The 69,352-nt window shown below is 48.4% G+C and overlaps 4 protein-coding genes across 6 annotated transcripts; 1 reads left to right on the top strand and 3 right to left on the bottom strand.

The window, feature by feature from the left end:
- Positions 1 to 3,176: 3,176 nt before the first annotated feature.
- Positions 3,177 to 8,852, bottom strand: LOC122427392 (keratin, type II cuticular Hb1-like). 2 transcript variants are annotated; one of them, XM_043446832.1, is made up of 5 exons: positions 8,735 to 8,852; positions 7,341 to 7,466; positions 5,154 to 5,374; positions 4,130 to 4,161; positions 3,177 to 3,636 (listed from the first exon to the last, which is right to left on the bottom strand). In XM_043446832.1, the coding sequence occupies exons 1-5, from the start codon at positions 8,735 to 8,737 to the stop codon at positions 3,446 to 3,448; spliced, it is 573 nt and encodes a 190-aa protein (XP_043302767.1). In that variant the 5' UTR covers positions 8,738 to 8,852; the 3' UTR covers positions 3,177 to 3,445. The 2 variants fall into 2 exon arrangements, with proteins under 2 accessions (XP_043302767.1, XP_043302766.1); XM_043446831.1 differs by having other exon boundaries at positions 7,341 to 7,720; positions 8,735 to 8,818.
- An 8,374-nt stretch (positions 8,853 to 17,226) lies between these two features.
- On the bottom strand, positions 17,227 to 32,311 carry LOC122427391 (keratin, type II cuticular Hb1-like). 2 transcript variants are annotated; one of them, XM_043446828.1, is made up of 10 exons: positions 32,251 to 32,311; positions 22,452 to 23,047; positions 21,472 to 21,680; positions 20,817 to 20,877; positions 20,342 to 20,437; positions 19,954 to 20,118; positions 19,564 to 19,689; positions 19,091 to 19,311; positions 18,253 to 18,284; positions 17,227 to 17,719 (listed from the first exon to the last, which is right to left on the bottom strand). In XM_043446828.1, exons 2-10 carry the CDS (start codon positions 22,869 to 22,871, stop codon positions 17,607 to 17,609), a joined length of 1,443 nt encoding a protein of 480 aa, XP_043302763.1. In that variant the 5' UTR covers positions 22,872 to 23,047; positions 32,251 to 32,311; the 3' UTR covers positions 17,227 to 17,606. The 2 variants fall into 2 exon arrangements, with proteins under 2 accessions (XP_043302763.1, XP_043302765.1); XM_043446830.1 differs by lacking the exon at positions 32,251 to 32,311 and having other exon boundaries at positions 22,452 to 22,798; positions 22,856 to 22,871.
- On the top strand, positions 28,083 to 37,292 carry LOC122427386 (keratin, type II cuticular Hb3-like). The gene is made up of 9 exons (XM_043446824.1): positions 28,083 to 28,568; positions 32,486 to 32,694; positions 33,309 to 33,369; positions 34,206 to 34,301; positions 34,812 to 34,976; positions 35,188 to 35,313; positions 36,059 to 36,279; positions 36,452 to 36,483; positions 37,013 to 37,292. The coding sequence occupies exons 1-9, from the start codon at positions 28,128 to 28,130 to the stop codon at positions 37,186 to 37,188; spliced, it is 1,527 nt and encodes a 508-aa protein (XP_043302759.1). The 5' UTR covers positions 28,083 to 28,127; the 3' UTR covers positions 37,189 to 37,292.
- Positions 37,293 to 38,908: 1,616 nt separating this feature from the next.
- KRT7 (keratin 7) lies at positions 38,909 to 52,697 on the bottom strand. Its single transcript, XM_043447167.1, has 9 exons — positions 52,277 to 52,697; positions 50,659 to 50,870; positions 48,218 to 48,278; positions 46,924 to 47,019; positions 45,327 to 45,491; positions 44,129 to 44,254; positions 41,044 to 41,264; positions 39,587 to 39,621; positions 38,909 to 39,214 (listed from the first exon to the last, which is right to left on the bottom strand). Exons 1-9 carry the CDS (start codon positions 52,601 to 52,603, stop codon positions 39,057 to 39,059), a joined length of 1,401 nt encoding a protein of 466 aa, XP_043303102.1. The 5' UTR covers positions 52,604 to 52,697; the 3' UTR covers positions 38,909 to 39,056.
- Between the last annotated feature and the right edge of the window lie 16,655 nt (positions 52,698 to 69,352).

The raw sequence follows: 69,352 nt of genomic DNA, 5'->3' as shown, positions 1-69,352 counted from the left end.
TCTCTGTCTTACTTTGCTTAAGTGTGATAATCTCTAGGTCCAAGTATGTTGCTGCAAATGGCATTATTTCATTCTTTTTTATGGCTGAGTAATATTCTAGTATATATATGCCACATCTTCGTAATCCATCCGTCAATGAACATTTAGGTTGCTTCCGTGTCTTGGCCCGTGTAATCAGTGAAAGGTCTATGATTCTTTAGCAGACATGGGACAGGACAAGGAGCTGGAGGGCAGTAGGGAGCCATGGTGTCAGGCACTGTGCTTCATCCCTCACAGCTCACTGTCTGTAGGTTTCTGCCTGTGAATGGAACAGAATGATTGCATCCAGGTACATGCACAGGTCTGGGCATCTGTGTGGAAACACGTACGTGTGTGAATATGTGTATACCTGTGTGTATGTGCTGAAGAGAGGACATCTGTGGGTACAACAGGGTATGACTGCAGTGTGTGTGCACAAGTGGACAGGGTGAGACAGGGTCACATGTGAAGAACTGGACTCCACAGTGTGGTGGGAGTGGAGATAGGCAGGTGCTGCTGGGGGTCATACTGGGGAGGTACCCTCTGGCTGGGGAACCCTAGCTCTAACTTGGGCTCCTCTGCCTACCCCTCCTGCCCTGCAATTACTGCAGCTCCAGCCAGGACAGAAGGAGATCAGCTGGCCTTCTTGAAGTTAGACAGCCTTCTTCAAAGGTACTCAAAACTTTTCCCAAGAACTCCAGTAAGTGAAATATTGATTATATTCACAGAATTCTTACTATATTTTCAGCTCCTTACATATAGTAATATATTTAATTCTGAAACCTCCCTGTGTTAGGTACTATTCTTATTTTACAGATCAACAGTAGAGAGGTTAATTAGGGAGGAAAAATACAAGGGATAAATGAAACTTCATTAGGTGTAGAGAGAGCAGGACTGAGGCCCAGAAACAGTTGAAAAGTAAAAGCAAGATTGGGAACAGAATCTGGGCCCTTTCTTCTTATTCCAGGCTGGACTGGCTGATATACTGTAGCTAGAATCACATCAGGAAGGGCCGCATTTAGATGCATTAAGAGACTCTCAAGGAGGTCTCTAGGGTTAATAGTGGAAGAACAGCTCCCAATTCATCCAAGAACAGAGTGGACCACACAAGACCACAGAGCTTCAGCCCATTCATATCTACTACATGGCAGACTCTGGAGATGGGTGGATGAGATATGTCACAGTCCTCAAGGGATGCTATGAAGTTGCATCCAACACTCCAAGTGCTGCTGTCAAGTGTGAGGCAGGTGTGGGGGCAGATGGGGGCTGACCCCTCAGGATCTCTTTCGCTGAGAAGCAACTGGTGACACCTCTCCTCTCTTCAGAAGTCACTCGACTCACAAAGCTTTGTAAATAGACTAGGACTGACTCTCCATAAATGCCCCAGGCTGGAATGTGGCCTGTGGCCAGGAAAGCCACTCAGAAAATTGGTCCCCAGACCACAAGCATTGGCCTGGGCCCAACAGGTGACTAAAATCTGACCCCATGGCCCTTGGCGTCTCTAGCCTGACATCAGGCTTGGGATTTGGAAAGAAAACCTGTGGTCTGCAACCAGTCCTCAGTGATACTGGATGCAGGATACTCACCATCAATCCTGCCTACAGCTCCTGGGGTACATGGGGTGGGGGGGAGGGCAGGGAGGGGCATAGTTCTTCCTTTTTCACTTCCCGTAATCTTCCTTCATTGACATGATCAACACGGCAGAAGGTGGAAAAACCTGACTTTGAATATCAGAGAATCTCATCACCTCCTAGCAAAATGCAGGGAACACAAAATCCACCTGAAGAAGTGTGCAGAGGAGCGGCTCTGCTTTCAGGCAGCTGCTTTGCATTGGGTGTGTTGGTCAGAATGTTTATACCATTGGTGTCGGTCAGAAAGGATCAAGGGGGCTAATGCGTGAGTCCAGTGGGGCCCTGTTCCCTGTCCCTCAGGTGAATGGCAGGCTACCAGCCAAGTTCTGGTCCCATTCCTCTTGCATGAGACTGCTCTGTTTATCCAGGAGGTAGGCCTTTTGGGTACCTGTTCTCTGGGCAGGAACCCAGAAAACACAGCAGACATTCTGGCACTAGCGAACCTTAAAAGGTAAACCTGGGGCCTCTGGCCAGTGACTCACCTTAGCCCCACCCAGGGACATAGAAAGCAGGGACCATTGTCCGCCAGATAGGTTGGTGATGTAATCCTTTGTGCAACAGAAAAGAATGTGAGCTCCTTGAATGGAGGCTTCTCTCAGGCCTGTGTGGCAAGGAAAGAACCCAGAAACCCAGCCTTTCTCAGGCCACCCCACTGCCACAAACTGGCCTACCTTCTGCACCCCCTCCCAAAGGTGCCTTGTGAAAATGCAGACCAAACTACACCAGAAACCTGGAAGTAGCCAAACTGGAACTTCTGATTCCAAAGCTCATGTTTTCCTCCTCTGTGGTATGTTGTTCCCAGACCATGGTCAGATGATTTGTTCATTTAAAACCTGGACCACCCAACTGTGTCCATGTCCTCCAGCCCTAATCTGCCAGGGTCATTTTCCCCAGGGCCTGTCCTCAAGTGCTCGCACCAGGGCAGTAGAGAGAGGCTCACCTTCAACCCCATCACTGTATTTCTTTCTGCTCCATTTCCTGGTTTAAGGCCTTCTGCCACCCACCCACCCACCCACCACCAGACCACTGCCCAGAACTAGAGTTCCTTGCCCACCAAGCACTATGCCTGACCCTCAGTGGCCATTCGGCGCTTATAGAGTGAGTGGATCAATGAATGCAGTTCTCAGCAACTCTGGCAAGATCAGCTGCCTGTGGACCCCAGACTGGGAATCAGTCCTCCATCATGCATGAATCAACCCCTTCTTTCCCTTTCACTGGGTTTTCCTGGTAGCTCCAGGGGCCCTCACACACACACAAACACACACACACACACAGAACATCCCCAACCCTTAAGATCCTGGTCCTCTGATATCGCCATCAACTGAAGTCATGTGGACCCACACAGCCAAAGCGGGGTTGCTTCCTGGTAATGTCTCCCCTTTTCTTTTCCCTCCCCCAAATCCAGCCAGCTTTGTCTTTGCTCTGGGGATAAAGAGCCTGAAGAATCTAGGCCCAAACAGCAGGAACGCTCCAACTGCTACATAACTTTTTATTGCAGAGGAGGAGTCCCAGGAAAAGAAGGGGATGGGGCAGTTCAGAGGGGAAGGGTGCTGTGTCCAGGGAAGACAAATGCCATGCTTCCCAGTGGCACAGCGTCCAGCCTATCCCCACACTGGGGACGGGTCTACCATGGTCCAGTAAACTGCATTCAAAGACTTTATACTCTAGGGTCGGGGACAAGAGGGAGAGGTAAGACGAGGGTCGGAACCATGGGAGAGGGCATCTGAGATACAGGTCCAAGTCACTGGGGAGGAAGCTAGGGTTCCTTAACTTCTCCGGAGTGGGGCAGGAAGGATTCAGCATCCGCGTGAGCCGCTGCAGCGTAAACCCGCGACACAACCGGGGGAGCCGCAGAGGGCACAGCCGCCGCCAGGGGCGCTCGTCTCCACGGAGCTGGGACCCGCTCCGGGCGGCAGCAGCGCCTCGGCGCCCGAGGCTGAGCCCGGCAGGCCGGTGGGAGCACTTCCCAGGACTGAGCGGAGAGCGGCTGTTGGAGGAAAAAGCTCTATCGTCTCCCCTGCCCTTTCCGCCCCAGAAGACAGACATACAGATATACAGATGCGCAGACACCTCCCCCTACCAGGAGACAGACGTGCAAACTCCTCAAAGTGACAGATACACAGACCCCATCCCCTAAGAAACAAACTCGGGAATGTCCCCTCCCTGGAGTCAGCCCCAGATTCTCCCCCACGCGAGAATAAAACAGTTTCTTCCACGGGGATGAACCCACAGACCTTCCTCCCACACCCCAAGACACACCAACAGATCCCCCGCCAAAGAACAGACCACAGAACTCCCTTTCCCGATACACACAAACACCAGTAAACCATCCCCAAGAGAATAAAAGCAGCCCTCACAAATGGGAGACACAGAGGAAGTGGCTGGCTACCTACTCCCTCCCCAGAGAGGATACATACCCAGGGTGGGGAGGGGATAACATGTGACCCCTTTCATCCCAAGTTACTCTCTTATTTACTTACTGACATTTCCTGCCCCAAATCCCAGACCAAGCCTGCAGGGAGAAGGAGGGAGCAGGTGAGTGAATCCATCTACCAGACAGAAAAGTCACCCTTCTTCAAAACAAAGCACTTCTGGCCCCTTCCAGACAGGCAGAAATCCTTCCATTCTGAAAGCTCCTTGGGTCTCTCAGATCCCCTCAGCCCTTTCGAGTAAAGACTCCTTCTGGACCTTTACATTCAACCCTTCCTGTCTTAAATTCAAATAATTCTTTTACTGAAGAATTCTTAGAGAAGGGAGAAGGCAGAAGATCTACACTGTCTTTAGCTTATCTTGAAATTAGACCCCATGATGGGGGCATTTTGAAGGCAGGTCCTAGAGGAGGTAGGTCAGTTGTCTGGAGAATATTATTCAAGCCTCACCCAGTCAGTTTCTACCTGTGGGTCCTTAAGGTGGCTTTTATTCTCTGAGACTCAGTTTCCTCATCTGTAAAATGGGGATAATAGAACCTCCTCCTCCCCCCCAGGAGTTTAAAGGAGACAATAAATGCAGCTTGTCTGCTGCACAATGGGTTCCCTTTCCTTCCCCTCAGCCTAGTGGGCCCAGCTGAAGCTGGAAGCCCTTGGGTCTCTACCTGCCTAATGTTAAAAGCCAGACCCTACCTGTCGCCATAAACCCTGCCTTCCCTAGGCCTGAAGGAGAGAGGAGCAGAGCTGAAGGCGCCCACACCAGCGATCTTACTCCCCCTGGCTGGGCCTTGGTCCTTGCAGTTGTCTCAGTATACAAACTGGCCCCTGCTTTCTGATCCTGGGAGTAAAAGAGTCACTCATCACAGGTGCTAAGGTTACTTGTTAGCTGGGACCCTTGGTCTAAAGGTCTGTGAGATGGTGGGAAGAAAACTGACTCCAGGAGAACAGATCCCTGGATACCCAGCTCACCTCTCCTCACTTTATCCCCCACCCCAGCTGGCGAGGACCCAGGCAGGATCCTCCCAAAGCCTCTCTACTCCTCGCCTTGACCACATCTGAAGCACCGCCTAGCCCTCACCTGCTCTCCTCGCCCTCCAGCAGTTTCCTGTAGATGGCGATCTCAAACTCCAGGCCCAGCTTGACGATCATGAGCTTCTGGTACTCACGCAGCTGTCGCACCATGTCCTGCTTGGCCTTCTGCAGGGCAGCTTCCAGCCAGACCAGCTTGCCCTTGGCGCTTCCTGAGGCACTTTCCTTCTGCAGAGCGGCTGGGTCCTTGCCTCTCTCTGGTTCACAGGGCTGGGGACAAAGGGGGCAAAGAACACAGACAGGAGGACATCCTCAGCCCCTCCCCACTCAAGGATCCACACCTTTCTCCATAGCCGGAGGGCCGAAGAGAAACTAGAGATCGTTAAGGGGAATGAGTGTGCCTGCTCTGAAATCTGTGTTTGTGTGTCTGCCCCACTCCCAGGGTGGAGGTTGGGGACCAGCCTTCTTAGATGACTGAGAGCCTTTTGCATCTAGTATGTGTGTGTGCATGCTAAGTTGCTTCAGTCATGTCCAACTCTTTGCAACCCCATGGACTGTAGCCCACCAGGCTCCTCTGTCCATGGGATTCTCCAGGCAAGAATACTGGAGTGGGTTGCCATGTGTTCCTCCAGGGGATCTTCCCAACCCAGAGGTTGAACCCGTGTCTTCTGCAGCTCCCACCTTGGCAGACTGGTTCTTTACCACTAGCCCACCTGGGAAGCCCACATCTAGTATAGTGACACTTCCAAAATGAGCTAGGGGCTGGGAAGCATCAAATACATTTTAGCATGTCATTCTGGGGTTATTGTTTCATCAGGGAATGAACAGGAAGAGTATCCTTTCCTCATAAGAGACTGGAATTTGTAGTTTTCTAGGGAAAAAAAATATTGATAATAAAGGCCTGCCTTGGTGAGGCATACTTGCTGCCTAGGGAACCAGTCGGGGAATCAGAGCAGCTGAGGCTGCTGGGAGACTGGGCCCACCCAGCCACCACTCTGTCACCCCTGGAACCTGAACAGTTTGTCCCTCCTCAAAGCCAGGGGTTCCTGGAGAAGGGAGAACCCCCACAAATATCCTGCAGAGCCTGAGACACTTGTCTCTGCAGAAAACAAGAACTGACTGGAAGCAGAACCTCTTCCCTTTGCGGGGTGGAGCATGGGCTGGGGCAGGAGCTTAACTAAGAGGGCGGCTGAGAAAAAAGAGGAGCGGGTGAGAGGGAGAGAGGTGGGGAGAAAGAGGGCATTCATGTGGGAACCTTCTCTTTCTGGAGCCTAAAGCCTGAGAAACACAAATGCCTACAGAGCCTGGCTGGAGACATCAAAAAAGTACAGGCCAGGGACTTTCCTGGTGGTTCATTGGTTAAGACTGCACTCCCAATGCCCAGGGCCTGGTTCCATCCCTGATCAGGGAACTAGGAGTTCTGTAACTAAGACTGGGCACAGCGGGGGTGGCAGGGAGGGAGGGGAAAGGGAATAAAGGCCAAATGTAAAGTATATGTGGATAGTACCCAGCTCTACAAAGAAATATACACACTCTAATTTTCCTGAAATCACAAGGATGTCTTTCCTGTTTTCAGTCTTTCATTTCTTCACCTTAGATAGAGAACTAGATCCAGAGCCTAGCTGTATCTCTTTGACAAGAATGACAAAGAGTACTAGCCAAGGTGAGGCTAAATGGCAAAGATCCCTCTGCCTCAGTGTCAAAGGATGCAATTTGGAGTGGTGGAGTCTGAGGCACACTGCAGGAACATGACCCCCATGTGAAGATGAAAGAGAAGGTAGAGGCCTCTCTTCTCTCACCAGATGTTACTGTGTGAGACCATGTGAGACCAGTTTAATATTGCCAGATCTGCATGTTTATAGACGGAATCCATGGTACTGAATTTCTAGGTAAGATCTTGCCATTTCTGAAGATGGGCTCAAATTTCACACTATAGGACAATCACAAAACATACAGACTTAAAAATATATATATATATATACATAAAAAATGATATACAAACAAGCATCCATATGCATACATTTTTACCTACATGTTAATTACGTATCCACATTAAAAAAAAAAAACTCAAAGTCCTGGGCAAATGGAAGCATGGTATATACACACATAACCACACTCCTGTTTGCTCAGACATTCACAAAGAGAAACTCTATCCAAAGGATGGGGGGAAGGTCTAGTCTAGTCTAGGATGCGTCACCAGCATCACCACTCAGCCACCCCAACGCCCGCCCCTCACCTGGCTCTTGGTGCCATCCACTTCCGCTGTCAGCCGCTGGATGGCCTGGTTCAGCCTGTTTAGCTCCTCCTTACTGTGTCGCAAGTTCTGCACGTGTTTCTGCACTGTTGCCTTTATCCCCTCGCACTGTGAGGTGGGGACAGCCAAGTGGGGTGGGGGGTTGATCAAGAAGATGAGGAAGCAGCAGGTGCATTCACTGGAGATCAGCAAGACCGTTCCAGCACCCACCCACCCACTTGCTATCATGGGTGGGTCACTTGACTCCTCTGAGCCTCTGCTTCTCCATCTATAAGATGGGAATGGTCATCCTTTCTATCCCCAGAGGTGGTTGAGAGAAGGAAGCGCACTTGGCTGGCACCAGGGCATGTGGGTCACCAGGTCTGTGGATGCCAAAGGTAGTGTGAACTCAGCCACAAAGGGAAACAGTGCAGCAGTTTGCTGAGTCTTTGGACTGAGACCACACCAAACTGACCCCAAGAATCAGGGTAGCTAACCCTAGGAAATCAATTCCCGTCCTTCACTACACAGACTCATCTAAATGAATACAAAAGGCAGTTAATAAAATTCAACATTCCTGAATTTTAAAAATACTTTTTCAAATCTAAGAATATGAAGAAACTTTCCTAATATGAAGAAAATTTCCTAATTCCTAAATATGAAGAACTTTTCCTAAGAAAATTTCCTAAACTTCCTAAAAGGTTATTAATCAGTGACAAGAGATCCAGTTTCCAGCTACTTTCCCAAACCCCAGGCCACTCTGGGACCACATTATGGGACGACAAGGGACCAAATCAGTGGGCCTTTACCCTTCCTGCATCCTGTCTGTACATGCCAACATCTAACCAGTTGGGTACGGTGACCATGCTTTCACAGTGCCTTATACTCTCCAGTATTTTTCCTCCACCATCCCCCTGGGGCTCAGGACCACCCGTGAAGTAGACCAGGGAGATGTTCCTGTATCTATTATCTTCCCTCGGGCAAGCTGATGCTCAGCCACCATGCAAGAAGTAGGGACCCTGAGGGATATGACCGACCCTGCAGTCAATGGCTGAGCCTGGCTGCATCTTAAGTCCACGCACTTTGCTCTACTCCCCAAGGAACAGATAGTGTCACACAGGCCCTTCAACACAGAGAATAGGAACTGTTCACTCCAGCCCAGTGCAAATTTCCTTCCAAGGTATTGATAGGTAGGGTGTGGGGAATGGATGAAAAGAGACTGCAAAACTTCATTTCCCACCAATCTCTGCCCTATTCTTACTGCCTGTACCCGCTCTTGTTCCCAAAAGCTGAAGACTCAGCAGGCAAGCTCGTGCCTGGCGGGGTCCAACAGATCTGGACTGAGTTCAAGATCCCTCCTCCTGTGTGAACTAATGAGCTGTGTAGACAAGTCTTACCATGATGAGCAGAGCTGTTCTCTCCTCCAAGCCTCCCGTGGTCCCTGAAGCTCAGCTGTAGCCCAGAGAGCTCCTAGAATGCTCAGCTCTGAAGGACAAAGCCTCTTCTTCCTGGTGGCTCTGTGACCTCATCTTGTTACATTTGCAGAGTTCTGATTGGGGAGAGTGGTGGAAGGGGCCATCCTGTGAGCCCAGAGGGGAACATGTTAGTCTCTGAGCTGGAATGGACCTTCAAGGAAAGAGGAGGAGGAGGAAGCGGGGTGGGGGAAGGAAAAGGACTTCAGGTGGGGGAAACGTGTGGAGCTGGGGAGTCTGGGCTTTGGGAGTGGGCAACAGGGAGCCACAGAAAGTGCTTGAAGAGGCCAGCAGCCTGGTGTATGTACAATGCAGTGTGGAAGGCCTGTCTGATAGCAATGCAGAATACAGATAGGAGGGAGAGAGACTCTGGCTGGGAGTTCATTTCCACTAGTAGGTAAGAAATCTGAGTAAAGACAGGACTCCAAGCTGAAGGAGTAACAGGGACCAGAGAACACAAGTTGATCGGCATTTTCTTCTGTTTGATAAATTTCTCATACATACAAGAGTATATATAACATGCATTTGATGATTTAAATAGCGACATAATAAAACAAGCCCCTGTGTGCCCACCAGAACCTTCAAAGCCCGCTGTGGGACTGACCCTTCCTGCTTACAGCATCCTCTCCCTCTGACCCCATTCACTCTGCAAGGTGACCACTATCTTGGGTTTTTGTGTTAAGCACCCCCTTGTGTTTTCTTTATTGTTGTATCATATGTGTATGAATTCCTAAGCAACTGTTTTAGTTTTGCCTTCCTGTAAGATTTCTATAAATAGAATTACATGCAGGCTTCTATGACTTACTTCTCCCTCCTCAACATTCTAATTGTGCGATTCAACCATTCTGATGCATGTAGCTTAGTTTGTATTGCAATGCTGTAGAGTATCCCAGTGTGATTATTGCTCCTAGGGGTATACACATGTGCTTTTTTTTTTCTTTTGATCATAGCAAACAATGCTGCTATGAACTTTGGGATATGTATTTGCTAGCGTACTTTGGCAAGAGTTTTTTTGCGGTACTGGCTGTCAAACTTTTTTTTATAGCCATAGCTCAAGTTATAAGAAATACATTTTAGGGACTTCCTTGGTGGTCCAGTGGTTAAAAATCTGTGTTGCAATGCAAGGAAGACAGATTCTATCCCTGATCAGGGAGCTAAGATCTCACATGCCAGGAGAGCAACTAAACCCAAGTGTTGCAATTACTGAGCCCACAGGCTCTGGAGCCCACGCAACACAGCCAAAGACCCGGTATGACTCAGCGATGATCCCATGTGCTGTAACTAAAACCCAACATAGCCAGTTAAATAAATAAAAATTAAATAAATTTAAAATATATATATTTTATATCATGAATCGGTACCTATATACATATCCACACACATAAACTGAAATAAATTTTATGAAAAATTATTTCTACTATAAAGTGCCATCTGATCCTCTAATCGGTCACTTTAATGTTTCACTTTCAATTTACTGACCTAGGTTTTCAGTAAGGGCTCATGTTTAGGTTTTCATATGTTTCAGTTTTTTCACCAAGCCTTATGTTTAGGTTTCATTTCTTATAAATAGCATATTAACCTCATTATTTGTTAAATAATGTAATGAAAATGAAATATCCATGAACTAACTTACTGACACAAGAACCCATTCTGTCCTCTCCCTCTCACTCTGGAGGTAACCACTTCCTTGAATTTGTGTAAACATCCCCTTGCTTTTTTTTTTTTTTAAGTTTTATCACATATATTACATATATCTAAAAATATATCTGTAAGGTTATCTTGTTTGTTTTTTAATAAAAAGGGTATCAGTTACACAGGGCTTGCTTTTTTTTTTGTCTTTTAACATTATATAGCTAGGATTCCTCCCTGAGCATTCATAGTATTCTATTGAGCAAATATACTACACTTCTATGTTATTTTGTTTTATTTTTTCCTTTTACAAAGTTGATTCTACAACCATTTTTCTAAATGACCCCTGATGCACATATGTGAGAATTTCTCTTTGATACACATCTAAGATCTAGGAGTAGAACTTGGGGATCTTAGGATGGTCAAATGTTCAACATGACAAAACAAAAATTATTTGCCAAAGTTATTATAGTAACAATTTACACTTTGATCGGCACTGTATGACTTCCCAGGTGGCGCTAGTGGTAAAGAATCTGCCTTCCGATGCAAGAGGATCAAGAGACACAGATTCGATCCCTGAGTTGGGAAGATCGCCTGGAGTGAAACATGGCAACCCACTCCAGTATTCTTGCCTGGAGAATCCCATGGACAGAAGAGCCTGGTGGGCTACAGTCCATGGGGTCGCAAAGAGTCAGACATGACTGAGTAATAGGCATGGCATGGCAGGACAGCACTGTATGAAAGATTCATATATTCTCCACATATCTTAATTTTCAACAGTTTAATGGGGACTTCCCTGATGGTCCAGTGACTAAGACTCCATGCTCCCAGTGCCAGGGGACTGGGTTCAATCCCTGGTCAGGGAACTAGATCCCACATACTGCAACTAAGAGTTTTCATGCAGCAACTAAAGACCCCATTTGCTGCAACTAAGACCCAGAACAGTCAAATACATAAATAAATATCTTTAAAAAACAATTAAAAGGTATAATCAATCTCATTTTTGACCTTGCTTTAAATTTTCATGATTACTGTTGAGGTTGAATAGCTCTTTAAATGTTTATTATCTATATGTATTTGCTTTCTTTTGACCATTTTTTCTATTGGGTTGTTTGCCTTATTCCTATTGGATTACAGGTGTTCTTTATATTTCTGACTATTATTATTTTACCACTTATATGTATCACAAATAGCACTTTCAAATTTATAGCTCCTTTTTTAATTTTATGGCATATTTTTATCAATAAAAGTTCTTAATTTTAATGTAGTCTAACTTATCAAGCTTTTATATTAAGCACTTTGTGTGACTTGCTTAAAAGTCCTTTTCTATACCAAGATCAGAAAGGTGTTCTTTTTTTTTTCTTCTTAGAGTTTTAAAGTTTTGCATTTGATGTGTATAATTTTAATTTGCTTGAAATTGGTTTTGTGTATCACAGAAATCAGGGATCCAATTTCATTCTTTCCCATGTGGCTGACCAATGTATAGTTCTTTCTTTGCTATTGATCTGTGAATCAAAGATATATATAGCTATACATCTATATAGATATAGATATAAGATGTATTTAACTGTGCATATTATATATAATTTTATTTATGTCTTATTTATTTAATACATTTATATCATATATACACACAAGAATAAATTGACCAATGTAACAAAACAGAGAGCCCCCAAATTGATATGTATTATATATATATATAAATATGTCATATATAAATATATGATGCAAAATATTATACAGTATGTCATAAGCATAAATTATGCAATACATATGTTTTATATATGTATGTATACTATACACATCAATTTAGCAGCTCTCTATTTTGTCTCATTGGTCAGTTTGTCTAATCTTGTATAGATACTTTTGCCCTGAATTTCTGTAGCTTTCTAAAAGGGCAAATACTCATTCTTCCTTTTACACCAGTGCCTTGACTATTCTCAAACTTTTCTCTTCACCATAAATTTTAGAAACAGCTTCTTAATATTTATGTAAACCCTTGTTTGGAATTCAATTGTAGTGGCACTGACACTGTAAATCAATTTAAGGACAATTAATGTCTTTTTTTCTCTCAACTATGCTATGTCTCTTCATTTAGTTAGGTCTGCATTTTGACTTCATTTCCTGTAACATTTCATAAAATGTTTGTATTTCTCTAGGCATAGTTCTCTCACATATTTGTTAGATTTATTTCTAAGTATCTTATGGGTTTTAAAGTCATTAGTTTATCCATTTTATTGGGAGATAATTTACATACAGTAAAATACACACATTTCAAGTGTACAGTTCAACAAGTTTTGATAGATGTTTGCCCTCATTCAACCATCAGTGAATGAAGATAAATGACATTCCAGCAATCATCTCAGTAGTTTCCTTCATACCCCTTTGCAGCAATCTTCTCACCTCATCCAAGACAACTACTGATCTAATTTCTAGCAATGGAAATTAGTATCGCCAGTTGGAGAACGTCCTATGAATAGAAGCACACAGTATATACTCTGATTATTTTCACTTAGCATAATGTTTTTGAATCATCCATGTTGTTTCATGAATCAGTAGTTCATTCTTTTTTCTTGCTGAGTGATCATCATCACATGAATATATCTCTGTTTATCCATTCACCTATTAATAAAATGTTTTTATTGTTTTTACTTTGGGGCTATTATGATTCAAGCTCCTAAGTAATTCATGTACAAGTCTCTGTGTAGACCTGTTTTCATTTCTTGTAGATAAATACCCAAGAGAGGAATTGCTGTGCCATTTGGCAAATGTATGTTTAAATTTATAAGAAATTGGCAAACTATTTTTGGGGTGCCTGTATCATTTTATCCTCCATGAATGTTCCAGATACTTGATGGTCAATCTTTTAAATGGTTAGTCTTTTAAATGATTAGTCTAGTGGGTAAGTTTTTTCTCATTGTGGTTTAATTTAGGTTTCTCTGATGACTAATAATGATGAACGGCTTCTCACATACTTCGGGTCAGTTCAGTCGCTCAGTTGTGCCCAACTCTTTGCGACCCCATGAACTGCAGCACACCAGGCTTCCCTGTCCATCACCAACTCCCAGAGCCTACTCAAACTCATGTCCATAGCATCGGTGAAGCCATCCAACCATCTCATCCTCTGTCGTCCCCTTTTCCTCCCGCCTTCAATCTTCCCCAGCATCAGGGTCTTTTCCAATGAGTCAGTTCTTCGCATTAGGTGGCCAAAGTATTGGAGTTTCAGCTTCAGCATCAGCCCTTCCAAAGAATATTCAGGACTGATTTCCTTTTGAATTGACTGGTTGGATCTCCTTGCAGGCCAAGGGACTCTCAAGAGTCTTCTCCAACACCACAGTTCAAAAGCATCAATTCTTCGGTGCTCAGCTTTCTTTATAGTCCAACTCTCACATCCGTACATGACTATTGGAAAAACCATGGCTCTGAGTAGATGGACCTTTGTTGGCAAAGTAATGTCTCTGCTTTGTAATATGTTGTCTAGGTTGGTCATAGCTTTTCTTCAGAGGAGCAAGCATCTTTTAATTTCATGGCTGCAGACACCATCTGCAGTGATTTTGGACCCCAAAAAATAAAGTCTCTCACCGTTTCCATTGTTTCCTCATCTATTTGCCATGTAGTGATGGGACCAGATGCCATGATCTTAGTTTTCTGAATGTTGAGTTTTAAGCCAACTCTTTCACTCTCCTCTTTCATTTTCATCAAGAGGCTCTTTAGTTCTTCACTTTCTGCCATAAGGGTGGTGTCATCTGTGTATCTAAGGTTATTGATATTTCTCCCAGCAATCTTGATTCTCACATACTTACTGAATCTTAATACATCTTTTATTAGGTTTGTAAAGTGTCAATTGAAATCTTTTACCCATTTTGATTGAGTTGTTTGTCTTCTTGTTACCGAACCCAAGTCTAACTGCTCAACACTCAAAAACAAAGAGGCCAGGTTGGTGGAAAGAAACTTTGCTTTATTTTGCATGCCAGCAAGCAAGGAGGCAGGGTGGGGGGTGGGGGAGGTAGACACCTGTCCAAAAGCCGACTCCTCCCACCATTGACAGGGGGCAAGAGCTTTTATAGACAGAAGGAGGGGGTTACATGCAGAAATAGTACAGTCAACTCTGACAGTCATCATGAGGTTGGTCATCAGTGGTCTGACCATTGTCAACTTGACTGTTTTAGGTAGTTTATCTTCAGTTCCATGGTCGGTTTGTTCTAGTTTCCTTGACGCCAGTTCTTGGAATTATAGCAGCTTATGTCATGGCTACAGTCTGGTCATCATATAGTTAACTTCTTCCGCCTGGTGAGGGTTTCAGTATCTATAAGATGGTTCACAGGATATGGCTCAGCATATTATCCACAGTCCTTGAGAGGGAACTAAATGTTCTTGATTATGCTTAATGACTACATTATTATTATGTTGTCTCCTTTGATTGTTTTCCTTTGTTTCTGCATTTTCTGACTTCTCTGATTAAACTTATTCTTTGGCTAAAGTTTTTCCATGGACAAAATGCAGGCAGAGGACATGAGGGGGCAAGGACTATGGGGTCCTGCTCCATTTCATTCTTATTGAGAGCTGAGTTCTTTACATTTACATTTAATGTAATCGTTGATATGATTGGTTTTAAGTCAATAATTTTGTTGTCTGTTTCACATTTGTCTGGTGTGGTTTTTTGTTGTTGTTGTTCTCTACAGTTCGTTTTCTGCCTTCTTTTGATTTAATCAAACATTTTTTAAACATTTCAAGGTTATTTATTCTATTGGTTTTTAGCACTTTTTTTTTTATAATAAACACTGTTTTAGGGATTGCTCTAGAGCTAAAATTGATTGTGCATCCTTGGGACTCCCCTGGTGGTTCAGTGGCTAGGACTCTGATTCCACTGGTGGGGCTGAGGTTCAGCCCCTGGTCGGGGAACCAAGATACTACAAGCCATGCAACTTGATCCAAAAAAAAGCATCCTTAATTTATCAAAGTCAGTTAAGATCCCCTGGAGGAGGACATGGCAATCCTCTCTCCAGTATTCTTGCCTGGAGAGTCCCATGGACAGAGGAGCCTGGCGGGCTGCAGTTCCTAGGGTCGCAAAGAGTCGGACTCAACTGAAGCATCTGAGCACACACACAAGTCATCTTCCTGGGGATTAAGCTGATGTGAGATGCTTCTGCTCATCCCTCTAATGATAGCATCTTGGTTCACATTTCATGACTGTTGATTAATTGTGAGCTTCCATTTGTTGTAACACTCTCTGGAAGAATTTCTAGAAGCCTGGGTTTGAATGGCATTCTTCTAGAAAGGATTTGTATTTGCTCTTGCCAGATTCAGGGGAGAACCACCAACCCGGGCTCATTTTAAACAACGTTCTCATGTACGGTACTGTGGGTATTTGCCACCAAAAGAAAAAAAAAAAGTGAACTCCAGCCCAGAGCTGGATGAGGGTAAACTTGTGGTTTAAAGTTATCAGGAAAAACTTTTCTTTACCAAAGCCAAGGTCAAGATGTACATGTTTCTTTCCTCTCTTTTTGCAGATTCTTTTCCTGCTTCCCCTTTCACTGAGTATCATCCAGTTGCCTATTATGGACCTTGGATCCAATTCTCCCTTTTGTGGGCCTAGGCTTTGTGTCCAGTCCCCTAACCATAGTGGGCTTCCATCCATTGAATGCCAATGACCAACAGATGTCCCTTCCATGTCATCAGGCTTCATCATTCACATACTTCCTTGGAGTCATGCTTATTGTTATTGTTATCCAACTCTGATCACCTCCCATGTGTTCTTGCTAGCTCATGATGCATTAAAATATTTTGAAAGTATATTATCTAGAATTTTAATGACAAAAAGTTTATTCAGAATTCCTAGTCTGACTTACTGCAAGGAAAGAAGTTGCAGAGAAAACAATTCACAAAGTTTGGTGACTCATTAGATAGAGAAAATAGGTGTCAAAGAGTTTTAAGCTGGAGATATTAGAAAGTGAAGGAGTCTTTTGGGCCTAGAAAAGAAAACAACAGTCTCAAAGGCCCCTTGATGAATCATCTAACTTTGGAGAAAACAAAGCAAAACTTTAGTTCCACCCTGATGCTCCAGGCCAGTTGCATCTATCTGGGACTTATCACCCCCTGTCCAGAAACCTTCCACCCCCTACACCTGCCCAGAAGACTTATCACCCCCTGCCCAACTACAAATGTCATCTCAACAAAAGAATATTCAAAATATCCCGCCTGGTTAACGTTTCCCTTATCGCTTCCACAAAACTCCCTATAAATATGAAGCCTCCCTGATCCCTCTCGGTGCTCAGCCTGGTCGTTAGGCTGACCGTCGCCCCTCTTTGCCTGAATAAAGGTAACCTACTTCTGTTGAGGTCGTCTTTCCTTTTCTGCCTCGCCCGAACTATACCTTACAGAAAGAACTGATAGAAAGAAGGAAAGGTGATGAATGGGCATCTGTAGATGGGAAAAATGATGAGATGTTTTTAAGGCTTTTTGAATTTCAATTATCAGTGCAACATTCACGTGGAGGTGCCCTGTGGTCAATTGGAAACCTCAGAGATGAACTCATTCATTCTCTTAACATTGCTCAGTGCCTACTATAAGCCAACACTGTGTCAGACACTTCCTAGCACTAGAGAATTACCTCAGAGAGCCCTGAGCCATCGGCGCACCCCTCCTCAATGTCCCCAGCCCTGAACACACAATAGCATGGCCCAAGCAGCAGGCCCGCCCCCCCCCACCCCTCCCGCTTCCTGGAGACCCCACCCACCTGTTCCAGGCCTGAAATAATGGACAGAAAGATGCACACATATGATGGAAACTAGATGACTTTATTTTAAGCACAGATAGCAAGAAAGAAAGAAGATTTGGGAAAGGAAATGACGAACATTAAAGAGTGCAAGGGAAAGAAAGGTGGGAGGGGGACTTAGGTGTTGCCCTCTTCATGGGATCAGAGAGCCCAGAATCCTCAAATAGACTACATCCATGGATCACTCCTCCCAGCAGACTCTCTCAGCTGTAGGCAGGCAGGAGACAAGGAGGGAAGGAGGGGATTCCCACACAAGAATTGAGAAGTGGACAGTAGAGAAAGTGAGTCAGAATGACGGGTTGCACATGGTAGGGTTGGGCAGACGGGCCAGCTGGGAGGCTCGGAGAGGGTGAGATGGGCTGGGGCTCGGGTGCCTCCTCAAGTCCTGCCAACTCAACACTTCTTACAGCTGCTGCCACAGGCTCCCACCCCAGAGGACCTGATGCCACTGGTACGGGTGACTGATAGGTCACCACATACAACTCCACCCCGGGAGCTGCTCACACCTGCACAGAGACAATAATGGTAAGTCAGAACCTTTGGGGGTGGCGGGGAGCTGGTCCCAAAAACAACTCCCTCCCTAACACCCAGTAGGATGTCTCTGGATCATCCACATCTCCAGGGAGAAAGACAATCTGAACTCCCGTGTGGTCTCAGGACTCCCATCTTCTGGATGGGAATGACCTCAATCTTTCTTAATCTATTCTTCTGTACCTGGTTTCAGGAAGACCTCCATGGGGACAACCACGCTGATAAAATACCTGTTTTGATCTGGAACAAGATAACTGGAGTATGGACAAGTATGTTTGGACAAAGAGAAAGTCAGAGCTTCCTATGATGGGGAAAATAAGACTGACACTCTAACAGGCCTGGGATGAAGTATTATTCCACTCATAACCTGTCCACCAGCTCCCTCTTTGTAATTGTGTGGCTGCTAATGAATGGAACTCCTCTCCCTGGGTCTTTTCACCCTCAGAGCTAAGACATTCTTCCCACTATCTCACTTCAGTGTCTCCCCTTCAGGGCCCAAATTACTCACTGACATTCACAGCGTTGATGCCTTCACACAGCCTGATGTGGGAGAGAAAAGAGCATTAGGACTGGGTGTTAGTTTCTGACAACGATCCCAGAAGTCACATAGTCACCCACTCTGAACCCAGTCACCTAAGGAGCCACCCAAGTCCCTCCCCAGAAGGTCAGAGGAGGTCTGGGGTCCAGCACCCCTAGAGGCTCAGCATCTCCCCAGCTCTGTTCCAAGAGAACACAAGGGGTAAGACCTCCCAGGTCCCTCTAGGAAGAGGGTCCTACTACAGGGGGGCTGCCCCCAGGACTCCAGCTTCAGACTGCCTACCCTACTCCTACTGACTGGCTCTACCATCTACAATCCAGTCTCCCTGGGCCACAAGCTTTTCATCTCTCTAATCGAAATGTATTTTTCTATTTGCCCTTTCAGTTTGAGGCCATTTTTATCCTGTCCCTTAAGCAAGGGTGTTCTGACACCAGCTCCTAGCAGTTAGTTCACAGATACTGTTTTGTACATTTCTAGCCAACTCTGCATGAAATCACAGTGGTAGCTTGAGCCCAGTCATGACAGAAGTATTTATACCACTAAAATACACAAATGTCATACATCATAGACTTTTTATTCCCTCAGAGAACCAGAAAACTACTGTCCCTAACCAAATGATGTAGGAGCCCATTGGAAATCAGATAGTGGGCTCAACTGAGACTGTCCTCCTTAGCCTCTCCTTGGAGCAGAGAGGGAGTCAAAAAGGGTTCCAAGATGTGAGTAAAAGAAGGAATGGGGAAGTAGTAGAGGGGAAAAAAATGGACCAGGTCTATGCAATTGAGGCCCCAGCTGTGCAGAAGGTACCCACCTCTGTTCCTCTCCCTCCAGCAGGCGTCTGTATGTGGCAATCTCGATGTCCAGGCCCAGCTTGGAGCTCATTACCTCCTGGTACTCCTTAAGCAGGCAGGCCATGTCCTGCTTGGCCTTCTTCAAGGCTTCCTCCAGCCCCGCCAGCTTGCCCTGGGCATCATTAAGGGCCGCCTTGCCCTGCTGTTCCGCCTGGGTCACTGCGGCCTCCAGCTTGGAGTTCTAAGGGCCCAGGAGAGAACAAGGTGGGTTATGGTCCCTGGGTCTCTGTGTCCATTTCCTGGATGTGTCCAGTCTCTCCACCCAGATGAGATCACCCCAGGAACAGACCTCTCCCCTTCATCAACTGGGGCTCCCTGAGGGGCCATAACCTAGGACTCAAGTCATACAAATGGGTTGCAGAGTGAATGGTGAGATCCAGCTGGGCACACACACTGCCTCTGGGATCCTGGATGGGCCTCAAAAAAATCCTACCTGGGACTTAGCATTTTCAATCTCAGCTGTCAGCCTCTGGATCAGGCGGTTGAGCTCATTGATCTCCTCCTTGGTGCGGCGCAGGGTCTCCCCATGTCGGATCACCGTGGCCTTGATCTCCTCACACTGGGAGAGGAAGCAGAGAGGCTCATGAAACTCAGGACAGGACCTCCCACACATTCAGGACAACGTAGATGATTTGCAGGTTGTCCAGTGCTCAGCCTGTGCAACCATACACGGCAGCCCTGCCTTCCTACCCCATTGAGATGTCAATACTTTATCTACCGTCCCTAAGGATCAGAATCCCCAGACAAAGGTAGCCTTTTTTAATATACACCTTGAATCCCTCCCAGCACCACGTCTAGGAGGCAGGTGTCCTGGACCACTCACCTTGCTGCGGTACCAGTTCTCAGCCTCAGCCCGACTGCGGCTGGCGATTTCATCATAGTGAGCCTTGATCTCGGCGACAATGCTGTCCATGTTTAAGTACCGGCTATTATCCATCTTGACAATAACTGAGGTGTCTGAGATGTGGGCTTGCATGACTCTCAACTCCTGTGGGGCCAAGAGTCATTCACATTACATACACCATCCAGAGCCAAGTAGAACAGAGTTCACATTCCACCTTTACACACACACACACACACACACACACACACACACAAGACTACAATTTCCAAAACCCTCACGCTTGCAGGCACCCCTGTCTATTTCCTCTGTACACAGGCTGGCCTGGGAATCAGGAGGACTGAGTAATGTCCTCTCTGCTGGTGCTCACCTCTTCATACAGGGTCTTCAGGAAGTCCACCTCCTCTACCAGGCTGTGTGCATTGGCCTCCAGATCTCCTTTGCGCACATAGAGACAGTTAACCTCCTGGAGATAGAAACACACAGCAGTTCCTGGTCATTGCAGAGGATTTCCAGGGGGGCTCCACTTCTCCCAACCCCATCCCCAGCCCTGCAAAGCAAGTCATATGCATAGATCAGGAAGTCAAGAATAAGGGAACTAAGGTCTCCCACCAACTCTAGCAAAATGTCCTGTGTGACTTTAGAAAGTCCTTCCATCTCTCTAGGCCACTCTATAAAGGAAGAGCCAGAGCATTCCTGCCCTGTAGATCTCCTAGAATGTAAGAAGGGAAATGCCCTTCTATCGGTTGGAATAAAATATAAGTTTATTAACTGAACAAGGGCATACTGATGCCCTGAGGGCTACCAGACTCCCAGGAGACTATCCCACAAGCAGACCTACTCACCTGCTTGATTTTGACAAGCTCATTCTCTGCCGTGGTCCTCAGGGTGACCTCCTCTTCATACCTCCACAAGGTAAGGTAATTTGAAACAAGAGATTTAGCTAGTAATGGAAAGGAGGGCTCAACCTGACCCATCACATCCACCCCCCAGGATATCTGAAACATCCCTCTCACCCACATCTTAATTACACATTTCTCTAACTGAGACATGATTCACTTTAAAGATAGTGGTTTTGTTATTACTCAAGCATAATAAACTGCCTGGAAAGGTGGACGGAACTAGTAACTTGAACCAGTGATTATGAACAGTGGAGGAGACATAGTGTCATTTCTTTGTACCTCCAGTACCTAGCACAGTAAAGCAAAAGAGTAAGTGTTCAGAACAGACTTATGGGATGGGTGGATGGATGGATGGATGGATGGATGAACAGGGATATGGTCCCTATCCTAAGAAGTTGATAACGCAATAGAAAAAGGTTCTTTGCTGACATTTCAGCTTCTCTTCATGTGTCTTCCTGTCACTGCCTTTAAAGCTGACAAAAGTAAAAAGTGAGTTAATGAAGAAATAAGTTTCTAAAACCAGTGTGCTCAGTGGGTCCCCAGCTGTCGTATCATGTCAACCCTTCTGAGAGAAGTGGACCTTCCCAAATGCACTCACTTCTTCTTGTAGCCCTCCAGCACCTCCTGCAGGCTGTGGAGCTCGGAGGCCAGCCTCCCGCGGTCAGCCTCCACGCGCTCAGCCTCCCGCCTCAGCGTCTCGATGTAGCCGTTGAACAGGGGCTCCAGGTTGCTCTGGCAGCAGCGCTGGTTCTGGTAGAACTGCCACTTGGTCTCCAGCAGCTTGTTCTGCTGCTCCAGGAAGCGCACCTGCCACCCAGAGGAATAGTCACTCAGACAGCCATAATCCCAGCATCCTGCAGGATCCACCCCCCAAAACTTCCGCCGATTCCTTTCCCCCTTCCCACCCCAACACATACATGAGGATCTCTGTCACTGAGATGGCTGCAGATCTGAGTCCACGTACCCATGATCAAGTGGAAAAGTCCTTTCTCATGCCTGGCTTCACTGTGCCAGGGATCAGAATCCCTTCCCAAATGACCAAGCTTTCCCCTGGGAAACCTTCCCCAGTTAGGTCTCCTGCTGGCCCATTCCTGTCTGAAGTGAACATTAAAGGGAAGCCTCAGCTGGCCACAGGGTTCAATGTGAGAGTGTGTGAGTGAGTAAGAGTCAGAGGGGGATGCGGAGACAGGGTGGGGGCGGGGGACAACGAAGCATTCCAGGCAGCACTATCCCCAAAGGTGACCCTATAGTCTTATTTCTATTTCTTTTTTCTTCTGTTTCTATTTCTGATGTAAATTTCATATGTGTCCTATGGGGGACGGGGGTCTGTGTCGCCTCCCTCTGACATGCAGTTCCAAGCCCATTCTTGTCTCTCTTGTACATTATAACAGTGCTATCATACCAGGAGCCCCTGCACTATGCTCACATCTCTCTGGTCTGTCTGTGCCCTGGAAGTGTGTCCATCTCCTCCATCAGACCCGGGGTTCATCTGGTCCACATCTCTCCTGCCCCCTGACTAACCCTTCAGTGCCTACCCAGGAAAGAAGGTTCAGGAAGGGTGTGACCAAGGACACCCACCTTGTCAATGAAGGCAGCAAACTTGCTGTTGAGGCTCTTGATCTGCTCCTTCTCCTGGTGCTTTATGCGCTGTGCATTGGGGTCGACCTCCAGGTTGAGGGGCGTGAGGAGGCTCTGGTTGACTGACACAGAGGTGATGCAGGGAGGGCTGGGGCCACCAGAGCGATACCCGAAGCTGCGGCTGCTGGAACCAGCACGGAAGCCCCCACAGACACTGCGACTGCTGAAGCCCCCAGTGAGACCGCGGTAGCAGGAGATGCCGCGGTAAGGAGCAGCCGTGATGCAGCAGCGGCTGGGCCTGGGCCCGCAGGCCGAGGTGCAGCTGAAGGTGCGACCAGAACCGTACCTTTGAGTGGTCACACAGGAGCTGGAATTGTGGACTCCACTACGGGAGCTAAAGCAAGCTGATCCACAGGTCATAGTGGCTCAAGGCAGGAGGAGACGAAGCCAGAGGAAGAGGAGAAGTGTTCTGAGCTCTCCCTCACTGTCTGTGCCTTTTATAAACCCAGACACCTGGCACTGTCTGCGTCACCACATGGAGTAACCTTCTTGTCACCTTTATGGGCTTGGGGAATTTCTCAGTCATTTCTCCTCTCCTGGGATAATATCATCAAGATGGGGCTTTGGAAAATCCTACACTCAGGCAACTCTGAAGCCTTGGCAGAATTTTTTCCATAGTTCAAGGCCTGAGGGTGCCAAGGAGCCTAGGTCAACCAAGGTCTGGGGACTCTGCATTTTGTGAGATAATTGAGGAGAGGAAGGGAAGCCGGGTTGGGATGATGGTTTTCAGGTCAGCTGGACTCATAACCTCCGACTTTTAGTTTGGATCACAAGATGCGCTGAGACAAGGGACAAAGGGTGGGCCTGCCTGGGATGGGAAGATTGGGGTGGACCTTGACAGCTTTGAGAGCAAGAGCCTTCCAGGGGCTTCACAGGCAGGGTCTTGGGGGCCAATTCTTCAGGGCAACCGATGACACTTGACCCTTGGCATGGCCAGAAGGAGATTGTGTTTACTCCCACCAAGACATGGAAAGCCAATCACATAACCAAAAAAAGTATTTGTTCAGCCACTTCATGCTGGGGGATCCATGAAGTGGGTAGATGTGTGTGAGCAGTGTGGTGTGAGAGTTCAGTATCTGAATCCCTAAAACCCCCTCTGTCCACCCACCTCCATCCCTCTTTGTGGGCCTTCAAGATTCCTCACCCACACCTAACAGAGTGTCTCCCTCAACTAGACCTTAAGTACAAGGCCACACTCCCCCAGACAGTCTCTTTCAAAGGCCTCCCTGTTTTCTCGAGCATTTTCAGAAGAGCTTCTCCAATAAACTCTGAGCCTGGACTGAGTGGTGGGACCTGGGATCCATTCCAAGAAACTTCAATGGGCAGGAAGCCCCAGTTCCCAGACTGGAAGACAAGGCAGGCCCAGGGTGGGGGTGAGGGGAGTGGGGAGGCCAGGATGGTTGGAAGGGAAGGTGCCTGGGGCAACCAATGAGCCATAGAGGGGAAATGATAACAACAATAATAACAGCTGATATTTATTGACCACTTACTATGCACCAAGCATTGTATTAATGCTTTACATATACACTCACTTTATCCATATCACATCCCCAGATAAGTTTTATTATCTTCATTCTAGATACAAAGGAAACTAAGGCTCAGAGAGGTTATGGAATTTTCACCCAGATTGCAAGGTGCAGAGCCCAGGCTTGAACCCAGGTATGTCTGATTCCAGAAACACTTTGACCATTATTCCATGGAGAAAAAAGAGGTGTGTCTCTGAAATGGGCATGCTGATGTTCAAGATGTTTCATAAGAATGCTGTGGGTTACCAAAAGTAGACACACACACACATCCCCTCCATGTACTATCCCCACATCCCATTTGCTTATACACGGTGAATATGGCCTTCTCCCGGTCAACTACCTCTCACACTCAGCTTGACAGTCTAAGCCCACCTTACCCATCCACCATATTCACCAAACCCCTGCTTCCTTTCCCCCTAACCTCATCCATCCCGTTTTCCAACCAAAGCGGACTCGCTGCCAGCGGTTCCTCCCACATCCTCTGGCCTCCCTTGCTTTGCGTCTTTGCTTAGACGGTTCCCTCTGCCTGAACCTTCCTCCCATCTCTCTTCTCTGTACATCCAGCTCTTCAGTGTTCTTCATCCCCAACCAAGCTGTCATTTCCTGCAAGACCATGCCCTGACCTCTGGCCCAAAGGCCCTGGAGGCTGACTCTCCCACCGAGTACCCTGGCATTAAAGCCAGACCCCCTGCAGCCTTGTATTAAAGTCCTTTGTGTGTGCCTGCCCAGCGTGGGGACTGCAGACTCCTTCCAACTCTGAGCCTGGCTCCTGTTGGGTACCTATTTGCTCCCTGCCTTAAATCGGCTCCAGGGGCCTATGGTGGGGGTAGAGACACGACACCAAGATAGAGAGACACGACGCCAAGATAGAGAGCTAGCTTTCCATCAGTTAGCTCTCTATCTTTCCAGACCAGGCACTGAACCTGTGTCTCCTGCATTGGCAGGTGGATTCTTTACCACGGAGCCCCCTGAGAAGATGGAGAGTTAGCTTTCCATCAGTTGACTGGTGGGTTGGAGATAAAGGGGGCAAGGGAACAATTTCTAGAAGATCTGGCTGAAAATGGAGCAGCCTCCCTCTTCCTCATCACTCTGACCACCAACCCTCTTTATGGGGAAGTGTGTCCTTGAATGTATCTGACATCAGAGCTGGGTCAGGAATTGGTACTGACACTTGGGGGACCACAGTGCTTTAGTCATTAAACCTGTCATTTCCATCCTTCTGGTTATGTTAGAGAGCACAACTCCGCCTGCAGCCCTCTGGTCTCTTGGAACTTTAAATGCACTTAATTATCAGTGTGAACAAAAGCTGATTATCAACCTCCTCACTGATTGTGATAGCACAGAAAATCTGCTCCATCCATCCACCAAAATGCAGAAGGAAATCCAAGCAAGCATCATGAAAGTGCTTCTGTAAGTCTAATTTAAATCTTTAAATTAAGGAAATTAAATACTTTGGGGTAAGTTCATTTCCTCTTGTGAGGGAGATACCAAGGGAAAACTTCTTCAATACCAATTTATTCCCTAAAGAAAATTGGAGTAGAGGGCTTCCCTGGTGGCTCAGTGGTAAAGAATCCACCTGCCAATGCAGGAGACACAGGTTCAGTCCCCAGTCCGGAAAGATCCCACATGCAGAGCAACTAAGCCCGTGTGTCCCAAACTACTGAGCCCACTTGCTACAACTAGAGAGTAGCCCCTTCTCTCCACAACTAGACAAAAATCCGCACAGTGACGAAGACACAGCAGAGGCAAAAATAAATAATTTTTTAAAGAAGAAAGAAAACTGGAGTAGAAATTCATAATCCTGAAGCCATTAGTCACACAGCTGGAGCTGGGAGCAGAAGCGCAGACACTGGAGGTGGGCTCCGTCTTCTACAGAGTATGGCACTAAGGTTACACTGAAACCCCTGCAAAATCAAAGCTGGACCAAAGGGATTCAGGTCTGCAAGAGAATTGGGAAAGACACCAATGGGGGCAGCGAGGCACTCCCTAGAAATGAGACACCAGGCAGCCAAAGCCAGGCATGGCTGGCCAGGGTGACCTCTGGTGTTCCAGGATTTAATTACCCCCTTGCATAATAACAAGTCATATTTAAAAGCAAAGGAAGCTAAAGATGATTTGCGTGTTTCTCTTTAATGCTAGCTGCTGAGTTCACACTCTGGTTTCCTCTGTCTGTAATTGGACACATAATTAACTACCATTATGACGGCTTGTAGCCTTCTAGGGTTGGTGGCCATGAGCAAGCATCAGTTGAGAAAAGGCTTTGGATCAGGCCGATTTCTCTTAGACCCCAAAACCTAGCAGTCTGGGCTCCTGCCTCCATGAGGACTTAACTCTCATTCAGTCCTAAAGACTCAGACCCTTGAGTCTTGGTGGAGGGCTGGGAGCCTCCTTCCAGATTCTGACTTTGCCCCTTGATGGACCCTTCTGTGCTTTACCTTGGTTTTTTTTTTTTCCCCCATTTATTTTTATTAGTTGGAGGCTAATTACTTTACAACATTAAGTGGTTTTTGTCATACATTGACATGAATCAGCCATGGATTTACATGTATTCCCCATCCTGATCCCCCCTCCCACCTCCCTCTCCACCCAATTCCTCTGGGTTTTTTTTTTTTTTTTATCATTATTTTTATTTATATGTTTCTGGCTGTGCTGGGTCCTTGTTGCCACGAGGGCCTTTCTCTAATTGTGGGGAGCGGGGGCTACTCTCTAGTTGCAACAAGTAAGCTCAGTAGTTGTGGTTCTCAGGCTCTAGAGCACAGATTTAACAGTGTGGCGTACAGGCTTAGTTGCCCCATGGTATGTGGGATCTTTCCGGACCAGAGATCAAACCCGTGTCTCCTGCATTGGCAGGTGGATTCTTTACCACTGAGCCACCAGGGAAGCCCCCATGTTTGATCTTAAATAAGCCATTGGTTCACTCTGAGTTCACTCTGAGTTCACCTTCCTAATCAAGTAAATTGGCACAGTAATTCTGACCTCGGAAGAATGCCCTGGGGGTTAGATGAAATAATGCAGTATAAATTCCTCACACATTGTATGTGCGTGTGTACTCAGTCACTTCAGTCATCTCCTGCTCTTTCCGACCTCATGGACTGTAGCCCACCAAGCTCCTCTGTCCATGGGATTCTCCAAACAAGAATACTGGAGTGGGTTGCCATGCCTTCCTCCAGGGGCTCTTCCCAACCCAGGGATTGAACTCGATTCTGTTGCGTCTCCTGCATTCCAGGCAGATTCTTTAACTGCTGAGCCACCCAGGAAGCCCACACATGGTAGGTACTCCATAAATGCAAACTCCCTTTCTCCTTGCCAGTAGAGTGGAGAGAGGTATGAGGGGTGGGAGTGGAGGATCCAACCTTACTAGGTGAGGGGCTATGAGCTGAGTTCTGACAAAGAGAGGAGAGAGAGTTTTTGTCCCAGGGGAAACAGGATGAATGGCAAATTAATAATAGAATAAACAGAACAAACAAACAAACAAACATTTATAAAGTTCTTATTAAGAGCTAAGTAGGGCCCTAAATATACCCTGTCCATTGTGCTGCCGCCGGTGCTGTTAGGATCCCTGTTTTGCACATGAGGAAGCTGAGGTTCAGAAAGGTTATTCACCTGTCCCAGATCATGACAAAAATTTTCAGAACTGACCTCTAAGATGCCTCTCCTTCAACACACACACACACACACACACACACACACACACACACACACTCACACACACACAGACCTCGCAGAGCCGCCCAGGCAACTAAGACCAAAGCTTCCCAGCCTGCAGGGCGGTGGCGCAGGCTGGTGGGGCCAGGGGTGCCTAGCTGCCCAGTTTGGGACTAGAACCAATGCCCCTGCGCTTCCCGGCCCCGTCCCGGCCTAGGGCCGCGGCTGCCCGGCCCCAGGCCCGCAGCGCACGGCGGGCGAAGCTGAGCAGGCGCTACCTGGCCCCATAAAGCGCGCGCGGGTGGGAGGCGAACGCCGTTTTATGGAGGCAGTCGGGAGGCCTGGTTCACTTTAATTCCGGCTCGCAGAGGCGCGCAGCCCGACCTCCAAGCTCATAAACGAGTGGGCCGCGAGCTCCCCGACTCCGGGCCGCGATATAAGGCCCATGGTGGGCTTCTGGGTCCAGCCGCCCTCTACCACCGCCGCTCGCCGCCACCGCACCATGTCCTGCCTCTCTTCGCGCGTCTGTATCCCCGGCGGGGTCCGAGCCTTCAGCTACGTCTCCGCCTGCGGACCTCGGCCCAGCCGCTGCTGCATCACGGCCGCCCCCTACCGCGGCATCTCCTGCTACCGCGGCCTCACCGGGGGCTTCGGCAGCCGAAGCGTCTGCGAGGGCTTCTGCGCCCGGTCCTGCGACCGCAGCTTCTGGTACCGCTCCGGCGGCGTGGGAGGCCCCAGCCCTCCCTGCATCACCACCGTGTCAGTCAATGAGAGCCTCCTCACGCCCCTCAACCTGGAGATCGACCCCAATGCGCAGTGCGTGAAGCAAGAGGAGAAGGAGCAGATCAAGTGTCTCAACAACAGGTTCGCTGCCTTCATTGACAAGGTGGGTGTCCTTGATCACACCCTTCCTGAATCTTCCCTTCCTGGGTGGGCACTCAAGGGTTAGCCAGATGGGCAGGAGAGATGCGGGCCAGGTGAGCCTCCAGGCTGATGGAGGAGATGGACACACTTTCAGGGCACAGACAGACTAGAGAACTGAGTCTAGAGCAGGGGCTCCTGATTAGAGCACTGTTACTATATACAACCTCTGTCCAGACAGGCAGGGTCCCCACAGACAAGATCCACCCTTCCTGAACCTGGAAGTCCTGGCAGGACCTGAGAATTTACAGGCCAGTCTCTCCTGGAAATTCATTCCTGGTGGCTCAGTGGTGAAGAATTCGTCTGCAATGCAGAAGACCCTGGTTCAATCCCTGGGTGGGCAAGATCCCCTGGAGTAGGAAATGGCAACCCACTCCAATATTCTTGCCTGGAGAGCAAGAATACACAGAAGAACTACACAAAAAAGATCTTAATGACCTAGATAACCACGATAGTGTGATCATTCACCTAGAGCCAGATATCCTGGAGTCCAAAGTCAAGTGGGCCTTAGGAAGCATCGCTAAGAACAAAGCTAGTGGAGGTGATGGAATTCCAGCTGAGCTATTTCAAACCCTAAAAGATGATGCTGTGAAAGTGCTGCACTTGATATGCCAACAAATTTGGGAAACTCAGCAGTGGCCACAGGACTGGAAAAGTTCAGTTTTCATTCCAATCCAGAAGAAAGGCAATGCCAAAGAATGTTCCAACTACCGTACAATTGCACTCATCTCACACACTAGCAAAGTAACACTCAAAATTCTCCAAGCAAGGTGTCAACAGTATGTGAACCGAGAACTTCCAGATGTTCAAGCTGGATTTAGAAAAGGCAGAGGAACCAGAGATCAAATTGCCAACATCTTTTGGATCATTGAAAAAGAAAGAGAATTCCAGAAAAACATCTACTTCTGCTTTATTGACTACACCAAAGTCTTTCACTGTGTGGATCACAACAAACTTTGGAAAATTCTTCAAAAGATGGGAGTACCAGACTACTTTGCCTGTCTTCTGAAAAACTTGTATGTGGATCAAGAAGCAAAAGTTAGAACTGGACATGGAACAACAGACTGGTTCCAAATTGGGAAAGGAGTGTGTCAAGGCTATATAATGTCACATGCTTATTTAACTTATATGCAGAGTACATCATGCAAAATGCCAGGCTGGATGAAGCACAAGCTGGAATCAAGATTGCAGGGAGAAAAATCAATAACCTGAGATATGTAGATGACACCACCCTTATGGCAGAAAGCAAAGAAGAACTGAAGAGCCTCTTGATGAAAGTGAAAGAGGAGAGTGGAAAAAGTTGGCTGAAAACTCAACATTCAGAAAACTAAGATCATGGCATGCGGTCCCATCACTTCATGACAAGAAGATGGGGAAACAATGGAAACAGTGAGAGACTTTATTTTCTTGGGCTCCAAAATCACTGCAGATGGTGACTGCAGCCATGAAATTAAAAGACGCTTGCTCCTTGGAAGAAAAGCTATGACCAAGCTAGACAGCATATTACAAAGCAGAGACATTACTTTACCAACAAAGTTTCATCTAGTCAAAGCTATGGTTTTTCCAGTAGTCATGTATGGATGTGAGAGTTGGACTATAAAGTTGAGCTCCACAGAATTGATGCTTTTGAACTTTGGTGTTGGAGAAGACTCTTGAGAGTCACTTGGACTGCAAGGAGCTCAAACCAGTCAATCCTAAAGGAAATCAGTCCTGAATATTCATTGGAAGGACTGATGCTGAAACTGAAGCTCCAATACTTTGGTACCTGATGCAAAGAACTGACTCGTTGGAAAAGACCCTGATGCTGGGAAAGATTGAAGGCAGGAGTAGAAGAGGACGACAGAGGATGAGATGGTTGATGGCATCACTGACTGATGGACTTGAGTTTGAGCAAGCTTCAGGAGTTGGTGATGGACAGAGAGGCCTGGTGTGCTGCAGTTCATGGGGTTGCAAAGAGTCAGACACCACTGAGCAACTGAACTGAACTCTCCTGGAAATGGGGAATGAGGACTGTTGATATTTTATGTGATAGTTTTAAATGTTCCATTGAAGCATTAAATAACATCGAAACACCTGATGAGAAAATTCATCTCTTTAATTTATTAATTTAATTTATTTAATTTGATCCTTAAGATCAAATGGGGGAAATCTCATTAGGTATTAATATGTCTTTAATATTCCTCTAATACTTGCTACCCTCATGCTTTTAATGAAAGAGAGCAAGCCTCAGTGTCAAAGCTGTCTGGGGCAACAGTTTCAGCTAGAATTTTATGCTTTCTGTTTTCCTCTTATGTATGCCTAGTGATACCGGTTTTACAGCTACCATGCTAATATAGTTACCCCTTTAAGCCCCGTTTAAGTGTTTAGTGAAATGCTAACCAAATCCATTTGTAGATAAATCATGAGTAAAACAGGCAAAATCCTGAAGTTGGCCTGTGAAGGGTTCACGTTTGAGAATCACTGCCACCAGAGTAGTCCTTTGAGTGCAATAGAGGAGAAAGGAGATGGGGAATTACGGCAGGACCGGCCCCAGCCCCCACCCACATTCCCTGAGAGTGGGTGGCAGAGCAGGAGTCCAAGCCTGGCTCTTCCAGGCTCTCCAGATCCCTGAGGCTAGAGAGTTCAAAGTTTGGGGCCCAGCTCCCCTACCCCTCTCGAGCGAGAGCTGGCCCACTTCAGCAGGCACTCTATCCTGAGTGTGCTGGAGCTCACAGCCAGGAAAGGTGGCCAGGGAGTGAAGCAGAAAGGCTCCTGGCCCAGGAGCAGGCAGTATGGGCTCTGTGTCCAGTTCTCCACTGATTCTCTCTGTGATGCTGGCCAGTGGCATCCCCTGTCAGCCGCAAAGCTCTGCTAGGTGCAGTGTGTGTGCTGGCCATGACTTTGAAAGGAAACGCAGGGATCAAGACAGGCAAGCAACTCACCACCATGGCTTGAGCCCTGCCAGCTAAGACCCCCTAAAATGATCCCACATAATATCAGCAGTCCCCTTTCCCCATATCTGGGAGCTCCACGGGGATTGCCCAGCTGCATTCATCGGGTTGGATGAAAGGATACCAGGTCTATAAAAGGCAAGGCAATGTCTCAAATCCAGCTAAAAAAAATCTGAGAAGGGGAAAACTGGAGATCAGGGAGCCTGGTCCTGTTTGCTGATGTCCTTTCTGGTGGCACAGTGATTGCTGCTGTCACATCTTTCCAGTTTGAATGATTTCCAGCAGAGGTTTGCATGCTTTACTTCCCTACATCCCCCACCCTCCCTATTTTTGAAAATCATCCCCCCTTCACATTACCTGCCTGGCTTCTAGACACATAACAGTGTGTGTTTCATCACACAAGAATGTGTGTCTCCTCACACAAGAGTGTGTGTCTCCTCCACCAGGCCTCTTCAGACCCCAGCCATCCTACTTGGTGAGAAACTGCCCCCTCCAACCTCCCTCCCCAGCTAGGAAGCCCCGCCCAGGCTGACCATCCATTCAAGCCCCAGGCTGGCCACTGGGGACAGAGCTCCCCTGCACTGGTGAGGGTTAGAGCGAAAGGCTTTCCTCTTACTCTAACCCTCTCAACCCTCCTCTACACTCCTTTCCTCCAGGAAACCTTCCCACCCCAACCCAACCCAGCACAACCCATATGCCCTTCAGTGTCTCACTCACCCCAGCCAGGCCCAACTGGACAGACCCTCACTCAGATCCGAGCAAGCAATCAGGAAACAAGGAGTCTCCAGCTGCCTCCTAAGGCCAGGAGAGCCCAGCAAGGACGATGCCATCCACCCACCCTCTGCCTCTGCACACCTCGCTGTGAGCTCTGGTTCTCTCGCTGCCTGCTCTTGCAGGAGGGCTGGGCTTATTGGCTCCTTTCACTGTTTCTCCCACCTCCACACCACACCAGGTGTGCTGCCTGGAGCAGCAGAACAAGCTGCTGGAGACCAAGCTGCAGTTGCACCAGGGCCGTGAGTGCTGCGAGAGCAACCTGGAGGCTCTTTACGAGGGTTACATCCAAACGCTGAGGCGGGAGGCTGAGCATGTGGAGGCTGACAGCGGGAGGCTGGCCGCACAGTCCAACCACATACTGGAGGCACTGGAGGGCTACAAGAAGAAGTGAGTTCATCGGGGAGGAGGCTGTGGAGAAAGGAAATGGGGTGAGATCAAATAGGATAGATTTGGGTTAGACCCCTAGAAGAACTTTCCACTAGGAAGTAGAGAGTGACAGAAAGCCTGTGGGGAAATTATTTTCTTTTCTGAGATGGGAGAGGAAACATTGGTGAGTCTGTGCTTCTCCAGCCACCTCATCATTCTGTGTTTATTTTATTTTGATTTATCAAACATTTATGGAGCATTTATTCTATGTTCCAGGTGTTGTGTTGGGCCCTGAAGAGGGGTAAGGATAAGAAAGTCAAGAGGACAGGAAAGGGGTACACCTGAACTAGATCAGGGTGCCGCCACCACCACCAGGGAATTAGCTTCATGAACAGAAAGGAGGCCTGCAAAAATGTGCATGGCACCCACCCTACCTCTGAAACAGGAATAACAGTGGGTGACATGGCTGGTTTGAGTGCCCAGAGGAGAGGGATGGATACTTTTTGATTCCATGGCCACATCCAAAAGATCCAGTTCCTGGAAGGTGTTTGCCTGAGCCTTCCTTCTCTTTGCTTCTCTTCAAACCCCAGCCTATTGAAACTAGCCACTGAAACTTGTGCACTTTTTGTCCCCAGGTATGAAGAGGAGGTGGCCCTCAGGGCCACTGCCGAGAATGAATTTGTGGCCCTGAAGAAGGTGAGTGGCCCCAGAATACACATCCCACAACTCAGAACCGTGGACAGAGGTGGAGGGAGCACTCTGTGATTCAGTGAAGCTAAGTGACTTCCCCAGAATCACACAGCCCAACCTCTCCCTTATTTCTTTCTCCAAATGTCCCAGTGCTCCCTGAGTGGTCCTGGACTTCAGCACAGTGCTTCAAGCAGGGCAATCTTCCACCATCCAAGCTAACTCCCACCTGCCCAATGGCTTCCCACCTCCTCCTGCTCTGAGCCTGGCAGAAAACAGGCACTGCATAAATTTTTGTGAACAGAACAGCACCTGAATGCTTGGGGACGGCTCCATCCTTGGCCGGCAACGGTTGGGAAATGCTGGCATGAACAGAGCTGTCACTCCTCACCTCTTAGGACTTGACTCAGCAACACCGCCCTCAGTACACTGAGCCACAGACCAAGCAAGGGTCTCGCCCTGAGTCACACTGGTTTGGGAGCAGAGCTGATCCCTGGGATGACTTCTGACCACACATCTCTAGAATTCTTTCCATAACATTCCAGAGCAGGGAGAGGTGGATCATCGTTAGAACCGAGCTATTTTATATCAGATCCTAAGTTTCATGATAGTGCCTTCTAGAGGGATCATCCTAGTACCAAGGGGAATGCCTGGAAATATCGGGACCCCCTCTCTCACCCAGACCTGCTCTTGACCCCTCAAAATGAGTAAGGGACTTCACTAACACCATGACACCAGGCACCGGAATGAGCAGCTAAGGAGGGTCCAGGGAGTGCACCCTCCCTGGTGGGGAGAGCTCTGTGCTGTCTCCCCACTAAGACTCTTGCTCCTCCTTCTCCCTTGAGGATGTGGATGGCGCCTACCTCCTTAAGTCAGAGCTGGAGGCCAACGTGGAGGCCCTGACCCGGGAGACTAACTTCCTGCGGCAGATGTATGAGGAGGTGAGGGGCCACAAAGCAGCTGGGAAGCAAGGAGGATGGCAGCTAGACATTGGAAAGTACTTGCCACCATTTGGCTCCTGAAACTCTTGGTTTGGGGACACAGGGCAGAGTTGAGGGACCCGAGGCAGGTCTACTGTCAGAAGGTGAAAGGCATAGCTTCGTGTCTTATCTGCCAAGCCCAGACAAGCTGGTGCTCCCAGTTAGTGTGGTAACAATGATCACAAATTTTAAGTTCTAGTCCTAGATCCAAAGGATCAAGACAGGAGGCCCTGACTGAAGTCAGGTAAGCAGGCCTCAGAGCTGGACTCCTCTCAGCCTCAGGACTCTGGTCCTGAGGAGCACTGAGAGGTTCCAGGGTTGCAGGGGAGATGTCACCTTTGAATTGGAGTTTCAGACAGTGAGGCTGTAGAAGAAGCAGGGGCATGGGACAGGAAAGGAAGTGAGAAAGCGGGCTGCCTGGAGTGGGGCTATGGTCCAAAGGGCTCTTAACACTCCCCCACTTCCCCTCAGGAGCTCCAAGTTCTCCACGCCCACATCTCAGACACCTCGGTCATTGTCAAGATGGACAACAGCCGGGACCTGAACATGGACGGCATTGTGGCTGAGATCCAGGCTCAGTATGACGACACTGCCGGTCGCAGCCGGGCCAAGGCTGAGTCCTGGTACTGCAGCAAGGTGAGTGGTCCAGCACTCCCTTCCCCGAACAGGGATGCTAAAATCTGAAAGCATTAGCGGGGTGGGGAGGGATGCTGAAAAAGCGTTGACTTTTGTCTGGGTGGGCAAGGGAAGGACAGACAGCTCTCGGGATGGGGTGCAGATGTGCAAGCTGTGGAGTTCAGTCGGATGACACGTCCCGTGTTTCATGAGCATCTGTGCTTCCCCCCAGTGTGAGGAGATCAAGGCCACAGTGATCCGGCATGGGGAGGCCCTGCGCCGCACCAAGGAGGAGATCAACGAGCTGAACTGCATGATCCAGAGGCTGACGGCCAAGGTCGAGAATGCCAATTGCCAGGTACAGGGTCCTGGCCCACCCCTCAATGTAGAAAGAGAACAGGGTTGGCCTGAGACAGGGAGATTGAAGTCAGACATCTTGCCAAAGTGTGGGAAAATGAGCAATGTGAAACTTTAAGCAAGTCCCCTCCATAGACAATGCTCTCCATTCCCCCTGAATGTGGATTGGGGGCGGGGGGGGGGGGTTCTGGAGGAGAATGGGATGACCTGGTCTTTCATGGTCTCTGAGGCAGAATGAGGCAGAGGAAATATCACAGTCTGAGGGGTTGGAAACCTATGCTCTCAAACCAGCCCTGCCACTAGCTCATCCCGTGATTTGGGAGGCAGGGGGGCCATTTCACCTCTCTGGCCCATTGTTTTAGGCCAGTGATCACACACTGAGTTGTCCCCAGAGATTAGTGAATCAGTGAAGCAGGCTATACCAAAGGCACTAGGGTTCGGTAAACTGGAAAGCACAATGGGCAAAGCTCATCAGATCAAACTGCGACAGACCCTTTGGAAAAGCAGGCCCAGTGTGGCCAGATCCTCTGATTTTTCAAGACAGGCCAGGAATGTGGGTTTATACGTTAAATTTCAAAAAGTTAAGGACACTGTGCTGACATTCCCCAAGAGCACTAATTTGCAACCCCTGAGCTAACAAACCAGTAAGGGCCCTTCTTCTCCTGACAGTCAATGGCCAGTGGATACCTGTTCTCTGACCCTAAGTCCTAAAAGAGGAGCCTTAATAACCTTACTCTCTGCCCCAGAACGCCAAGCTGGAGGCTGCAGTGACCCAGGCTGAGCAGCAGGGTGAGGCGGCCCTTAACGATTCCCACTGCAAGCTGGCAGAGCTGGAGGAGGCTCTGCAGAAGGCCAAGCAGGACATGGCTTGCCTGCTCAAGGAGTACCAGGAGGTGATGAACTCCAAGCTGGGCCTGGACATTGAGATCGCCACCTACAGACGCCTGCTGGAGGGCGAGGAGCAGAGGTGAGGACCACATCTGTGCAGAGGATGTCTCTTCACTCTCCAACCTGTGTTCAGAGCCAGGAACATGTCTGCATCTTATTTACATCTAATTTGCATCAAGATTATTTGGAGGAGGGAATTTGCTGGTTCTGCTCTCCCCAACTAATTTTTGTCTCTTTCTTCTCCCCACAAGGTTGTGTGAAGGCATTGGAGCTCTCAATGTCTGTAAGTAATCTGTACTGTGGGTTCTGAAATAAGAACCTGGGGTTCCTGGTGGGCAAACTTTTTACCAAATGGCCAAATAGTAAATATTTTAGACTTGGTGGGTCACACAGTCTCTGCTCAACTGCTCTGCTTGTTGTAATGTGAAAGCAGCCACAGCCATAGCAATACTTAATAGATGTGATTAGGTTTCAATAAAACTTTATCTACAAAGACAGGAGGGCCTCAAGGGGCCACAGCTTAAGACCCTGAAAGGAAGGAGGGGGATGTGGCAGTGAATGATTATAATTACTTAAATAGCTGTTCCTGCCTATGGAGGAGGGCCTGGTCTAACAGTTTATCTACGATTCTTGAGGTTGGACTACAGGAAGTAGTGTCCAGGTATGATGGTGTTTGAGGGGGAAGGAGGAATAGAATGGAGGGAAGGGGCTCTGAACAAGAGAAGAATGGGTGGGGGGACTCTGGCCAGCATGCAAGAGCCTCTGACGACGACCTTGCACGAGGACCAAGCCACATCCTCCTCGCCCCGCAGGTGTCAGCAGCTCCCGCGGCGGGATCATCTGCGGGGACCTCTGCATGTCGGGCTCCCGGCCGGTGACGGGCAGCGTCTGCAGCGCCCCCTGCAGCGGGAACCTGGCGGTGAGCACCGGCCTGTGCGCGCCCTGCGGCCAGAGCAGTGGCAACAGCCGCCTGGTGCGCTTTGCATAGCGCCTTCGGCTTTGTAAATTCCCCGCTGGGCAAGCCAACCGTACCTGCCTCGGGCGGCGGCGGGGCTTAGAGCTTCTGGAGCTAGCCGGCTTGACCTGTCCCAACGGCTGCTTTCTCCTCCTGCATCTTTCCTCCCGCTTGTCTCTTCATTTCTTTCAGGGAGAGGGGCGGGCTACTCGCCTCCACCCCCCAGAGTCAGAATGACCGGTTTCCTCCAGCCCTGGGCAAAGAGCCCATCCTGACTCGGGCTGCTCTGGGTACTTGGACGCCCATGGCTTCTAAGGGACAGACTGGCCCCAGGGCCCCTCCAGTGCCTCCTAAGCCCTCCCACGGTGCCTGAGTTTGCGTCCCCGGGGTGGGAGGGCCAACTTTATGTCCCGCCTCCCTCCCACTCTCTCCCTTGTGCTTGGTCTCTGAGTTTCCAATTAAGCTTATGACTCGAATATAACGCTGAGAATCTCCTACACATGTGGACTGCCAGCTCCGTTTCTGCCCTCTTCCAAGGGAACAGAGGAACTGTTCTAAGCAAAGAGGGAGAGAGGGCTGTCTCTAAGGTACCCTGCCGCTAGGACCACACTGTACATCTTGAAGGGTGCCTGGGGGTGTCCTACAGCCCCTCAAGTCCAGACACACGGAGGCATAGGGGGAACTGGGAGGGAAGTGAGAGGGGCTGCAGGGACGAGTGGTAGCCAGCAGGAGAAGGGTCTCATCACATGTGGCCGCTGAAAGACCAGTGGCCCACTTCCTCTCTTCCCTCACTCCACTCCCGCCTCAGTATATGAAAATTCCTGACCATAGGATCACATACACAGCCTTCACCTCTTCCCACAAACCAACACTCCCTAGATAGTCCCCTCCAACCCTGTCCCCACACCCACCACCACATCACCTCCAGGGAATCCCAGTCAGAGACCTCCTACCTCCTCTCCAGTACCCAAGATATGAGCTGCTGTTCATCAGAGGTGGATGCCCCCAAGCACAGACCCCCAAACACCCCCACACTCACAGACACACACACGTCAGAGAACCCGACATGTACAGACGTCCCATCAAGCAGAGCCTTAACATACCAGTGTCCTCCCCAACCCCCACCCCATCAGGGATCCAGATCCACAGCCCGTCTCTGGGTGAGGGGGGTGAGACAGCCACCTACCAGGGATCCAGACTCTGGGACCCCCTCACTCTAAAGTCCTCCCAAATGCACACAGTCCTCCTCCCACTGCCGTCACTTCCACAGAATCCCAGAACCCCTCCAGGACCTCAGACACACACCATCCAGAGCCCAGAGCCCGGCCGACTTAGCACCAGGAAGGGCTGAATTGCCAGTTGGCTGGTCCACCCGAAACCCAGGCCCGGGGCAGCTAAATGTTTGTGGTCTTCTCACCACTAAGGAATGTTCTCTGACAGCACAGGGCATTGGCAGGGGGAGGGGGTGTGCAAACAGCCCTCCCACCCCCTCAGCAGGAGAGGAGTCCAGTACCCACTTCCTGGCAGAACCAGAACTTCCAGGGCTTTCTGGCTTGTTCAGGAGAGGAGCTGGAATCAGCCCCAGCCTTGAGAGGGGCCACGGCCTCACTCTGGGTAAGAGCCAGTTTGCTTTGCGCAGCGCCCCTATATGTCACCAGTGTGTGCTCCCAGTGCTCTCTAGAGCCCCTCTCTCGCCACACCTTCCCCTTGGGGCCTAATGAAGCCAGGATACCAGGTGCCAGGCAGGGGTTCATCCAGGCCTCAGAAAGCAGCTGCTTTATTGGAAGCTATTCTTTTTTTTCAAACTGTCTTGCAGTTCTTGGGATGAGGGGTGGGACCAGGGTTGGGGGTCCCCTTGTGACTATGGGAGGAGGGGGTATGTATCTCCCCACACCCAGGGCTCAATTGCGGGTGCTCCTGCTGGTGGCGGATGTGGTCCTCATGGAGTGGGCCTTGAGGGTCCCAGGCCCTCCACCGCTGGAGAATCTCAGGGCGTTGTTGCCCATGGTTCCCCCAAAGGTCAGCCGGCTACCAGAACCACCCGTGGAACTGACCACAGCTGAGGGAGAAGAGAAGAGGTCTCCATCAGTGTGAGGCCCACTACTTGAGCCCCTAGCCTCCTGCCATAGCTGCCTGTTTCCCTCCCTCCACCCACCACCCTTCCCCCACCAACAGCCAGGGGCCAACCCAGAAGTAGCCTCAGACAGAGGTGAGGGCTGCTCCACATTGTCCCTGCCCCACCCTGCCCTCATGCATGGCTTTGCTGGGGTGTTGAGCCTGTCTGGATGGAATCTCCAGGCACCTGCTGAAAGCTGTTTAAGGGAAGGAGGCTCCAGGCCTCCATGAGGCCAGGTCTTCAGGCCAATGTGCCATCTAATAGACCCAGCCTAGTCTGGACAGCACAGGTGATGGGCCGCAGCCAAGGACTTACAGATGTTCACGGCTCCCACTCCATCTCCGGTCAACCTGGGGGCAGAGGAGAGACCTGTGAGGGCTGCTGTCTCCTCAGCACTGGAGGAGGCACTCCTGCACCCCTCCATCCAGGCTGCAAGCAGGACTCATGTTCATTCCTGTGTCCCCACACATCCAGCCTTCCTGCAGCCTTTTCACTTCTGGCTACACAATCTTGGGAATGTCTCAGAGCCTCCATTTCCTCACTTGTAAATGTGGTCTTAGCCTGTCCCAACCTCACAGGGTTGTTTGTGAGGGTTAAACTCATAACTTAACCTAAAGCCCTCGGCACACAGGATTCTGTAAATGGTAGCTGCTCTTATTGTTTATGTAGATGGCTGCCTCCCTTAACCAGATCATAAAATCCTCAAAGAAGGCTGTGGCTTATTGATTCCTGCATCTCCAGTCACCAGCATGAGGTCTGGCACATGCTAATTACTTTATATGGGTTGAAATGGTTAATGAAGTGTAAGTGTTAACTGAGTGAATTCAGCTACAGTGGGAACTGCGAGGGAAGGAGGAGGCAGCAGTGGCTTTAAGCAGCCTGGGGAGCTGAAACAGGTCTTGTACTGGAAATTAAAAATCTATCTGAGACAGATAGGTACGTTTGTTCTGTGACTCATAGCCCCATTGTCACCAAGCCCTTAGCCGTGAGGATGCATTTACGCTGCAGGGAGGAGGGAAGGCCTCAATTTAGTGGAGCAAGTGAAGGAAGCCCAGCTGACCTCAGCAGCCCCAAGTCCTGGAAGGGGATAGAGCAAAGAGCAAGGGCAAGAGAGGTAGACACTAGGAAGCTTCCAGGCCCCTTATCTGTTGACAAAATGAGTCAATCAAGCCATCAAGGTATGAATCAAGACCCAAATTTATGGACATAGGTTTTGAGTCTTTTGTGAAGAATTTCCTGTAAGACTAACCCAGCCCAGCTTCATCGCAGGCTGCAGGTAAGCATGCAGATCTCTCTGGGGACAAGGGAAATTTACCTCCTCACCATGCTCAGTCAACACCACATGACTTAGCCCTCAGTTATGTAGTGAGAAGCAGACCGTTGCCAAGGAAGATGGTTGGACCAGGAATCAGCAGAGCTCAGTTGCATACTGGTTCTGTCCCCTCAGTTAATAAAACTAACCAGTTTCCCCTCTGTACACTCAGAAGTCGATAATACCTGTCTTACTTACCTGATGTGTTCTGAGAATCAGATAAGATGACCTTGTCAACACACAAAAATGCTGTTATTACTTCAACTTTCCCACTGAGCTTATACCACAAGGTCTTTCCCTCCAGAAAGCCATCTCATCAAGGGCAAAGAAGCAAGCATTATCTGTACCCTCCCTGCACTTCCCATCCTCACCGCCCTGCAGAAGGAGGGATAAGGGAAATGCTTGCAGGTGGATGGGTGTCAAGCTGCAAGCCCCACTGAGCCAGCCTGTGTGTCCTCACCGGCTCTCCTCGCCCTCCAGCAGCTTGCGGTAGGTGGCAATCTCGATGTCCAGGGCCAGCTTGATATTCATGAGCTCCTGGTACTCCCGGAGCTGCCGGGTCATGTCCTGCTTGGCCTTCTGCAGGGCAGCCTCCAGAGCCTCCTGCTTGGCGCGGGCATCCTTGACAGCCAGTTCCCCACGCTGTTCAGCATCGGCAATGGCAGCTTCCAACTTGGCGCGCTGTGGGGAGGAGCGGAGCTCTGAACTGGGGTCGCAGGCCTCATCAGTCACTGCCTTCCTGCCTCCCCATCCTGCAGTGAACACCTGGGCAACTTGCTTACTGTGACTTCACTGGTACCAGTCTCCTCCCCCAAGCACCAGGGACTCCCAAGGGTTTAAAACATGGGCTTTGAGGGACTTCCCTGGTGGTCCAGTGGTTAAGAATCCACCTGCCAGTGCAGAGGACACAGGCTCCCTCCCTGGTCTGGGAAGACCCCACACACCAAGGGGCAACTAAGCCAGTGTACCACATCTGCTGAACCCGTGCACCCTAGAGCCTGTGCTCTGCCACAAGAGAAGCCACAGCAATGAGAAGCCTGCACATCACCACTAGAGAGTAGCCCTTGCTTGTCGCAACTAGAGAAAGCTTGCATGCAGCAACTAAGACCCAGCGCAGCCAGTAATTAATTAATTTTAAAAACATGGGCTTTGATACCCAATGCCTAGCTTTCAGTTCTGGCTCTGCCACTTACAAGTCATGTGATCTTGCATGAATCAACCCTTCTGAGCCAAAAGTCTCCTCTTTTCTAAAATAACAGTAATCATGGCATATAAATATAGATGGGAATAGCTCAAGTAATGAAATAATACACAAGTCCTTGGCACAGTGTCTGGTATTCAGCAAGCATTTAATAAATGCTATTATGAGTAAATGTGATTATGATTTATAAATGCTCACATACCCAACCCCTAGCTGGAGGAGCTCCAAGGCCATGGGATGCTAGTGTAGTACTCAAATTTCAGGAAGCTGACCAGGCACCTTTCAGGTTCCTTGAAAACAGGAGCCATTTTGCAACAGGCCCAGAACAGGGAGACTTGGAGCACAGAAATGCTTCTTGGAACCCCTAGATTCCAAGCCAACAGCCCCCCAGGTGCGGGTAGGGGTGGTGTGATTCAGAGGGACCTGAGCAACAGCTGTCACTTCCTGCCTGGCCTTAGTGTTCCCTCTCTTGTGGCCCATCCCCTACTAGAGGAGGCTATATAGTGGTGTGTGTGTGTGTGTGTATGTGTGTGTATACTCAGCCATGTCTGACTCTTTGTGACCCCATGGACTGTAGCCTGCCAGGCTCCTCTGTCCATGGGATTCTCCAGGCAAGACTACTGAAGTGAGTTGCCATTTCCTTCAGGGGATCTTCCCAACCCAGGAGTGGAACCTTCGTCTCCTACATTGACAGGTGGATTCTTTATTGTTGCACCACCTGAGAAGCCTGAGCCGCCCCTTATTCATTTCCAAGGGCCACCATCCCAGCCCCTCTCAGGGCTCCTCCTCATTCCTTCTCACAACCACCTTCTGCCCTCAGATCCTCTCCCCTCAGGGCATGCACTCTGCCTCTCTGCCAGATCCTCCCAATCCTGCCTTGGAGGCTGGCAGATGCCCTTGCCCCCATCCACCGGTCAGCATCCTCCCCTGTCACATTGGTGCCCCCTTGGCAGGGTCATGCCACTGCCTCTGAGCCACAGCTTCAGGGCCTGAGCCTGCCCTGCTCTGTGAGAGGAGAACCGGATGTGGGAGAAGCTGTGGGGTTCGGGAAACTGCCATTCATGGCTCTGTGCCTCCCCTCCTGGCCTGGATGCTGGCTCACTGCACCAGTGACTCATGGCTCCAAATCTGTGCCAGGAGGAAGCCTCCATTCTAGCCCACATGTAAACAGGCCTGCAGGGCTCTAAGGGGAGGACATTTTTGGGTAGATCGCCCTCACATCCTATCCCCCGGCTGTCATCCATCAGCTTCTTTCCCTTCCCACTGCAGATGCCTGCTGAGGCTTAGCTGCCTCCCCCACTTCCATGCCTTTGTCAGATCTTAGGGGACCCTTTCTCACCAGTGGCCCCCACCCCAGCTTCACAGGATCTCCTCCCATCAGTCTATCATCTGAGACCTGTGCCCTACTATGTGTCAAGTGCTGGGAAGGGAGGAGCAGTGAACCAGATGGAAGGGGAGGCCCGGCTCTTATGGCACTTTTAATATCCCAGTGGAGGTGGGGGACAATATTTACTTACACTTAATTAATAAGACTTACCTAGTAAGTCATTGGACTTCCCTGGTGGTGCAGACAGAAAATAATCTGCCTGCAATGCGGGAGACCCGGGTTTGATTCCTGGGTCAGGAAGATCTGCTGAAGCAGAGAATGGCTACCCACTCCAGTATAAGACAGAACATTTCAGAGAGTGTTAAGTATTTCAGGGATCTTCCCACAGACTGCTGAGAGAGTGGCTAGGTGGCTGAGGAAGCCATCTCTGAGAAAAGGTCTTTCATCCTCAACAAAAGACGATGAGAAAGGGGCATGATGTGCAGAGCTGGGAGAACCACATTCCAGGTGGAGGGAACACCAAGTGCAAAGGCCCTGAAGCATGAAGATGCTTGGCAAACATCATCTCCAGGAAGTGGCAAGGGCATGGCCAGAGAGGGAGCAGTGGGGAGTGAGGTCAGTGGATATGGCGGGGCCTTGGGATTTACAGTGAGTTGGCCCCAGACCCCGTGGCCCCCATTCCCAGGAATACATTGCACCCAGAGCTAGGTGCAAGAACAGGGCTTAGGACCAATGCGATAATGAATGGTCGTTCTCTTCTGGCCAGCAGCCTGAGGCTCCCTCCACAAGCTCTATGCCCGGCTAGGACTCCTGTTCCCCCTTCAGCCAAGCCAGCACCTGGCCAAGAACATTTCATCCTGGAGAGCTCACAGGTGGGTCTGAGAGACTAGAGCTGCCCCAGCCTCGTCCCCAGGACAGCAGGGGCAGGATTGATGCCCCTGCCTCCTGCTTCTCATTCTGAGCATGGTCCCAGCTGGCTGCCCTTCACCTGCCCCAAGGACAAGCACTGGTGCCCACCTGGTTCTTGATGCTGTCGATCTCAGCCTGCAGCCTCTGGACAGCCCGGTTCATGTCCGCAATCTCATTCCGGGTATTCCGGAGGTCGTCCCCGTGCTTCCCAGCCTGGGCCTGGAGGGTCTCAAACTGGAGGGGCCACACAGAAGGGTATGGCAGGGGTGGGCTATGATTACAGGGGGCTCATCTTCTCCCCACCCAAAGAAGGCCCCAGGTTCTGAGTGACAAGCCCTCCCAGCTTATCTTGCCAGGGAGGGACAGTCTGACTCCCAGCAAGCTTTGCCCGATACCAGAGGCCAGACTCCTGGACAGTGGGGTGGGGCAGGGGTTCAGCGTCCTCCCAGCCAGGACAGGGAAGACAAGGATGGCTCCCCGGACCCATCCCCACTGATCCCAGTGCTCTTCCCGTTTCCATCATGGCCTAATGCTGGAGAACCACAGGAAGTCTGAGATCCTTACCTGCTAACCCCTTCATCACTATCACCCATCTCACAGATGAAGAGAATGAGTCCCAGAGAGTGGAAGGGACTGCCTGAGTTGTCCTTATTGACATACCTGTGTTCTCACATGCACCATGGATGACTCCCTATTTCTGCAGAGACATCACTCTGTGCCCCTTTTAAACCCTCAGGCTCCCTCCCTCAGTTACCCCAGCACCCCCCACCCCACCAGCCCTGTCCATCCCCTCAGCACCTGCCCTCACCCTGTGCATATAATGATTAAACCTAATCTGGAGCCCTTGGATCCAGAATCTGGTCTCTGCTCTTCCACTCACTACCTGTGTGGAGCTAGAAAAATCACTTAGCCTCTCCATGCCTCAGTTTCCCCACCCGTGAAAGGGGATAATATTGCCTACCTAACGGGATGTTCTGTGGGTTATATGAGTCAATACAGGTAAAACATTTGAAATGTTGCCTAGCACTATGCTTACTCGCCAAATTTCAGCTATGATAATTATTACTCCAAGTCCATTTCCTCTGCCCTGCCCCCTACATCAGGCTGGAATCCCTTCCTGGGCAGGGGCCTGGCCTTCCCTTTCTCTTCTTCCCAGGACACTGGAGACCCCCACAGACTTAATCCCTGGTGCCTGTCAGCACAGTGAGACACAGGCCCCAGAGGCTCGAGACAGGATGAGGAGTAAGGGAAGCCACCACCCAGGACCCTGCCAGAAAGAGAAAATATGGCTCCAATGACTACACACCTTGGTCTGGTACCAGGTCTCGGCCTCAGCCCGGCTGCGGTTGGCGATCTCCTCGTACTGGGCCTTGACTTCAGCAATGATGCTGTCCAAGTCCAGGGAGCGGTTGTTGTCCATGGACAGGACCACGGACATGTCTGAGACCTCAGACTGCAGCTCTTTCAGCTCCTGTAGGGACAGACAGAGCATCAGGGCTTGGGTGACACATTCCTGTCCCCAAGCCTGGGATCCCCTGCACTAGGGAAAGATAAAGAGGGAGGAGGCCAGAGTGGGAGCGAGTCACCAGGCAGCCAGAGGGCACAACAGACCCAGCACCGACTAAAGGGCTGTGCCAGCCCCGGCTCCCGGAAGAGCCCATCAGCAACCTGTCAAATCAGAGTCTGGTGGGATCACAGAGGAAAAACCAGAGACAGAGTGTGGTGAACGGCGGTGGCTCCTGGCTATGATTTGCTGCGCGTGTTGGCCTCTATTATGAAGAGGATCACTAGGGGGTGCGTAAAAAAAAGTCATATTCCACCCTATTTTGGATGGAACACTCGGCAGCCTTTAACACTGATGATACAGCCATATTTATGGACAGGAAACTACATCCATGATATACAGTTATGTAAGAAAGGTATGATTCTATTTTATTAAATATGTATATTTCTGTATCTTTATGTATATATATATATACAGAAAGAGCCTGAAAAGGTAGCCATCAAGATGATAAGAGCAGGTATAGGAAGGTTGTTTTCAATTTTATGCTTTACCTAATTTTCTAGATTTTTTGCAATGAGTATGTACTTCATAACAAGAGGAAAATATACATACACACACACATATATATAACATGTGATAGACATATAAAGGCCCACAATGAGACTAGGAGGGCCCAAAATAAGCTTCAAGGATCCAGCCCCTGAAATTAACACATGTGGAAATTCTCTCAGAGATGCAAATGGAGGCTGAATGTTCAGGTAAAAACGAGACTGAAGAGAAGTGAGAACCAGTCTGTAATTTGCCTCTTGTGTAACTATGTCCCAGACCAGCCAGATGATCAGCTATACTATCTTCTGCCTAAGGCCAGAGCCTCACACTGATGGGATGAAGAGGTTTTTAATCCCCTTCAGGGAAAGGCTCTGGAAGCTCAGGGCAGGGCAAGGCAGAGCAGGAAAGGAGATGGGAGGGGCAGGCAGAGAGAGAGGCTGGGTGGTAGGTGTAAACCCTCAGTCTCTCTTGACCTGGCTCCCCTTGCCAGCCCACCAGCCCACCCATGAACCCTGTCACAGCCCAGATCCCTCAACATCCTCCTGGTTTCTTCCAGCCCCTCCCAATCCCCCTTCCTGACAAACGGTCATCCCATGTCTCTAAGAAGGCTAATTTTGACTGACACACCCCCACCCCCCACCCTTACCCCCTCCTGCTACACTGCCTCAGCTCCTCCTGAGCTCCTCGACCACCACAGATTCCTGAATCTAGAAAAAATAAAGAGCAGGGTCATCTCCCCTACATGCACCCAACACACACCCAGACTGACCCAGAGGCAGGGGGTGGACCAGATGGCCCCTTGGCTAGGACATGTAGGATGTGGCATATTTCCCACCCCTGAGGTCTTCACCTGCTCATAGAGGGTCCTGAGGAAGTTGATCTCATCATTCAGGGCATCCACCTTGGCCTCCAACTCCACCTTGTTCATGTAGGCAATATCCACATCCTGGGAGGGGTGGTGGCAAGAAGGGGTAGATGGATGATAGCATGTTATCATACGTGAAACATTTGGCAGCCAGTACTGTCCAACCCCAGGACCAAACCCCACTGCCCTACCAAGAAACATACAGCAGCTCCATGCTGCCTGACACATCCACAGTGGGAAGTTCCCTCCACTGGACCCACCCAGGCTTTGAGATGGACGTTATCTCCACTCATCCCCAGGACTGGAGTGCCTTCTCAGCACTGACAGCCCAGAGCATTCTGAAGCCCCAAATCTAGCTCTTTACCAGTTCTAAAGGCTTCAATGGTTTAGACACAACCCTGGCTCTGCCCCCTAGTGACTATGTCACCTTGAACAAATCACCACAACTCCAGGAGCCTCAGCTTTTCAGTAGTCAAATAGGAGAGCATGAAATCATGCAGACTTCAGGACACCACACCCAGAGATGAGAAATCTCCAGCCCAAATGTGTAACTGGAAGTTTGGGTGAATTGAAGCAGGCAGGCCATAGACAACACCACAAGTCCAAATGATGTCTGGGCCCCATCCTCTGCTGTGGGTTAGCTCCTGTGGGGAGCGCTCAATTCCACTCATCCCTGAATCTCCAAGGGCCCAGCACTCCAGGGCAGGTTACATTTCTGTGGATGGGCCTGGAACAGTGAGTAAGTGTACTTTAAATCACAGTCTTAAGTCAAGCCCTTATTCCTAAGGCCTTCCAAACTCAACTTGCACACCTCCAGGTATGGGAAGGCTCACTCTGCCTCAAGGCAGCCCATCCGTTCATTCAGTGTTTCAGGCCTGCCATGTGCGACCCTCATTTGTAACTGAATGTTCTAACTGATAGAACACTTACTTATTATGGGGTTGAAATTGCCCTCTCTAACCTCCAACTTGTAGTCTTAATTCTAATCTTTCCAAGCCCAGAAACAAGTCTACTGACTTGCCAGATACACACACACAAACACACCAACCATACACACACACACACACACACACACACACACATACATGCACACAATGTTGTAGCCTTATAAAGGGCCTGGCTTTCAGATCTCTCCTTCTCCAAGCCCATCATTTCCCTTTTATACACCCAGTCAGACTCTGACCACAGGTTCCTATTGGTTGCTTTGGTGAGAGGCATGTGGTCCCCCCGCCCCTCTGTTTCTATAGCATCCCCTACCCTCTGTGTCTGCCCCCCTCACCTTCTTCAACACCACGAACTCATTCTCAGCAGCCGTTCGACGGTTAATTTCATCTTCATACCTGCAGCAAAGAAGGGGAGCATGGTGTTGGTGCAGCTCTGCCTCCATCCCCTCATATCCTGTGTGAAGGTCTGCCCTGCATCACCTTCACTCCCTCCTTAATGACACGGTAGCTCAGCTGGTAAAGAATCTCAGCAATGCAGGAGACCCTGGTTCGATTCCTGGATCAGGAAGAACCACTGGAGAAGGGACAGACTACCCACTCCCGTATTCTTGGGCTTCCCTGGTGGCTCAGCTGGTGAAGAATCCACCTGCAATGTGGGAGACCTGGGTTCAATCCCTGGGTTGGGAAGATCCCCTGGAGAAGGGAACAGCTACTCACCCCAGTGTTCTGGCCTAGAGAATACCATGGACTATATAGTCCATAGGGTGGCAAAGAGTTGGACACGACTGAGCGACTTTCACTTTCACTTATGAAACAACGTGTCCCTGACTCGTCCATTTGGCTATTCCTAGGACTTTGAGTCTTGGCAGGGGGTGGGGGAGCAGGGCACATATGTGAATTAAAGCACAGAGGCTGCATACCCTGGGAGTGAGAAGGCAGAGAACAGCCATGCTTATGGACCGCTTCATATGGCCCCGCCCCGTTATGTGCTTCCTATGCATTCGCTAATTTAATGTCCACAACAATCCTGTAACAATGGTGCTGTGACTCACAGGAAAAGGAACAGAGGCACTGAGAGGCAAAGTACTCCATCTAGTCATCAAGCTGCTAAGTGCAAAGCCCAGACTTAAAGCCTGGTCATCCGACCCTTGAGCTTAACCTGCTTAATCCCATTGGCTGAGGGTAAAGAAGGCGCCTGGAAAGGAGGAAACCTGTGGACTCAGGAAGAAGAACCAGGTCCCAAGTAGGTGGTGAGCCCCCATCCTTACTCTCACAGCCCCCCTCCCATCCTTCTTTCTCTCAAGGAGCCAGTCCCCTGCCCATAGGAGGACACCAGCAAAGCACAGAGCAAGAAGGCAGGTTGGCCTGACCCAGTGTTTACTTGAGGATTCAAAACAGGTCTCGGAAACTGAAACTCAACAGTGCACACAAGCTTCTGGAGAACAACAGGGGCGATGTGGGGCAGCTTCAGTGGGGAGCAGGATGCTCGGGCAGGCAGAGGCCCTCCAGGAGTCCAGACCCCCAAAGTCCACTCCCCCTACCCCAGCCTCTAGAATAGTTAGAAAAATATCTACAAGACTGTCTGTCTATTCCTGCCATGCTGCTGGGCCCAGAGTGCACACGAATGAGGGCTCCCTGGGCAGCTGCATCAGGACCCCTCGCCACATCCCCTTCCAGCTCCTCCTTCGGCCTGGCCTGGAGCTCAGCCTGGCTCCCCAGGAGAGTGCTCTGGGGCTTTGGCTGGGGGGAGCATGTGTGCACACATGCACCCCTGACGGCAGGGGCTCACAGGCTGTCCCAGGCCTTCCCTGCCCTGCACCTGTCTGGTTCCACCTGGTGTGGGATTAATCTTGTTGACTGTTGCCCTGGGGAAGTTAGGGGAGGGGGGAAGGGACACTCCCTTCAGAGGCCTTTGTTTGCTCTACCTCCAGTCAGAGGAAGTGGCCCTGCTCAGCTTAGTCATACACCCCCGGGCAGAGCACAGAACTCACTCATTACCCAACCCCTACCCCTGTGCCCACAGGGCAGGGATGCCCACTCAGCCTCTGGCTTTGGTTTCTATTCAGTGAGAATAGCGGGCACCTCAAACACCTGCCCTCAAAACCAGCCTCCACCCTCCCTGCCCCTCCTCATAGCCTCCTTTCTGGTTCCTGCTCTGGCCAGAACCCCCCATCCCCACCCCAACCACAGCCTCTGCAACCTCTGCCATCGCTCACGGTGGTCATCCTCTCTGCTTCTTTCCTTCCCAAGTTGTCTCCATGTATGTCTCCTCTTGGGAGTCAGGGGCCCCAAAACAAGACCCAGCACTCCCAGTGATCTACTCTGCAATCTCCATCAAGTCCCTGAAACCTGCTGGACTCTAATCCTCACAGGAACAAAATGGAGTTATTCTAGAATAATCTGAGGGTCATACAAGTTCTGATGCACATCTGTCATAGGACACTTCTTGCCCTGGTCAGGCTCCCGAAGGAAACAATATGGATCAGGAAAGGGTTGAGAGAGTTCTTTGGGAATGTCGGGAGAAAGGACCAGAATGACATGGAAATGGCCCCCAGAGACAGAGAGAAGAAAGGGCTGGAGAGGCAGGGAACCTGTGAATAAAGACCTTTTTTCCCTTGAGGGAGTTACTGTACTGAGCAGCACCACCCCATGACCTCTGACCCCAGAAGGATTATGAGGGGGTGAGTTGAGAGGAGCACATTGGCCCAGGGCACGAATCCCCAGAGGCTGCACTGGGGGACCATACTTATTCTTTTTTTTTTTTTTTTGACCATACTTATTCTTGAAGTCTTCCATGACATCCTGCATGTTCCGAAGCTCCACCTCCAGGCGACCCCCATCCAGCTGCAGGGCCTCCAGCTGCTTCCGCAGGCCAGCAATGTGGGCCTCAAAGATGCCCGGGAGGCGGTTGCTCTTGGCAGACTTCTGCTCCTGCAGCAGCGCCCACTTGGTCTCCAGCAGCTTGTTCTGCTGCTCCAGAAACCGCACCTAGAAGGAGCAGGAGGCGGAAACTCATGAAGGGCAGACTGTGCCACTCAGAGTGCAGTTGGGAGCGTCTGCAGCCACCTGGCAGAACCTGCACTCCCACTGGCTCTTCCCTCAAGCCGAGCCCCTAGCCCTTGGCCCTCTCCTCCAGGAAGCCCACCCTGAACAAACCTCTCCTCCAGGACTCTCTGTCTCCAGTGTGTCCAGGGCTCAGATCACTGACATGTCCCAGTGCTTATGCTTTAGGGTCTCCTCCTTCCTCTGCTCCCCATCACACCACAGGTGATGGTCTACACCTCCCTCTCGGAAGGGCTGCCTCCTTTCTATCTTCATCCTGAGCCTGACTTGGGCCCCGTCCCTTCAGGCTGGGACACTATCTCTTCCTCTGTCAATATCCTCCCTTCCCCTCTTCCCTCTTCATCCAACAAGGCCTCAGGACAGGATGCTAGAATCAAGCCCAGTGTAAAAGGAGCCCTGAGAAGCACCAGTGTGACCGGTGGTGGGAAGCCAGCCTCCTCAAGACCAGCCACACAGGCAGCAGGACCCGGGGGCTGCAGCTAAGTAGCAGGGGGAGGAAGCCTGAGCCTGGGGCTTCATGTGGAGGCTGCCCCAGAACCTGAAGGATGTGTATGGTCTGAAGGGTGAAGGAGAGGAGGAGATGGGGGAACAGAGAATCGGAGTGGACACAAGGCAGGAGAGGAAAAGCCTGCTCCAGACCCAGGGAGGAGGCCCTGGCCCTGCTCCAGGGGACTAGCCCTTAGTTCCTGGGTCCAGTCCCCCACAAGTCTGCACCCCCATCTTCACCCCCCACTCTTTGGGGACCTGAACAACCAAGAAAAACACCTCCTAAATGGCCCTTCTGGGGGGCACTCAGTGCCCCCAGTGGGCTCTCTCCAAGGGCAGGAAGAGCCTCACTTCCCACTACCAAACAGGATTGGAAGACCAGGTAGGTGGGGCAGCCAGGGCTGGGAGCCTCCCTCTCTCCAGCCCTTTATTTCCAGCAACTGCTAGAGAAAAACTGGAGAGGACAGGTGGGAGGGTGAGGTTCTCAACCTACCCCATCTCCGACTCCACACAGCCCCCTCTCAGAGAAAGGGACCCAGGGAAAGCAGTCCTGGCCCTGGCGTTTGGAGCTCGAAAACTGGGCGCTAAAAGCGGCCCAAGAACTCCAGCTCACAGGACAGCCCCCGGCACACATTCCGGGAGGAAAAAGCAGGTTGATTTGGATAGCTTGCCGGAAGAGAGAAGCTGAGGTTGGCAAAACAGCCACAGGATTCATGGGGAGGGTTCAGTCCCGGATATCGGAGGAAAGAGAGCCGGTACCAGCCCTCCCAGCGCCCGGCTCACGTGTGGCACGGCGGGGCGGCTGCGGGGCCTGGAGCCCGGCTCCTGGCAGTGAGGGAGCTCACCTTGTCGATGAAGGAGGCGAACTTGTTGTTGAGGGTCTTGATCTGCTCGCGCTCCTCCTGGCGCACCTGCTGGATGGCGGGGTCGATGTCCACCTGCAGCGGGGTCAGCAGGCTCTGATTGACTGTGACCGCGCGGATGCCGGTGCCCACCGGAGCCCCATAGGACGAGCGCGCGGCCACTCGAGGCCGAGAGGCGCCCAAGCCATAGAGGCTGCTGCTGCTGCCGAAGCCGCCGGGGCGCACGGAGCTCAGGCGCACCTGGGGTCCGCGGCCCGGGAAGGCGGCGGAGCGCGAGCTGAAGACCTGGGAGCCGAAGTGGAGCGACATGCTGAGCTGGGTCGGGACAGAACGAGCGGCTGGAGACAAGGGGCTGAACTCGCTGACCTCGGGCAACAGGGCCGCTTTTATCCGCTAGGCGCGAGCGGATCAGCTTACACAGGTCGGGGCGGGGCTGGCTGCGGGCCACCTTTCTCTGCCCGCTGGCCCCTCCCGGGACCGCGCTTCCGCCCTCCGCGCGGTCCACCTGGCCGAGGCTTTCGGTCCCAGCCCGGGCCAGTCCAGGCTGGGCAGGAGGGCTGTAGACACCCAGACCCCTTGATGCAGGCGAGTGCAAAAAGCGGTGGAAGACAGCGGGCCCAGTCCATCTGCGAGTCAGGGAAGGCTTCCTGGAGGGGGCTTGGGGAAGAGGTGAAGAATATCCAGATTTCTGACAGCAGAAAGATCAAGCGGTAAAAGATTGAGCTAAGAGGTGAACAAAATGTTCTAGTGCAGTAATCAGCACCCCCCCCCCACCCCGGTCCCCTCCCCAGGCTACTGAAAGCCAGAAAATCATTCCCACCCAAGTTCACCCCAATTTGAGAGATCAATCAGCTCAGTTCTTGCGTCAGCTAACCCCAAGGTGGGCCTGCCAGAGCTGGTTTCCCTGGCCACAGGCCCCCACACCTCATTTCTATACAGAGACTAGGCCAAGTGGGGCGGGACCCCAGTTCTTGCCCTCTCCTCCCCACCCTGGAGCCATCTGAAGCCCAGAGGCCCCTGATAATAGTTAACCTGGGCCTGCCGTTCCCCCCACTCCCAAATCACATTCCTGTCCACTTACTTCATTTGTCTCAGGAGAAGAAGGGGACACCTGTGTGTATTTGAGACACTTGGCACTAATGTTTTGTGTGTACATGCCTGCAGGTTCCTGGGCTTGGTTGTATACACATTCTATACACATTGTGTTTACATATGTGTTTGCATGATTGGGAATGAACTTTTACAAACTGGAGTCTATTTTGGGGGAGCAGGTGGACAGGTGTGTCTGTGGATACACACTTGTACACTTTTGTAAGCACATCTGTGCAATGTGCTTGTATTTGCACTCAGACACGCCTGCCTATTCCCCACCCCTGCCACTTTCCTTTTTAAAGGTCCCCAGCTCTCATCATCTCCCCCAGCTGAAGCCACCACCAGCAGTTTCAAACCCAGCCCGAGATGGGGATAAATGTGCTGGAACAAGGACGGCTGGACCCAGGAGCTCAGCACTGGCCTCCTTTCTTAGTCTCCTCCAGCCACATGTGCCCCACCCTCTGCATGGCTCTGCTGCCCTTTTAGCTCTGCTAGAGAGGCAGCCAGAGAAGCCTTTGGAAAAGACAACTGACAGGACTGTTGTCATCTTTAGGCCACTTCTAGCCCCACAGGCCCAGTTGTCACTTCAGACCAAGCCCTTGGAGGCATCCTGGGTGGAGGAGGGTGGGCATGGAATGCCCTTCCTGGTTTTCATTTCAGTTAGGCAAATAGGACTAACCAGCAGCAACCCTTTCTCAGTGATCTCAGTGGAGACCCAGGCCCCTTCCCCTCCCTCTCCTCCATACTGGTGTTGGGACAGCTCAGGCCAAGGGATGCCCAAGGAGACCTTCAGTGTATCTGCTGCAGGGTGTGTGTGTGAGAGAGAGAGACACAGAGACACTCACATACATATATGCATATATACATACACACACATACACATTCATACAAATATTCACCTACATGCACACCATGTCACTTACAGACACACATACACACACATACCATATCACTCACATGAGGACATGCACATACACACATATATACCACATCACACACTCACACACTCTAAAGTCCTTATCCCTCAGTGTTCATCCTCAACTCTTTTCCCCACTACATCCCACCCCAGCCCCCTAGCCCTCCACCTCCTAAACCCACCCAAGTTCCACAGCTGGCCCCATCTTCCCCCCAGATGCAGCTCCCCCTTCCCAGGATCTGCCCTCTGGAGTCTATGCCCCACCCATGCCAGGAATTCCTCCCCCTATACCCCACACCCCCACTTCTTTCCTGGCCCAGGAAATCTCTGGCTGGGCAACGCTGGTGACCCTGAACAAGTCACTGCCCCACCCTGGGCCACAGCGTCTTCACCAGAGGTGAAACCCGCAGGTTAATGGGGAGAGGGAGCTGGGAGGACACAACAAAGAGAAACGGCCTGTGGGCTTTTCAGGCCCAGGACACAGCCTGGCTTCTGGCCACATTTCCCCATTCCAGACCTGCCCTGGACCCGCCCCTCAGCTCCCCATCTCCTCCCTCACGTGTTCTGGCGGCTCCAGCCCTCCCCAGTCTCCTCCTGTCCCTCCACTCCCAGGCCAGCACCATGAGCCCAGTGGGTGCCCGGCTGCCCACACAGACACCTTCTGGAGGGCTTCACATGGAGCTGTGACACTGAGAGGCCAAGGGTCAAATTCCTGCCCCGCAAGAGTGCCCCACCCAGCAGTTCCCACCAGCCGATCCGTCCCCACCAGCCGATGCCTCTGTTGGCCTCACAGAGACCCCCTTAGGAGATTCTGGGTAGAATCTTGAGATGAATTAATTTCCAAAATCTTTCCCAGTTGTTCCTCCCCACCCTAGAGGCTCGCTTCATCTCTGTAGCGTTCTGGCACACACACACTCACACACACACACACACGTACACACACCACACACATCACTTGTCCTCTCACTGCCCACCTGACCTCCCCTGCACCTCTGGACCCAGCTGTGAACATGCAAGCTGCCCCAGGTCCACAGTCCTGCTTGGCTTCACCAAACCTGCCCAGAAACCACAGTCCCACAGCCCTCAAAGGTGGAACAGACTGGAGCTCTGTGAGAAGTGGAGTAGACATTCTTTCTGCCTCCATTACTTATTGTCCATCCCCTCCAAATACCTTCTTAGATTCCTAAAGAAAACAAATGTTTAAGGCATAATTTGTTTTCATTATCTTGGAATTCCAATGATTGCAGTCATAACAAAAGCCATCTGACATTTCCACATGCAATGTAATACTTTAAAAATAAAGCCAAAACAATTTTTTAAAATAAAATCAATTGACGAAACACATATATGGCAGCCAACTTTCCAAAAGAAGACAAATACATAAGGAAAAGAAAAGTGAATCAAGCACGGATTGTATCAGCCAGTGCTTACCTCATACTTACTTTATCTGCGCCCAACTCTGTTCTAAGCACTTTGCATAGTGTATGTTATTATCTCATTTTAAGAGCGGTAAAGCAAATGAATTTGAGTAAATGGCCCATGGTCACACAGCTAGTATGCAGAAAAGCCAGGATTTGAACCTTGGCAGTTTGAACTGCTGGATTACTTCTAAAAAAGAAGAGAAAGAAACAAAATCAAATACTAAGTATGAAAAAAAAAATGTTCAACTTCACTCAAATTAAAGAAACACAACTAGAATAGCAATAAAAAGCCATTTTTACCTGTCGGGTTATCAAATGACTGAATCATTTGCTAACAGTGTTAGGGAATGTGTGGGTAACAAAGTTTTGTCCTTTCTTGGTGCATCCTCTTTAGAGGGTAAATTGGTGACAGCTATCAAAATTAAAGGCGTTTCCTTTACCTCCGTAACCAAAACAAGTGAAATGAATATGCTTGTTCTTGGCCAGGCACATTCACTGCCAGGAACTTATCCTATAGATGTTCTCACCAAAAGGGCGCACGCACACACACACATGGTCTCTGTTGCTATTATTTTATATCTGCAAGACACAGGGAAAAATATAAATGCCCATCAGTTGGATCTGATTCAGTGCATTGAGCTGCACACATTTGGAGAAACGCTATCTATTGAAAAGACTAAAAGCCTTTACACACTGATTGAAATTTTACCTTTATATATTGATCGTACAAATCACTGATTTTTTTTAAAACTCTCAGGAGGCTTACGCCATCAGCTATACCACGTCCACCCTCTACCCTGTGACTGGTCTCAGTGGGCCCCACAGTCACCTCCTGATCCCCTGGCCACTCCCTCACATGCACCAGCAACTCTGGATCCGGGATCTGGGGGCTCCTCTCCCCTCCCCCCCAGCAACCTCATCTCCAGGCATAGGACCCTCTCAGTGTCTTAGCCTGATCCAGGCTCCCCAGTTCCAGAGCCTTCCATGTCCATCCTTTTTCTCTTGTCTCTGCCTGTGTCCGTCTCTGAAACCTCAAACTCTGACCTCACACCACAGGACCGGTCATAACTCTGCCAGTGTCAGCAAGTGGACTCTTCAGACACAGCAGCATCTCCAGTCCTGAATCCAATTGTTCCATCTTCTACCCCCTAACCTCCTTTAGGGGCTTCCCTGGTGGCTCAGATGGTACAGAATCTGCCTGCAAAGTGGAAGACTCAGGTTTGGTCCCTGGGTCAGGAAGATCCCCTGGAGAAAGGAAATGGCTACCCACTCCAGTATTCTTGCCTGGAGAATCCCATGGACAGAGGAGCCTGGCAGGCTACAGTCCATGGGGTTGAAAAGAGTCGGTCATGACTTAACCACTAACACTGTCACTTTCTCCATCTCTGGGTCAGTCTATACCCTGGATGTGTGCCCACCTCTTCCCTGGCTGGAAGCTCTTCTTCTTTGAAAGCTTTCCCCAATTCCCAAAATGGGACTGCAAGTGTGGAGAGCCGAGACAAGACGGAGCAGACTGGTAAAGCAGAATCATCTTGGTAGGTAAGGCTTGTCAAACCACCGGTGACCAATCCCAAGGTGACTGTCTGAGCTGACTGCACTGTTTCTGCATGTAGCCCCCTCATTCTGTCAATAAAGCTCTTACCCCATGATTGTGGGGGAGGGAGGAGGAAGTCAGCCTTTAGACAGGCGTCTGCCCTCCCCATCCCCAGGTTGTGGACATCCAAAATAAAGCAAACTTTTGTTTCCACCCACCTGACTTCTTTATTGGCTTTTGAGTGGCAAGAAGCTGGACCCCCACTTTCAGTAACAGGAGGGATCATCTTCACTGTGTGCTCGGCCTGTAGAGCATGGGACTGCACAGACACCTGTGGGCTTTAGGCATGGCTCCCACGGGCCTTGGGAAAGTCACGTCTCTCATTCCTTTATCTGCTGATTTAGACATTTAGAGAATGTTGACTCTGTGTAGCAATGCAGTATTTCCAGGGTGAGAAATGAGTCTCAGAGAGGGTAAAGTGACTCACACAAAGATAGATGGCTCACAAAAATGGCAGAGATGCAACAAAAATCCAGGCACCTTAACTTCTAGGTTAACAAGACCTAGACTAGAGATCTCCCTACCAAGCCACCCCTTAGTGGCTTCCAATCTGGGGTCACCTAAGTCTCATCAGAGTCTGATTTTCTAACCTCAAGAACACTGAATCCCCCAGAGGGCTAACAGATCATCTCCTTCTGCAACAAGCAAGAACATGTAAGTACACAGGTAGCCACCTTCATTTATAGCATATAGTCCACTTTTCACCCTGAGGCCTCAAGAGTTATCTACATACCATTCCCTAGCCCTTTCCCTGAGAAAAATTCCTTAGTCATTTGTAGGAAATGAACAGTTATGCTGAGAAAGAAAAGGAGAGTCAAGGGGACTTCCCTGGTGGTCCAGTGGCTAAGATTCTGAGCTCCCAATGCAGGGTCCTGCATGCCATGACAAAGATTGGATCTAAGATCCTATGTGCTGCAACTAGGACCCAGCACAGCCTAATTAATTAATTAATAATAAATAAAAATAAGTATTAAAAAAGGGTGAATCAAGACAGGAAAGTTTTCTCCAAAAATATTGCAGATGGTATCAGCTTGCACCTTTGATCACTGCTAACTTTTCAGAGTTTCTGACTTCATTGCCTTTAATTATAAAGGCTATTAATCTATACAGCCTACTTGGTAAAAAACAACTCAAAAACTCAAGAAGCACATAGAAAGAAAGATGAACGTCCTCTCTTCACTTCCCTAGATCTCACTCCCTGACCTGTCCCTGTAGGTCACTACAGTAGTAGCTGTCTTCCCAGTTATTTTCTTTTTTAAATTCATTTTTCTCCTCCCTGGTGTTTGGAACTTTTTTCTATGTATCTCAAGTTTATTAGTAATTAGATTTCAACTTATATTTTAGTATCTCTTCATTTTTAAATTAATTAATTGATTATATTTATTTTGGGCAGCACTGAGTCTTCGTTGCTGCATGTAGGCTTTCTTTAGATACAGTCTGCAGGCTTCTAATTGAGGTGACTTCTCTTATTGCAGAGCACAGGCTCTAGGGCACACAGGCTTCAGTATTTGTGGCTTATGGTCTCCAGAGCACAGGCTCAGTAGTTGTGGCATATGGGCTTAGATGCCCCATGGCATGTGGAATCTTCCTGGACCAGGAATCCAACCCATATCCCCCATATTGGCAGGTGGACCACCAACCACTGGACCGCCAGGGAAGTCCGAGGTTTCAATTTATATTTGAACCCATACTTCCCTATCAACATACCAAAATTATATCATTATATGATACCCTCAACTTAGTGCACACCTGTTGTGCTTTCTATCCCCTCTTTCCTCTCAACTCCATCAGTCTCTCCATCCCATATCCTGGGCTTGGATAAAAATAATCTGACATTTTAATTTCAACCTACTAGTGAGGATTTTCCCTCTGTCTTCTATTTCAAAGAACTTTTCTGGTTTATAACATAGTTAAAAGTCAGTTTATCATCATCCATTTATTTGCTATAGATTTTACTAGATTCGTTGCTCTCCACTGCTTGACATGCTCTTTGTCTTCTCCTGAGATGTCTCTGTTTTCGCTCAAATTTAACTTTCATCTGTCTTAACAACCTTATTGATTAGGTTCCTGAGAAATGGATCATGGATCTTGCAGATCTGAAAATATCTGCCTTCGGTTCTCACACTTAAACAACATTTTGGCCAAGATTCCTTTCCCCTGGGAGCTGGGAGTCTTTTCCAAGGCCCTGGGGCTTGCCAAGTTGCAGGTGATAACTTCAGTGCCAGTACAATTCTCTTTCCTTCGCAGATAACCTGTTTTTGTTGTGAATTATTGGATTGTTTTTATGTCTGGAGATTTTTAGGATTTTCTTTTTTTTTTTTTTAAGTTCTGAAATTTTACCAGGGTCTAGGGTTCTAACATCTCAAAGAATTCAAATCTTCTGATATATCTCCTCTGGGATCCAACAAGAAACCAAACTTCCCCCAACCACTCTCATTACTTGGTTCACTTTTTATCTTCTTGGTTGAGTCTCCCAGAAGGACAATGTGAAAAAGAAAATCACCCTTCTCCAGCCACTGTTTTCCCAATATGCCCCAGATAAAGATAAATTGAAGAATGAATGGATCTCTTATTTTCTCGCTTGCACTTGAATCCCTGTCTCCTGCATTCTGTCTCTTCCTGTTAAGTTTACCTCTTTATTCCTTTTTAAAATATTTATTTATTTGGCTGTGCCAATTCTTAGCTTTGGCACATGGGATCTTTGATCTTTGTGGCAGTATGCGAGATCTTTAGTTGTGGCATTCGAATTCTTAGTTGCAGCGTATGGTATGTAGCTCTCTGACCAGGGATGGAATCTGGGCCCCCTGTGTTGGGAGCAGGGACTCTTAGCCACTGGACCACCAGGGAAGACCCCTGCCCCTTACTTTTCTCTCTTTTTTAAAAATTTATTCAAATATAGTTGATTTACAATGTTGTGTTACTTTCTTCTGTACAGCAAAGTGATTCAGTTATACATATATATGTATTCTTTTTCATATTCTTTTCCATTTTGGTTTGTCACAGGATATTGAATGTAGCTTCCTGTGCTATACAGTCCTACCCCTTAGTTTTGATAGAGCATATCCTCCAGTAGCTTTCTGAGAAAGGTGAGGTAAATGTATTGATAGGAATGCATGTCTGAATATTCCCTGTGCTGAAGAGTAACTCATGGTTTGTAAAGCTATAGAATTCTGAGTTGGAAAATGTTTTCCCTCAAAATTTTGAAGGTTTTAATTGTCTTCTAGCTGCTAATAGTACTGCTGACAAGTTTGAAGTCATTCTGATTCTGGATTCTTTATACAAAATTTTTTTCTCCACTCTATAAGTTTGTAGAGCCTGTTCTGTCCCCAGTAAAATACCTTGATATCTGTTGGAGATTTCATGATCCATTTCAATCTGCAAACTCATATCCTTCAGTTCTGGAAGTTTTTCTGGGAATATTTCTTCTTTTTTTTCCCCCTTACATTTTCCCTGTTCTCTCTTTCTGGGACTCTTCTTATTTAAACACTGGACCTCTTGAATTGGTTCTCTAATTTTCTTATCTTTGATCTCCTATTTCTTATATTTTTATCCTTTTTCTCTACTTTCTATATTTCCTTCATATTCTCTTCAAAATTATATACTCAAGTTTTCATTTCTGTTATCCTAGTTTTTATTTCCAAGAGCTGACTTCTTTTCTGAGTATGCATTTTTATTGTATCCTGTTCTTGTTTCAGGAATAAAGTATCTTCTCTTTCTTTTTGAAAATACTAATAAAATTAATTTTAATATTTTCATCTCCCTAGTCTCTGCTTCCTCCACATTTCTTTTTTTCATGTTTGTTATCTGAGCTTCAGTTTTTATGTGGAGGCTCTTCTCAGATGACTGACTACTCCATGGCTGACAACTCACATTTCCAGGGGCAGCATCAACAACCCCGTGAGTGTGGATGAAGCATGTCAACGGTAGGCTCTCCGTACAGTGTTTGCTAAGCTACCCACATGGAGAGATTCTAATGTCAGTGTTTCGGGCCTTTCCTTTGCAGTTAGTCAGAAAAACCTTCCAAATTCCCTCTTAAGAGTCCACAAGACTGACTTCTAGCATTCTGGAAACCAAATGAGAAAAGAGGGCTGGGGATCTTAGCCCTTGGTTGTAAATTTTCCTTCATTCACCATTTTTTCAGGAAGGTGTCTGTGCCCTACTGCGCCTTGTTATAAAGACCCTCTGTTTAGCCCTCCAGAGAATAAACCTGAAGTCCTCCGTGGAGGTGGGGAGGAACAGTGTCTGGCCATTCTGATCAGAAGAGGGGATTCGAAAGTCCAATGGCTCATCGAATAGATTTTGACCAATCTTCCAGATTTTTCAAATCAATTTTATTGAAATACAATTTACATAGAGTAAAATGCATCCACTTTAAGTGTAAGTTGGATCTGTTTTGATAAAGGTATACACTTGTGTAACCACCACCAAAATAAAGAACATATCCATGACCCCCAAAGAATTTCCTTATATCTGTTTATAATCAACCCCCACAACCCTAGGCCGCAAGCAAACACTTATTTCTTTTCTGTCACTATAGAATAGATGTGTCCCTTCTAGCATTTCATATAAATGGAATCCTACAGTAGGTACTTTTTAGCATGTAGCCTCTTTTGTTCAGCCGGAGCATGAAATGGCAACCCACTCCAGTGTTCTTGCCTGGAGAGTCTTGTGGATGGAGGAGCCTGGTGGGCTGCTGTCCATGGGGTCGCATAGAGTTGGGCACAACTGAAGCAACTTAGGATGCATGAATGCATTGGAGAAGGAAATGGCAACACACTCCAGTATTCTTGCGTGGAGAATCCCAGGGACAGAGGAGCCTGGTGGGCTGCCGTCTATGGGGTCACACAGAGTCAGACACGGCTGAAGTGACTTAGCAGCCGCAGCAGCAGCAGCTCTTTTGCTCAACATAAATTTTTTGAGATTCATCCATGCTGTTGCATGGATAAATTTTCATTTCTTTTTATTGCTGAGTAGCATTACATCATGGCACAGTGGTGAGGAATCCACCTGCCAATGCAGGAATTACAGGAGACACAGGTTTGATCCCTTGTCGGGAAGATGCCCTGGTGGAAGAAATGGCAACCCACTGCAGTACTCTTGCCTGGAAAATCCCATGGACAGAGGAGCCTGGTGGGCTACAGTCCATCGGGTTGCAGAGTCTGACACGACTAAGCATGCACAGACACAGCATTATATCATAATGAATATAGCACAATCCATAATTTTTATGGACATATGAGTTCTCCCAGAGAAGGCAATGGCAACCCACTCCAGTACTCTTGCCTGGAAAATCCCATGGATGGAGGGGCCTGGTAGGCTGCAGTCCATGGGGTTGCTAGGAGTCGGACACGACTGAGCGACTTCACTTTCACTTTTCACTTTCATGCATTGGAGAAGGAAATGGCAACCCACTCCAGTGTTCTTGCCTGGAGAATCCCAGGGACAGGGGAGCCTGGTGGGCTGCCGTCTATGGGGTCGCACAGAGTCGGACACGACTGAAGTGACTTAGCAGCAGCAGCAGCAGCAGCGTAAGCTCTTCCTAATTTGGGACTATTTTGAATACCTGATATGAACACTCTTGTATATATATTTTTATGGATATACATTTTCATTTCTATTGGGTGAATAAATACCTAGAAGTCGAATTACTGCATCATAAGTAAATAGATGTTTAACTTTATAAGAAACTGCAATGTGGTTTTCCAAAGTGGCTATGCAATTTTACTTTTCTACCAGCAACACACGAACATTCTAGTTGCTCCATATACTCACTAATTCTTGATAGTATCACTAATTCTAATGGAGTTTGGTGGGTCTAATGGTGGTTTTAATTTGATTTCTCTAATAATTAATAACACAAAACATATTTTCATGTGCTTATTGGCCATTCACGCAGCTTATTCTGTGATGTGTATGATCAAATATTTTACCCATTTTTAAATTGAGCTACTTGTTTTCAGCAGGTAAAGAATCTGCTTGCAATGCAGGAAACACAGGAGACACAGTTTCAATCACAGGGTTGGGAAGACTCCCTGGAGAAGGAAATGGCAACCCACTCTAATATTCTTGCCTGGGAAATCCCATGGACAGAGGAGCATAGAGGGCTATAGTCCAATGGGGTCACAAAGAGTAGGACACAACTGATTGACTAAGCACACACACACATTTGTCTTCTTATTGAATTGTATTAATCAGTGTTCTTTCTGTTTTTTACATTCAAGCCCACTGTCAAATATGCAAATTATGAATATTTTATATTTGCAAGAATGACTTGACTTTTAATTTTCTTAATGCATCTTTTGAAAAACAAAAAGTTTTATTTTTAAGAAGTCTAACTTATCAAATGATTTCCTTTATGATTCATGCTTCTTGTGTCTTATCAAAGAATTCTCTCTCTCTACTCCAAGACTGTAAAGATTTTCTCTTATGTTTTCTTTAGAAGTTATATAGTTTTAGCTTTTATGATAATGTTTATGATCCATTTATAGTTCATTCTTGTGTAATGCATTGAGCTCCTTTTTTCTAACAGATACCCAGTTTTTTTAGGACCATTTGTTGAAAAGACTATTCTTTCCCCAATTAATTGCCTTTTTGTCTTTATCAAATATCAATTGACCATACATGTATGGACCTGTTTTTAGATTCTATTCCATTCCATTGGTCTGTGTGTCTATCGTTTTGCCAATATCATACTGTCTTAATTACTGTGGCTTTATAGCAAGTCTTGGAATTTGGTAGCACAAGCCCCCCAGTATTAAGCTCAGTATTAAGGGTAAGTTTAGGGTAGTCTTTACTATGGACTAGTTTAGGCTTTCCACTAGTGTGTGATTCTCCTGGGGTCTCCCCTGAGTGTCCAGGGTGCTTATTAAGGATTCTCCTCTCTGACTGGTTCTAACTTGAATGAGCTCTGAAAATTGTTCAGCTTCCAACTCCTCCCCAGTCATTCTTTACCTAATCTCATGGATCATCACTGTACACGTACAAGGCTGGTTACTCAACCATGTACTCAAGGAGAACTCCTGCAGATTTCTGAGGCTCTCTCTCTGTAGATCCCTTCTGCTTTCTCCCAGCTGCTTTAACAGTCAACTTTCTTGGGTCTAAGATAGTGTATTTAAAAAACCTAGAGCTGCCCTCCTGTGCATCGCCTTTACTACTCACACAGACACTTCATTTTTTATAATCCTGGTGGCCAAATGTGTGGGAAGTTCTCCCCACACCAAGCAATTCTGCAACACCATTCGGGTCCTACAATCTAACTCAATTCCGACACTTAATCTACCTAGAGATAGGATCAGGTCCCATAGACCAAGGAGTCAGTCCCACAAAATACCCCCCTCCTTTCAGTCCAGGTTGTCAAGTATGCTTCTGATTGATATAAATAAATCTGAGATTCCCACAACTCCATCCTCAGGTTCCATCAATTTGCTAGAGTGACACACAGAACCCAGGGAAACACTTATTTATGTTAATCTGTTTATTAAAGGATGTGTTTAAAAAAAAAAAGAAATACAGTAGACAGCCAGATGAAGAAACACATGGGGTGAGGTGTGGGTAGGTCCCAAGAGCAGGAACTTCTGTCCCCATGAAGTTAGATTGCATCACCTTCCCCAGCCCCATCCATGGATGTTTTCTGCAATTTGGAAGCTTCCCAAACACCCTTCTCTTGGGATCTTATGCAGACTTCTTCACATCAGTTCAGTCACTCAGTCACATCCAACCCTTTGTGACCCTATGGACGCCAGGCCTCTCTTGTCCATCACCAACTCCCAGAGCTTGCTCAAACTCATGTCCATCAAGTTGGTGATGCCATCCAACCATCTCATCCTCTGTCATCCCCTTCTCCTCCTGCCTCAATCTTTCCCAGCATCAGGGTCTTTTCCAATGAATCAGTTCTTTGCATCAGGTGGCCAAAGTATTGGACTTCACATAGGCATGATCAATTATTAATTCCATTTCCAGCCCTTCTCCCCTTTCTGGAAAATGAGGGGTGGAAACAAAAATTCCAAGCTTCTAATCATGGCTTGACATCCAGGAACTCACCCAGAGTCTCCTCAAAAGAACAAAAGATGTCTCTACTGTTCTTATCACTTAGGAATTTACAAGGGTTTTAGGAGCCCTGTGTCAGAGACAATCAAAGACCAAACTTTACAACAAAAGATGCTCCTAAGGCTCCTATCACTTAGGAAATTACAAAGGTTTTAGGAGCTCTGTGCCAGGAATGGGAGGTTAAAGGCAGAGACCTATATATACACATACATTTTCAAAACAACCAACTGTGTTTGTATTCAAAGAAACAAACTTCACTGCAGTTTTTGTGGGTTTCAGAGGGAAACAGAGGTAAAGACATGTGTTCAATCTGCCATATTTATTTCTTTACATGATGACTTCCCAGGTGGACAGTGGGACCTGCCAGGGTAAGGACTAGTAACTCTATATCCATTTTCCCAGTCTCTAGCCCACAATCTGACTCTCACTGTTGTTGTTGTTGAGTTGCTCAGTTTTTTGCAACCCCATGGACTGTAGCCCGCCATGCTCCTCTCTCCATGGGATTTCCCAGGCAAAAGTACTGGAGTGGGTTGCCACTTCCTTTTCCAAGGGATCTTCCAAACCCAAGGATCGAGCCTGTGTCTCTTGTACCTCCTCCACAGGCAAGTGGATTCTTTACCACTGAGCCACCAGGGAAGCCCCCCAACCCCCATTAGGTGCTCGCTAATGATAGTTGAATAGAGTTCAAATGAAAGTTGTTCTTTGGCCATTTAATACATCAAACAGACGAAATATTTGTGTGAATTTATGAAAGCAATTTAAAATAGATTCTCATCTCCAGGAAATGCCTTAACTCCATGGAACATATAGCAGCCAAACATTCTAACTGGAATTCTCCAGTCAGCAATTCCTCAATGCACTAGACACTTCTTATTTGAAACTTGTCAAGAGAGAGCAAGAAGGTTCCAGAAGGGGCCACTTTCTTTCAGCCAACACTATAGCTCCCACAGCCCCACTGGCCAGAGAACTATCTCTTCCTCATACCTCTGTGTACACAGAATTTAAAAGAAATCACGTAGGCACAGCAAAGGCCTATGAACTTCAGCAGCTCAAGACCTGCCATTTGTCAGTCAGGTTCCAATAGGGAGAAAAGGGTCACACTAGTTTTTTGAACAGAAAGAATTCTGAAAGAAATCTGAAAACCTATACAGAAAGAATTTAATGCAAAGAACTGTTAACTAAATGTAGAGTTGTTAACTGGGAGACTGAAAGAGTACTCTAAGATATCACAGAACTGGCACTGACAGAAGTAGATAGCGTGACTAGGGTTGAAGGAACAAAGCGAAGAGGTTAGAAGTGTTAAAACTCAGAACCTTAGAAGAGGGGCCTCTGAAACAAAGAACTCTGGGGAGGAGGCGCTGCTTGGCTGGCGCTAGTACCTCTAGTAGGAGGCACAATGAAGTTGATTGATTGTTCAAGTGTTGGGAAAACTGCCAACTAGATTCAGCTACAACTACAGGAAGACAGAGCTGCCTTCAGGGTGAACACCCATTACTGGGGCATTGAGGGCGGACCGGAAGCCCTCAGAAAGCACCGTGCAGTCTCCCTCTGGCGCCCCCTACTGGCAGGTCCTAACAGAGAGCTTGAAAAGCCAGGTCTCAACTCCACATTGGAGCTAAGGCACAAATAGATGAGAAAAGAGAAACTAAAGGCAAAGGAGAAAAGGAAAGATATACCCGTTTGACTGCAGAGTTCCAAAGAATAGCAAGCAGAGATAAGAAAGCCTTCCCCAGCAATCAATACAAAGAAATAGAGGAAAACAATAGAATGGGAAAGACTAGAGATCTCTTCAAGAAAATTAGAGATGGGCTCAATAAAGGACAGAAATGGTATGGACCTAACAGAAGCAGAAGATATTAAGAAGATGTGGCAAGAATACACAAAAGAACTATACAAAAAAGATCTTCATGACCCAGATAATCATGATCGTGTGATCACTCACCTAGAGCCAGACATCCTGGAATGTGAAGTCAGGTGGGCCTTAGAAAGCATCACTATGAACAAAGCTAATGTAGGTGATGGAATTCCAGCTGAGCTATTTCAAATCCTAAAAGATGATGCTGTGAAAGTGCTGCACTCAATATGCCAGCAAATCTGGAAAACTCAGCAGTGGCCACAGGACTGGAAAAAGTCAGTTTTCATTCCAATCCCAAAGAAAGGCAATGCCAAAGAATGCTCAAAACTACCACACAATTGCACTCATCTCACACGCTAGTAAAGTAATGTTCAAAATTCTCTAAGCCAGGCTTCAACAACACGTGAACCATGAACTTCCAGATATTCAAGCTGGATTTAGAAAAGGCAGAGGAACCAGAGATCAAATTGCCAACATCTGCTGGGTCATTAATAAAGCAAGAAAGTTCCAGAAAAACATCTACTTCTGCTTTGTTGACTACACCAAAGCCTTTGACTGTGTGGATCACAATAAACTGTGGAAAATTCTGAAAGAGATGGGAATACCAGACCACCTGACCTGCCTCTTGAGAAATCTGTATGCAGGTCAAGAAGCAACAGTTAGAACCGGACACGGAACAACAGACTGGTTCCAAATAGGAAACGGAATACGTCAAGGCTATATATTGTCACCCTGCTTATTTAATTTATATGCAGAGTACATCATGAGAAACGCTGGGCTAGATGAACCACAAAATTGCTGGGAGAAATATCAGTAACCTCAGATATGCAGATGACACCACCTTCATGGCAGAAAGTGAATAAGAACTAAAGAGCCTCTTGATGAAAGTAAAGAGGAGAGTGAAAAAGTTGGCTTAAAGCTCAACACTCAGAAAACAAAGATCATGGCATCCGGTCCCATCACATCATGGCAAATAAATGGGGAAACAATGGAAACAGTGAGAGACTTTATTTCCTTGGGCTCCAAAATCACTGCAGATGGTGACTGCAGCTATGAAATTAAAAGATGCTTACTCCTTGGAAAAAAAGCTATGACCAACCTAGACAGCATATTAAAAAGCAGAGACATTACTTTGCCAACAAAAGTCCATCTAGTTAAGGCTATGGTTTTTCCAGTAGTCATGTATGGATGTGAGAGTGGGGCCACAAAGAAAGCTGAGCGCCGAAGAATTGATGCTTTTGAACTGTGATGTTGGAGAAGACTCTTGAGAGTCCCCTGAACTGCAAGGAGTTTCAACCAGTCAGTCCTAAAGGAAATCAGTCCTGATATTCATTGGAAGGACTGATGCTGAAGCTGAAACTCCAATACTTTGGCCACCTGATGCAAAGAACTGACTCATTAGAAAAGACCCTGATGCTGGGAAAGATTGAAGGCAGGAGGAGAAGGGGGCAACAGAGGATGAGATGGTTGGATGGCATCACCGATGCGATGGACATGAGTTTGAGTAAGCTCCAGGAGTTGGTGATGGACAGGGAAGCCTGGCATGCTGCAGTCCATAGGGTCACAAAGAGTCGGACACAACTGAACAACTGAACTGACCTGATTACACCCATCAACTGGGAATCCCATCTAGCCCACACCACATTTTTCTGAGCTGACTAAACCAACTCATCGTTTTGGCATTTGCCCACACATCACCCCCTTGGTCTTAGGCACAATGACCGAGCCCCTAAAACAATCAACTTAGCCATGGGTTGAATGAATTGAGGTGCCTTGCTGTTGGCTTTCTCACTGAGTTGTGCAATAAAAATATCTTTGTTGTTTCCGTTCCTGCCATCAGTCCTGGTAAACAGCAGATACACCTTAAATGCTCCTTGAATAAAAACAAACTTGTATTCAAATATACACTAATTAAATCAAGTAAGGGTTTTTTGTTTTTGTTTTTGTTTTTTTGCCTATTAAAGTATAGGCCTTTTTTAAAAATGATAATATGCTAGTGTCATTTCAGTGTGGCATTCAAATTAGATCAAACCTTTAGAAAATAATTAGTGAAAAAAAAACATATCTGTGAAGATGTTCATTAAGGCAGTGTGTGTGGGGAAGGGGAGGGGGGAGAGAAGATGAGGAAAGAGGA

Source organism: Cervus canadensis, chromosome 25, assembly GCF_019320065.1.
Source record: "Cervus canadensis isolate Bull #8, Minnesota chromosome 25, ASM1932006v1, whole genome shotgun sequence".
In the NCBI taxonomy this organism is placed as follows: Eukaryota; Metazoa; Chordata; class Mammalia; order Artiodactyla; family Cervidae; genus Cervus; species Cervus canadensis.
This window is presented reverse-complemented; position numbering and strand designations above follow the sequence as displayed.

What these genes read in the sequence shown, in the direction of transcription:
- LOC122427392 (XM_043446831.1), bottom strand. Translation starts at nt 7,586, where the DNA reads ATGATAGCAAGTGGGTGGGTGGGTGCTGGAACGGTCTTGCTGATCTCC. An exon ending in CTGGAGGGCGAGGAGAGCAG is followed by an intron (nt 4,162 to 5,153) that starts GTGAGGGCTAGG and finishes TTCTCCCTGCAG; the next exon opens with GCTTGGTCTGGGATTTGGGG. An exon ending in ATTTGGGGCAGGAAATGTCA is followed by an intron (nt 3,637 to 4,129) that starts GTAAGTAAATAA and finishes TTCCTCCAACAG; the next exon opens with CCGCTCTCCGCTCAGTCCTG.
- LOC122427391 (XM_043446828.1), bottom strand. Translation starts at nt 22,871, where the DNA reads ATGACCTGTGGATCAGCTTGCTTTAGCTCCCGTAGTGGAGTCCACAAT. An exon ending in TTGCTGCCTTCATTGACAAG is followed by an intron (nt 21,681 to 22,451) that starts GTGGGTGTCCTT and finishes TCTGGGTGGCAG; the next exon opens with GTGCGCTTCCTGGAGCAGCA. An exon ending in AGCTTGTCAAAATCAAGCAG is followed by an intron (nt 20,438 to 20,816) that starts GTGAGTAGGTCT and finishes TTCTATCTCCAG; the next exon opens with GAGGTTAACTGTCTCTATGT.
- LOC122427386 (XM_043446824.1), top strand. Translation starts at nt 28,128, where the DNA reads ATGGTGGGCTTCTGGGTCCAGCCGCCCTCTACCACCGCCGCTCGCCGC. An exon ending in TCGCTGCCTTCATTGACAAG is followed by an intron (nt 28,569 to 32,485) that starts GTGGGTGTCCTT and finishes ACACCACACCAG; the next exon opens with GTGTGCTGCCTGGAGCAGCA. An exon ending in CATTGGAGCTCTCAATGTCT is followed by an intron (nt 36,484 to 37,012) that starts GTAAGTAATCTG and finishes CTCGCCCCGCAG; the next exon opens with GTGTCAGCAGCTCCCGCGGC.
- KRT7 (XM_043447167.1), bottom strand. Translation starts at nt 52,603, where the DNA reads ATGTCGCTCCACTTCGGCTCCCAGGTCTTCAGCTCGCGCTCCGCCGCC. An exon ending in ATGGAAGACTTCAAGAATAA is followed by an intron (nt 48,279 to 50,658) that starts GTATGGTCAAAA and finishes TCTTTGCTGCAG; the next exon opens with GTATGAAGATGAAATTAACC. An exon ending in AGTGGGAGCCGTGAACATCT is followed by an intron (nt 39,215 to 39,586) that starts GTAAGTCCTTGG and finishes CTTCTCCCTCAG; the next exon opens with CTGTGGTCAGTTCCACGGGT.